The sequence below is a fragment of the Petromyzon marinus genome, chromosome 26, assembly GCF_048934315.1.
Source record: "Petromyzon marinus isolate PM22_M1 ecotype Great Lakes invasive population chromosome 26, UKy_Petmar_22M1.pri1.0, whole genome shotgun sequence".
Taxonomy (NCBI): Eukaryota; Metazoa; Chordata; class Hyperoartia; order Petromyzontiformes; family Petromyzontidae; genus Petromyzon; species Petromyzon marinus.
Window position 1 is genome coordinate 2190509 of NC_133692.1, and position 60948 is coordinate 2251456.

Here is a 60948-nt window from a genome sequence, read left to right on the forward strand (position 1 = left end):
GATGTTTATAAATGTGGACGGGAAAACCCGAGGGACCCAGAGAAAAATCCAGGCGGCCACAGGGAGGGAGAGACATGCACACTCCAAATATACTGCAGGCATCAGGGTCTGTATCGAACCCACGACTTCCTGTATACCAGGCGAGGTAGTCAACATCTCCTAGCCACCGTGGCGATATGGCTGGGCATGGCGAGGCCTTCATCCAGCAGTAGATTGGAAACAGGCTGCGATTTTTTGTAATGTTATAATATGACACTGATGTTGTGTCGACCTGCATGTCATTGCACCGTGTCTATATATACAGCTATATTTATAACTTTAATAAATAATTGTCATATCTTTGCAGGGACATTGAATGAGTCACTATAGCACGTGTCGCTGGGAGATTGGTAGACAATGGAATTATGGGTATCAGCCCGCTCTACCACTTGAACCCGTGGGCCAATCCCGGACCCTTCTGGGGGATCCAGAAGGGGGCGTGGCCGAGGGCAGAGCCTGGCCACGCTGGGGAGAATAAAAGGCGAGCTCCGACTCCCATTCGGGGCCTGATGCCATCGGTAATGTAACTCGTAATGGTGCTGTCATCGTGGTCTTCACCTCTTCAAGCTGTTTGTCTGGAAGCATGTTGGCTGTCCCGACCCGATATGGAGTTATCACCTACGGCTGTGAGAGCCGGAATAAATAAGAGGGATCACGCCTCCTACTAGTTTCTCTGTATTAGTACATTATATTTGGTGTCAGAAGTGTTTTTTTTTATTGTAGGGTTGTTAGTAATTTTCTTTTTTTTTCCTTCCTTTCCTTTGAATCCCGTTGGGGGGAGATAGGCTATGTCGGCAGCCGCTAAGAGGTTTGCTTTCATTGGCATGTCCTCGAGCGAAGAGGGCGACAGCGGGGGGTCCCGGAAATGCAGTCCTGGCGGGGCAGCGGGCGAAGGACGACGATCCCGCGCCGCCGCTGGCTGGAGAAGGGCTGTGGGTACTAAGCGTGTGCATTGTGGAGCTGCTCTCCGCGGTGACGGCGCTGGTCGGGCAGCTGGGTGAGGAAGAGCCGGTGGAGGGGGCTGCGACTTGGGGGCAGCGGACGGGCGACTCCGCCGTCACTACAGACCAAGGGCGGGAATCGAGTCCTGCCGAAATTAACCTGCCGCCGACAGCTCATCCGGGGGCGCCTTCCCTCGCTCAGCGGCTGCCATTTATTAAGGAATTTTTGGCTGCGAGGGGTGATTGGGCGGCCTTCCGGCAGCGTTTTGCCACCACTTGCGAGCTCACAGGGTGGTCCGACATGGAGGCGCTACGTGTTCTTCCCACCACGTTAGACGACGATGCCTTGGCATCGTTTTTTTCCATTCCCCAGGTGGACAGGGCGACGCTGCGGCAAGCATACGCACAGTTGGCGGCGATTTTTGACCCGCCGTCCAACGATCGGCGGAAATTCGTGATGCGGAGTTGGGGGGTGACCGAGACGCCCCTCGCCTGCCACAGCATACTATTGTCCCTGGCCCAGGCTGCGTACCCAAAGATGGAGCAGGTGGGACTAGATTCTCTGGTGCTGGAGAAATTGTTGGCGCTGGCTCAAGAAACGAGCGATTTTTTTTTTCTGCCAGTCACGGAGGAAGATGACCTGTCCTCGATTCAGGTAGCCCAATACATCCAGGCCCATTGTGGTCTCACTTTGATAGGGGCCCAGATGATAGTGAGGGGGGATCAGAAGCCCTTCCTGCAAGTATTAAATGATGGGCTGGGTATCGCGGTCATACAGGCGGGTACGGTGTTGGCCCACACAATGGCGGCGTGTTGTGGAGAAGCGGATGATGTAACCACTTGGGTCGTGGCCGCGGTTGAACAGGAAGGGGTGTCATATGACTTGTGAATGGATCCGTTGTGACGACTAATCCGGATTTATCGTGGAAGCAGAGGGGTGAGTTGCGTTCATTGCTTCGGGAATTCTCCGATGTATTTAGTAAGGGTAAATTCGATGTGGGCTGCACGTCCCTGATGCGTCACCATATTGATATGGGTGCCGCAGCTCCCATTCGTCAGAACTCATTTCGGTTTAGTCCAAAGGAGAAGGACTACGTTCGTCAGGCAGTCGATGAGCTGTTGGCCGCTGATATAATCTCCCTGTCAACCAGTCCGTGGGGTGCTCCCATTGTCCTGGTTAAAAAGAACAAGAGTTTGCATTTTTGTGTGGATTTTCGGAAATTAAATAAAGTCTCCGTGGCGGATGCGTATCTTCTCCCATGGATGAACGATTCGTTGGATGCCCTGTCGGGGGCGCGGTTTTTCTCCACCCTAGATATATTGTCGGGGTTTTGGCAGTTGCCCCTGGATAAAAGACACCGCAAGGGCTGTTTCAATTTAACTTGCTTCCGATGGGGCTTCACTCAGCCCTGGCGACGTTTCAGCGACTTATGGGGTTGGTACTGTCGGGGCTCCAATGAGAGTCATGACTGATCTATTTAGATGACGTGATTGTCTTCGGTCGCACGTTCTGGGAACATCTGCAGTGGTGGTGTGCGGTATTTGTTCAATTGCAGCTGGCTAATTTGAAATTCAATCCGCAGAAATGAAGAGAGCCACAGTGCCGGGACTTACGAGCCTCACCCTTAAGCGGTTAACGGAAGCATGGGAGGCGTCCTGTGTTCAATTCGGCCAAGCGACAGACTGCAAATGAAAAACTCGCTGGGCTTAAGGAGTCCGGAAACCCGTGGGAGCCTGGAGAGAGGGCATGGCTGCATTGCCCTCAGGTGCCGCTAGGCACATCTCCTAAAGTACATAGGCCATGGCAGGGCCCGGTGGAGGTAACTGAGGTGAGAAAGCCACAGTGTGTGCGGATTCAGGTTGGCCGTAGGCGTTGGTATGTGCACCTGTCATGACTGAAGCCCTATTTCCCACCTTATGAGGGCGTGTCATCTTCACCATCTGATGACCGGGTGTTTGATGTGCCCGACGGAGCCGGATCTATGGTTACGGATGATGTGCCTCACTGAGGCTCTATTCCTCCATCTGCAGGATCCCAGGGCCTAACGCTCGTGGAACCGCCGGTGGTGCCACCCACAGGCGGATCGGGGTGGACGGGACGACCGCCACCCGCTTCTTCTCTTCATCCATCTTCATCCCAGGAGGGACTGTGCCCATTGGGCCATCATCTTCCGCGATCAAGTGACGTACCGCCTCACACCGGTACACAAGCTGCATTCTTCGACTCCATCTCCTTCTGCGAGGACCCTCTCAGAGGCGTTCCATCCCCTTGGCTGCCATTCCGTTGCTAGTCTTTGACCATCAGCCACCTGCTCTTATAGCCACGTGTCCTGCCCGAGTCCACTTAGGTTTCATAACAGTTTGAGTGATGTCTTTAACCCGATTATGTATTCTAATCCCATGCGTTATTCCAAGCGTACATCTCTCCATGTTCTATGCGCACTTTTTTTGTTAAAGGATTTGTTTCTGAACCGATGTGTCGGAGCTGGTAGTAGGCACTGAATACATCTTAGTTTTTCAAGAATACTGGTATGCGATAGTGGAGATTTTGTTTGGAGTTACGCAACAGGAAAATTGTATAATATATGTACCTGCGACAGCTGTTAAAGGTGGACTGGAATATAAATTATAAAGTAAAGAGGCAGATTCGAGATTGGAGTGCTTTTGGAAAACTGAATTTGATCACGAAAAGCAACGTACTACTTTTGGTATACAAACGTGTCAACTCTTATCTCTTACAACTTTGACAGTCTTGTTTACTACTGACCGCTTTTGCATTTTGGGCCTTTGGGTATGTGTCCAATAGCTGTGTAAAATAAAATATATGTATATGAGAGACACGTGTTAGCTTCAGTGTGTTTCTCGGTCGTCCCAGCAGCTGTGTGTACACTTCTTTATGTAAACTTGTCGTTCCCACGCATTCTGTTTACAATGCCAGTAACCACGTACACGAGGGAGCGCTGTGCTTTGCAATTATCGGAACGTGGCATGTTCAATTACCACAATTGAAAACAATTACGTTCAATATCGTTATCGCTCGGAGAACATTGCGGCCACGTTGATGGGGGGGGGGGGGGGGGCGAAAAGAAGCACTGTGGCATGCGCAACCCCCTGTGCTTCAATGCCATATTCCGAGAGTTGGGTACAATTTTCCAATGCGATTACTCTCAGACCGAATCCGTGCGCATCCAAGTCTCCTTCAATGCTAGCAGATTACGATTTCCTCTATTTAATCCAGGTTAATGTTTAGCCCCAGTATAATTCCGTACGACCACTTTAAAAAAAAAATATCCGACGTTTGTCCCTTGTTACCCACACCCCACTCCACCGCCGACGGGCTCAACACCACAACCACCACCCAATGCCATCAGCACCGACCACCACCCACCACCACCACCCACCACCACCAACCACCAACCAAGTAGCGCGATCAACTCGCGCCCGCGAACCTGGCCGTGCGTCACTGTAGCCCAGACAAAAAAAAATGTTCTTGCAGATTTTACTAACACGCACCCTTTTGATTAGATTCTCACCGCCGTCCGAAAGCCCGTTTGCATTCGTATGCGACCCGACAAGCTTCGGAGCCAGAGTTTCCACTGCTGTTGTTGTCCTCTATCCCGTGCCGTTCTCACAATCGAGGGTTGATTTTGATCTTTGTTCAATGCGTGGCAATGCGTTCAGGAGCGAAATGCAAGTGTCGAGGTGTGCGAGCCGCGAAAGGGCTTGAGAAGAGAGAGTTATTGGAGCTTTGCTAATTCACCTCTGTTGAAGGAGCACAGACTACAGTGTTATGTCCATGACATGTTTTTTCATCTTTCACTATCTTCGCCGTATCCCGTGCAGTGTCCCATCCAGCTGCTCACAAATTGTCGCACCGAGCTGCTCTGTGTTTTTGTTTTCCCTTATCTGCCATTCCATTTTCCCTTGCGGAAGCGCCTTCTTCACATCTCCACTCTTCACTCAAAACTGCTCTAGAGGAGTTGTACACCCCTAGCTGCCACTGCTATTCAGTGGCCTAAAATAAAATAAAATGTTTCGCTCCGGATGACCGCTGCAAAGTATTATCTGTATTTTTATTTCGTGTGCTGATCTTAAAGGTGCATTGAAAAATGTGATACTTCGACTGATGCTCCTGATGTTGTGGAGTGACTCATGCAGCCAGCTGTGGCTCTAGGGTTTGGTGTTACATGTTATTTATGTAGTTTATTGTTAAAAATTCGGTCACAGTTCCTATGATCACTGTTACATTGCATTTATGGCTTTATTTTGGTGATTTCTAAAAGTTTTTTGGTTTGGCCATGTTTTTGTTCATTGTAGTACGGAGTTAGACTGATGGCCTTAATCTAAGTTTTCTTGTGGTTGTTGTTGTTGTTTGAATTGCATCCCACTGGGATTTTTGCACACAGCGTTGGTGTACGGTGCTATTTCAAGAATATTTTGATGTTTTTTCCTGGATTTTCTGTTTGCACATGCACAAAGTCACTTTAAGATGTTTTCTTGTTCATGTTTTTTTTTTGTTTGTTGCGGTTGCACCAGATTCAAGAGCCGAATGGCTCACAGGGCTATACCAAATAAATGAAACTATAAAAACTATGACCCCCCCCCGCCCCCCCTTCGGATATGATCCATTATCCCACGCATGCCACCCTCTTCTCGTCAGACCATCGCCCTGATCGGGTCGCATTTGGTAGAGACGCACGTAGCGGTGGCCACATGAAGGTTCATGTGGCCAGCCATTCGCCGTGCGTGTCCCACGGAAGGGCGCTGCTATGCGGAGTCCTCAATCTCGTTCATCGGTAGATCCGTTCGTGGATTTGTCTTAATTTATTAGGTTTTTTTTACGGTTACTGTTTTACGACGCGATTTTTTTTATCTCGTGCGTAAATGCATGCCCCTGCACGCCGCTGGGTGGGAGGGGGTGGGCGAGTGGGATGGGTGAGTGAGGTCGTGTGTGTTTGTGTGTGTTGCGATGGGTGGTTGGGTGGTGATGGTGGCTGGTGGATTGAAAAGCTTATAGCCGTATCACGACCCAGCACTTTACACGAGGAGTCGAGAGGAGTGAACAAACATTCCATCCTTCCAACCACCATCATCACCATCACCATCATCGTCGCCGGCTGCTGACCTCGTGCTGAGGAGCACCTCCGATTATAATTTGCGCAAAAGCACCGCAGGAAGAGGGCGATTTGAGAGTGCAAAGTGGTGCAGAGTTGAGAGTGCAGGGTGGTGCAGTGCAGGAAGCTGCTGCTGCTGCTGCTACCACACACGCACAAGAGCGCAGGATGTAACGAGGGAGTTAGGAGCGGGGGGAGCGGTTAAGCCGTGCAATTTGTATTTATTTGAAGACGTCAAAGTTTCAACGTTGTCTAACGAGTTTCGGACGCTGTTTATTTCGTCTACATCGCAAGACACCGGGTAAGGACATTTATAACTCCACGCTGTCACCACTCGGGATGTTTTGTTGTCGCTGCTCCTGCTGCTGCTGCTCCGTTCGCCGGTCGTGCGAGGGCGTTGGGTGTCCAGGAGCTACCGCAGTGAACCACCACCACCCACCACCACCCACCACCACCCACCACCACCCACCACCACCCACCACCACCCACCACCTACCACCACCCACCACCACCCACCACCTACCACCACCACCACCCACCACCTACCGCCACCCACCACCACCCACCACCTACCACCACCCACCACCCACCACCTACTACCACCACCACCACCCACCACCACCACCCACCACCACCCACCACCACCACCTACCACCACCACCCACCCACCGCCCACCACCTACCACCACCACCTACCACCACCCACCACCTACCACCACCCACCACCACCCACCACCTACCACCACCACCCACCACCACCACCACCACCCACCACCACCTACCACCCACCACCACCCACCACCTACCACCACCTACCACCACCACCCACCACCACCTACCACCACCCACCACCACCACCACCCACCCGGCCACGGCTCACATCAGTGGTGAGTGATATCCCGAGCTTGTTCTTCGTTACCCCCCCCCCCCACTCACTCCAGCCCCCCATCTCACCCCCTTGCCACTTCACCAACCCGCACTGACCGGCGTGGTGAAGTATGGTCAAGCGACCCATCGATCGGTAAGGGGTGGGCCCTCGTCCAGCAGTGTACTGACGGAGGAAAGGTTCTAAATTGCGATTCAGTTACGTAAAGTGACGTCCCATTATTTACGCTAAGCATTGTACGTATTTTAAACTACTTTCGCATCGTACGTAGCCAACCGTGCTAATTCACACTGAGTATGAAAATGCCTCCATAGGGGTGTAGGTTATCAAAAAGTAATGCGGTTCGCAAGCCCCCACGTGTCGGTCGGGTAGGTACCGTTTGAGTTGCAGACGCGAGGCGTCGTGTCGCAATTTCGGCGACAATGCAAGAGGCGAAGCCGTCACCGAACCGAATTGACATCCACGTTGTCCCGCGAGTCACCTGCCTGTCCCATCTGTCCACTCGCATCCGTCCGGTTGTAAACCTTCCACAAGAAACTCTCTCCCTGCCGCAAGTCACCACCAAACCCCCTCTCGCCCCCCGTGCACTTCTCGTCTCATCCAAATAAACAAACTAAAAACCGCGGTCACCTTGCTCGCTGCGCTCAGTCGGTCGTCAAGCTCCTCGCGAGAGTAGCTGCTGCTGCTGCTGCTGGTAAACGGAGCGGCGACAACTGGCGTCTGTCTCCCTGTCCGTCTGTCTCTCTGTCCGTCTGTCTCCCTGTCCGTCTGTCTCCCTGTCCATCTGTCTCCCTGTCCGTCTGTCTCCCTGTCCGTCTGTCTCTCTCGGTGTGTGTCCCTGTCTGTCCGTCTCCCTGTCTGTCTCTCTCGGTGTGTGTCCCTCTCTGTCTGTCTCTCTGTCCGTCTGTCTCCCTGTCTGTCTCTCTCGGTGTGTCCCCCTCTCTGTCTGTCTCTCTGGGTGTGTGTCCCTCTCTGTCTGTCTCCCTGTCAGTCTCTCTCGGTGTGTGTCCGAGTCGTCGCGCGCTTTCAGGCGGCGCCCCTAATGCGGCAGCCGTCTGGAACGCTCTTCCTTTCCATATTATGTGAACCACTTGGAGCTATGGACTTTTAAATCTCGACTGAAAACTCGTTTCTTTAGAACTGTATTTTTTGTTATCCTTCCCCCGCACCTCCGATTTAGCACTGTTGGCTACATGCGGTGCGAAAGAAGTTCAACATTCATACAACATGCATACATTGTCGCTGTATATCAGGCAGGGATAGAGAGGGAACGTTTATGGCTGATGAACTATTGTAGAGCGATCACACTTTCTGTTTGGACTTCCCAGTCTACCCACTCGACTTGTCCCAACGTCACTTACTCCAGATTGTGTTGACACATTCCTCAATAACGCTGCCCTAGAAGGAGAGAATATGCAATACGCAACATTTCTTTACAATGAAGAAGGTGTAATTGCTCAAAACGTCACTTATTTTGTATTGCTTGTATGTTAGTAATATAAGATGTATTACTAAGTTTGTATTGCTCCTGCTAGAGATTGTTCATCGATTGAGTCTGTTATTTGTGCACCACTACACGAAGACGTTTTCCCGCACCTTTGTTTCTGCTTTGATTCAACAAAACTGCTGCTTAAATTTTGATTGAAAGCTTTCGTGACTGCAGGGATTCATATCCTTGGTTCTTTCGGTAAAGTCACGTTGTTTCCCTTCGACGTGACTTTACCGACGGAACCAATCATATAAACTGGTGCTTCTTTACTTGCCCGTTGAGAAAAGACATTCGCGTTTGCAATGTATGTTCACAGAAAGATAATGGTCGTGGCCGCGGTGGTGACCGTCGCTTGCGTGATGTGCTGCTATTCCTTGGAGGTGAGAGGCTGTGCTTCCGTCACGGTGCGCTGCTGTGCGTCACTTCTCTCGTTGCCGTACGACGGTTATGGTGGTGGCGGTAGCGATGGGTTCAGGAGCTCAATGCCAATGCCGAGGTCTGCTAGCCACGACGATTGGGCGTCATGAGAGAGAGAGAGAGATAGAATGAGGGAGGAATACTCCACAACCCTGTCTGTCGCATGATGTGGCCGGTTGTAATTGCCCGTGAAACGGGGTTTGCTCTCCCAACACATCGGTGTGCTGTACTAGTAGCGAATTGGCATGTTTTGTTCACGTGACAAACCTTGCTGATTTGGCTGTGGTCGGGTGGTGGCGGGTTTAACGACACATTTTTATTTACGCGATCTCACTTTAATAAAAAAAAACTCCATTATGGAGTGTTCGTCCAGTTTTGCTGTTCCTCCTCTGTCGAAGGAGCTCAGACCGCAGTGGCATACCACGTGTAATCCTGTACGTTTTTGCATTTTAATTGCGAATAATATCAGATTGGGATGTAATGGAGAAAATGACCATTATTACGGCGGCGTGGATACTCGCACATTTTGCAAGGGACAAGTTTTATTTAAGCTGTGTTCCGTGCCAAGTTTCTTGAAGCATAACACACGCTGCTACAGTGAGGGAAAAAAAAGTATTTGATCCCCTGCTGATTTTGGTACGTTTGCCCACTGACAAAGAAATGATCAGGCTATAATTTTAATGGTAGGTTTATTTGAACGGTGAGAGACGGAATAATAACAAAAAAATCCATATAAACGCATGTCAGAAAGTGTGATAAATTGATTTGCATTTTAATGAGGGAAATAAGCATTTGACCCCCTCTCAATCAGAAAGATTTCTGGCTCCCAGGTGTCTTTTATACAGGTAACGAGCAGAGATTAGGAGCACACTCTTCAAGGGAGGGGTGAAATACTTATTTCCCTCATTAAAATGCAAATCAATATATAACATTTTTGACATGCGTTTTTCTGGATTTTTGTTGTTGTTATTCTGTCTCTCACTGTTCAAATAACCCTACCATTAAAATGATAGACTGATCATTTCTTTGTCAGTGGGAAAACGTACAAAATCAGCAGGGGATCAAATACTTTTTTCCCTCACTGTATTTGGAGAAATAACATCGGGGCTCTTTAACCCGGGGGTGTTCTTTTCACTGAAACTGTGTTGTACGGCTGCCCAAAGCGGCAATGCGCGAGGATTTTTTCTTCATCCTCTTTGTATGCCCCAAAGTGTAAGTCCACCGCTTGCCGCTTGTTGCGGAGGCGCGCGGCTCAAGGCCGGCGACCACCCCGGTTTAATACTGCGAGCGTGTTGAAGAACAGAGTCGCGGTGAACCTTCCAATCCCGTGGCATTATTCGAAAGCGAGCAGGCCGTGCGTGCCAGCGCCATCGTCCAAATTTGCCTCTCGTATTACCTAATTGGGTCCGCGTGGTTGTGGCAACACAGCCCTCCTACCACGACACTTTGCACACTATAAACGCGTGTCAGCATGTGAAGGCTGCAAATACCAAATGTGCCAATGGTGTGATTTGACGAAAGAACGGGATGTGTAGATGAATCCATCAATGTTCGGCATTAGTCACGCACACTCCATCCTAACTGGAAACATTGATTTTCAACATTCTACTTTTTTTTACAAAATATAAGTGCAATGCATCTCTAAGCTGAATTTATCTACGTGTAAAATGTATTCATATACCCCCTGCTAATAAAAAAATGTACATCTTTCCTACTAAACATATATGCAAACAATGAACATATACAATGATTGAAAAGAGTTGGTTGAAGGTTTTCTAAAATTAGACATGAAATAAACCTATTGGCTCATACCTCTGTGGTATTCTTCCTAGACAGCCCGTAACATTTGGTGCAGATGTTGCATCGCAAGGAGATTCAATCTTTGGATTCTCGATAATAATCATTGGCTATCAGTTGTAGGAAAACGCACTCTCATTTTACAGGATGTGTTTAATCCACCAGTGGTGACACCACTGTGCAGGTTCTCGTGACTGTGATTTGCGCGTTGCCCGGCACTCTGTCCAACGTTTCAATCCACGTGCTGGGAGCCTCTTCAGAAACTGAATTAATCTGTTCTTCGGCGGATGACTTCACTAAATTCTTCATTTGCTGAACAAAGGTCCCAGCACGTGGAGCGAATCGTCGCACATGGTGCCTGAAAGCAACGACAAACAACAACGCGCGGCACAAGCCGAAATCGCGTCATCGGGGAGCTCGATCGGTGGTGGGTTTACGGCAAGAGTTCAAACAACTCCGAGTGTTTCCTATTCGCAGGCGTCTGCCTCTCTGCTGCAAGACACCTTGCATCGGTGGTCGAGCTATGCGACGGAATGTAAGCAGTTGCATGACAGCGAACCGTTCCTCTCAGGTGAGTGAGCAAACGACGTCGACATGCAACGATCCCTGCAGAGTAATGAGACGTTGACCGCACTGTGCGTGGCATTAGCACGGTTGTTTACGTACGGTGCGGAAGAAATTCAAAATACATACATACAAAACATGTGTGGCATTGCAATTATAGATATATAATAGGCAACGCTTCAGGCAAACTTTTGTCCATTCCCAGAACATTCTAGGTTGTTTGCGTATTTTTCCTATTTTAAGGCCACAATGCTTTTGACAAATGTGTTGAGTTGTCGTTGCTATTTGTGCGCCATTGCCAACACAGCAGCAGCAGCACTGCCAAATTCTTTGTTAAACCCAGACACAGTTGCTTGGCACCATTGCACCAACTGCCACGGCAGTGATGTGGAAGCTGAAGAGAGATAAAAACTCATCAAATCTTCATATAGCTGAGTGTGTGTTTGCGTAGTTTTATCGACCAAGTTCAGAGTGCTGTATCGTTCGAAATTATTGAACAAGACGATACGTTCACGGACAACTTCTCGGTTGAGGATACAAAGAGGATCGGGAGAAACCTAATGACGAGCACAACCACCGCATCCGCATCGATATCAGTTAATGAATAATTTGAAATTCAATGATTATTGCTTGAGCACGTTTCTTACGATAACTGTGATTCATATTTTCCAGGCGTTTATTGCAACAGGACATTTGACCATTATGCTTGCTGGCCAGACAGCTTGCCAGATACAAAAGTGGCGATACCGTGCCCATCCTACCTGCCTTGGATAGACAAAGGTGAATGCATGGCGCCGTGTGGGTCTTCGCAGACGTGCTGTGTAGCTCTCCGCTGTGTTGTCGGCTTGTACCACGTGTTGTTCGGCTTGGTGTCCGACGTTTCGCTCCGTGTGCCGGGTTCCTGAATAATTGTGCAGCACTTGTAGCAAAACATCGCGCATCCTGCCGAACAACACACGCAGTACAACCAAAAATTCGCATCGGAGGGCTGCAGAGGTAAATGCGCTTTATCGTACAAATAAAAATGTCCTTGAGCTAGAGTGCGTGTTTTAAATTTGTTTATATGGTTTTAAATAAACATACATACATTTCGCATTCACCAGAAACACATGTCTCACCCAAGCGAAGTTTTATAATTGCCACCCTTATTGGCAATAGGCTGCATAAATGTTCACTCGTAAAACATTAGATGTCTGTGCTTTTTCATTAATGAAATAAAGAACAGTTCTCGTCTGCACATAACAATTCAATGTTTTTGTTTGTCCATTGGGCTACAAACTTTCCAAACAAATTTTATCGTGCAAAATATGTTTCACAACAATGCATACCATACGAGTAATTATTATTGCTTTTTTTCGTTGAGTAGGCCCCGTCTCGCGAACAGTGCTCTTGCAAGTAGCATCTGGCAGCTCAGCAGAATTTGTCCTAAGAAGCCCGAATGTTGACGAGACCCCACTGAAGGTCAAAACTGATCCACAGTTTAGTTTGCGTGTTTAAAAAAAAATACCGCAAATAAGATTGTTCTAGAAAGCGAATAAGCTAATGAACATTAATACATATTTCATGTTTGTGTGGAGAAGCGAAAAAATATCTATTTGACGAAAAACATAGGTTTCCACAGCCATTATTGTGATTCATAATAAATATTTAGGTTATGCCACGTAACTATTTGCCTGAACAAACAAAAGTGACAATTTTATTTGTTTGGCTAGGTTGGGTGGTGGAGGGTCTTAGGACAGAAATTTGGCCAGATCATTACATGGCCTAACCTACAATCAGTCATAAAGCAAGGTGTATTTAATGAATACATAACCCATAGTTCCCCATGACAACAAATAATTAGTTTGTTTTTGTGAAATGCTACTGTTAGTTTTGTATGTATGTCCTCCCTCTGTTCTAACGTGGGTTTCCTCCGGATTCTCTGGAGTCTTGCCACAGAAAACTTGGCAGGACCCTTCTGAAACAATTTCATTAAGACTCAATGAGAACGTACTAATCGTAATAAAAATATATAATTGTAATTGTGTTCTGTTTTAGTGGAAGGAGGATACGTTTACAGATATTGCACACGCGACGGTACCTGGTTAACTCAAGACAACGTAACCGCGGCATGGAGAGACCACAGCGAATGTTTGGACGATGAGAACAATATCTCCACTGAGGTCATGCATACGCACATGTACAGAATTGCATTTCCTTCACAATGCCCTCCGTTGTGTCTCAAAGGCATTGCCTATTTTAAATGTCAATTATCCACGTCTGCTGTTTCCTTCTAGGGAAAAGAGATGTATCTTCTCCATGCCTTACGTCTAGTTTATACCACCGGATACTCTGTCTCCCTCGCCTCCCTCGTGGTGGCTATGGGAATTTTGATCATGTTCAGGTAATAATAAGAATAATAACAACATATATGTGTACGTATGAATATGTGTGTGCCCTGCTATGACACTACATTTTCCACGAATAAAGATTTCTAGCAATAGGAAAAAAAATACATTGTTACGTTGCATACCCCGTGTTGAATAACTTGCAGCTCTGACCCATTAAATTACCATGTTATGTGTAAGTAAATAAAGTTACACACGTGCATTCAGTTGTAATGTTAAAGCGGTACTGAGGTATTGAGTATCGGGATGCCGCCGTCTTACAGGGGGTAAGTGCACCAGAGCTGCAAGCCGGATGTCGCCAGGTTCAATTCCATCCACGTACGGTGCGAAAGAAGTTCAGCATACATACGTACAAGTTGATACTCTGCAGCAAGAGTCTTAACCCCACCTCCCCGCCTCTGTCCACCCAGCAATTTCCCATTGGCTTATTCGACGTATATGGTAATCAACAATGTTCAGGATTAAACACGCAATTGTGCATTCACGCTCGTGGCAAGTACGATAACATTTGTCCCAGATGTGAACCTGTTTTCAAACGCTGTTTTCCAGGCGGCTACACTGCACAAGAAACTACATCCATATGAACTTGTTCGCTTCATTCATCCTCAGAGCCATTTCCGTTCTGCTCAAGGACGCTGCGCTCACACACAATTACACCAAACGGCCCCAGAACGCCTCCGATTGGCTGGGCTATTTTGGATACGAAGTGAGTGGTACCGGACACAAACTAGATACACGTGTTCATGACGTACACGATAAGGCTTGTTTTTTTTTGTGTGGAGGGGCACATTTATCGTGTGGGGTGTTTGTGTCTCGCGTGACATTTGCACAGCTGGCATAAAAAAAAGTATGGGTAAATGTTAATTCATAGCTAAATGGGGAGTATGAATTCTGTATATTTCGACACACAATCATTGGTGGATTACTAACAAAGAATTGCTATGCCTTTTGAGAAGAAACCCATGAATGTGGAGCAAATAAATGTCCATAACTAGTGAGCCGTGCCTTTTTTTTCACTTATAACTTTTCACTGGCAAAGTCTTCTGTTGCCAATGGATTGTTGCATGTTTGATGTTGTTGGGGTTTTTTTTTTTGCCACAGGGGTACACAGGATGCAGAGCCACTCATGTTTTCATGCAATATTGCATTGGCGCCAACTACTTTTGGCTTTTGGTGGAAGGCAGCTACTTACACACTCTGCTGACCATGTGCGTGTTCACCAAAAAGAAACTGATTGCATTTTACGTTCTGCTGGGATGGGGTGAGTGAATGCCTATAACAGAGGTAAACAAAAATCACACTGGTGCCAAGCCGACTTCGACGGTTTTAAAATGCGTAATGCACACATACATCTGGTCATTAGTAAATTCCACGAGCTGGATGAGGGCCTTACCGCGCGAAGGGCTCACGGTTTGTAGTTATCTGACAACGCTGCAGCAGGTTTCATGAATCTGGGGAACACAGACGCGGTAGCTTGTTGCTGTGCCCACCATGTAACCCACCAGCCTGTGACACCTCGTGTACATAGTGGTTGCCCCATGGTGGATGCCCTTTCAAGTTCTACTCAGGCTCGACCCTGCTCAGCTGTTTTTTAAGATCTGGCACTTGCTTTAGGAATTACATCCGAGACACGTTCACTTTATGCTTTCCATACCTGATGACGGACGCTTGTGTTGCGCCCGAAACGTCGTAATTTATTTTATTTTATACCTACGTGACTTTACCGATAAAACCAAAGAGTACAGTTCACGTTACATTGGACTTTTTTGTATACATGCACTGCTCTACAGTTGAACGTTGTTTTGTTTTCATTTTCAGGTACACCTATTATGTTTATCATACCTTGGATGGTTTCAAAACTGATTTATGAAAACCAAGGGTAAGATTTGTGCATGCTCTCTTTTTTTATACACAAACACAAGCCTTTTCAAAGTCTGTCGGTGCGAACATGCACATAACTACGGGAAGTACGAATGAGCCGTACCACAATTAGTAATGGATAGTGCATTGATGTAAGTGGCAGAATGTTGAAAAGCAAACAAGAGCATAAATTATCTGAAACTACAAAAGGGAATGTTGAGGTAGTGGAGAGCCTCAAGGAGACCGAGATGATGAACAGAATTTTGCATATATGGACCTCTGCAAAACGATTAGGAAAAGAGTGAAAAATGTTAAGCAACTAATACGAAGATGTTTCAAGATGACAGAGAGCAATGAAAGCTGTAAAAATAATGTTGATGATTGGCAATTCACAAATGGTCGCCCTTAGGGAGAATGAATGCACCGTCACACATTATAGAGAGGGAGAATATTAAAATTAGTGGAAGAATGTTATGCAGATCTCTGTAGATGAAGAGAAAAAACATTCATTGCAGTAATACATCGACTCCTCAGATGAAGTGTAAGCTCCAAATGGTACACGTGAAACAAAGGAAAACTCCTGAACCAGATGGTGGAGTCATCACCATCATCACCATGAAAGAACCAGTTGTTGGAACCAATTACGGGAACCATTTACTACATACTTATGTATAAATGAAAGACATCATTGAAGAAAGCCTCAATAATTTTTCGATTTAAAAAAGGGTTATACAAATTGACTTGAAGAGCTCCTAAATATAGATGGCAAAAAAATGTTAACCTCAGATTTGCTGATGACAATCATTGTACATTTCAATAGGGAGAGGGAGGGGGGATGAACTTTTCAAAGAAGGCTGCAGAGTGCCGCTCACGATACATATGTGTAGCAAGTCACGGCAAATTTACTAAGCGTTTGTTGGTGGGACACGGACCGGGAAAAACGAACATGTTTACCTAGGAGAGTTCTCTAACGGTTGACCGGGATAATTCGAATGAATTGACAAGGCGGATGAGTGAACTTAATAATGAAAGGCAACGCAGCAACGATGCCTGAATTCGAACGTTTTTTTCTCTCCAAAAGTATTTTATTATGAACAAAACGATATCAGGTACACAACACAGAGGATATGAAGAGGTGTTGACACCAGCACACAAACACATTACGGATTTACAGTGCAGTGGAAACATTTCTTAAATCGCATGTTTCAATAAACTGTTTCAATAATCTCTACAAACCCCTGGTGTCTGCCTAAGCTCTGATAGCCCTGTAGGAGAAAGGGAAAAAAGGGAAGTGAAAATGGCAAAATGCCCTCGTGAATGCAATTAAGAATCAATGCCCGCTGGAGGAGAGTGAGTTGAGGGATTCCGTGCTTGGTGGGAAGCTTCCTTCCTGCCCCTTAGTTTGACACTTAGATGCTCTAGAGGGGCAATTTTGACAAGTTATTGGCCCACTCCTGCAATGTCTGCGGGAGAGCACGGCTCTTTCCAGTTCGATATAATGGTTGTGTTTTGCCATAATAGTGAAAATTTGGATTAATGGTGTGTTGGCCTCCCTGGAAAGGCCTTGACGTTTCAACCCCAGCAAACGTTTAACTGGTGCATAGTACCTGTTGTGAAGCATGGATCCAACACGTGAACACGGACAAAGAAAATGGAACAAATGCAGACAAGTGTGCAAATTAGCGTGGAGAGATTTGTGCTTGGAATTATATTGAGAGACAGGAAAAAAATAACACGTGGATTAAACGGCATATGCAAGCGATACACGCATCCTTCTCCTCCTCCTTCCACGCGTTTATCCCACTCATGCGGAGTGTTCCGTTGTCCTTGCCAAACTTCTCCACGCTGCCCTGTCCTTTGCCAACTTTCTTTCCGCTCCTCGGGCCACCGTGGTCCAATCGCCCCCCCCCCCCACCACCTCATCTTCTGCCTTCCTCTTCAACTCTTTCCATTCCACTTGCATCACCAGCTACCTTATGACGCACATCATTTTCCTGCTGTCTCTCCGCATGACCGAACCACACCCAGAGCCTTCTCTCTCTCTCACTCGCTTTGTGATTTCTACCACCTTGAGTCTTCCACTCACGTCTTCATTTCTTAGCCTGCCCCATACACATATCCCATTTACTGTAAACAAAACAAGTTGGATTGGGTAGGATACTTGAATGCCTCGTGGTCGAGACTAAAAATGGAGTGGCAGCCAAAGGAGTGGATGTCCATCGGGATTAACACGGTTGGCCCACGTACGGTGCGAAAGAAGTTCAACATACATACGTACATACAATGTCATCACCTTATATCCAGGATAAGAACTAATATTTTTACTTCAAGCAATTGTCATGTTATGGAAACACATATGATTACTGATTATGATTTAAGGTGATGACGGCGATGATGGCTATTGACAGTGATAAATGTAAGCGTGGAGAGATTTGTGCTTTGAATTATCAGTAGCTTTCTATCTCTCACCTGAAGACGGTCGCTTGTGTTGCGATCGAAACCGACAGAACCAAAGAGAATGTAAATGATGTCTTGTTTTATTTGTGGCAATTAATATCCGTGAAATGAATAACGGTCGTCATGCATCAAACATGTGGTGCATGGTAATTGTGTTTATACAAACAATTGCCGTATCAAAGGCTAATTGTTGCTTTTGAATCGGCATTCGCACATCACAACGCTTTTCTCATTTTCATCTCAAAGGTGTTGGGGAATTAACACGTGGATGGGCATTTGGTGGCTAATACGAGGACCGATCCTGTTCTCCATTGTGGTAACTACCACGTGTTGTTTGCATTCATTCACCAAATTACACAACGTGCGTTCTGCCTTGAAATGTAACGTGTGCAAGTAGGTCGCATGTTCCCGACTGTGACATACCCACTCTCACCAAACACTGTCATTTGCTGGACACATTCACGAATGCGACCTTTTCATTCGCTCACTGCTAAAGTACTCTAGAGCGAAGCATGTTCCCATTGTTCACGTAGTTTGCGCTTTTTTTGTTGACACGTGTCAACGTTCACATATCCAACCATTTTCACATATCCGCCTGTACCTGAGTCCCCGGCGAGTCCGATATGCGACATTGTACCGCAGTTACTTTTGTTGTTGTTGTCGTCATATTTGAAATGACAAATGTTTAAACGGGGGACAGAGATGTGCCAGTGTGTATCCAATTGTAACAAAAAAGAAACATCAAACATACATTACTGTCTTTGCAGGTGAATTGTATCCTCTTTGTAAAGATCATCAAAATCTTACTCTCCAAGTTGAAGGCACAGCAATCAAAGTTTTCAAATTACAAGAGCAGGTGAATGGTGCGACTGCTGTGTATGTGTGAGTCTACGACTCCTGTAGATGTGTGAGTCTACGACTGCTGTAGATGCGTGGATATACTTCTGTAGATGTGTGGATATACTTCTGTAGATGTGTGAATATACTTCTGTAGATGTGTGGATATACTTCTGTAGATGTGTGGATATACTTCTGTAGATGTGTGAATCTACGACTTCTGTAGATGTGTGGATATACTCCTGTAGATGTGTGGATATACTTCTGTAGTTGTGTGGATATACTTCTGTAGATGTGTGGATATACTTCTGTAGATGTGTGAATCTACGACTTCTGTAGATGTGTGGATATACTCCTGTAGATGTGTGGATATACTTCTGTAGTTGTGTGAATATACTTCTGTAGATGTGTGGATATACTTCTGTGTATGTGTGAATCTACGACTTCTGTAGATGTGTGAATATACTTCTGTGTATGTGTGGATATACTTCTGTAGATGTGTGAATATACTCCTGTAGATGTGTGGATATACTTCTGTAGATGTGTGAATATACTCCTGTAGATGTGTGGATATACTTCTGTAGATGTGTGGATATACTCCTGTAGATGTGTGGATATACTCCTGTAGATGTGTGGATATACTTCTGTAGGTGTGTGGATATACTTCTGTAGATGTGCGGATATACTCCTGTGGATGTGTAGATATACTTCTGTAGATGTGTGGATATACTTCTGTAGATGTGTGGATATACTTCTGTAGATGTGTGGATATACTTCTGTAGATGTGTGGATATGCTTCTGTAGATGTGTGAATATACAATGTGTGCTATATAGCATAGCACAAGTGTACACATTTTGTTTACCCAACTACTTGAAATTAATTTCAATGTTATGATAAGCTAAATGTGTAATTGGAGCTTTTTTAAATGTTCTCTCTGCTCATGGTATCACTTGATTACAATGCAGCATGGTGCCTTATTTCCAGGATTTATTACATCCACGTAAAATAGTATTCATTTGTGCATTGACTGGGTGCCGTGGATAATGGGAATCGTGAATACGAGGAGTTTCTCCCCTACTACAATGCAGGCATCGTCGCTGTTTCCAACACGTTAGGAGATGCCTGTCTTGGCTATCCAGCCTTCATGTGGGGTCATGATCCAAAACAGACCCGCTGGGCCGAGACCAAATTGGGTTTGAAGAAGAACATGATGTAAATTTTGATTTAAAGCTTTCGTGACTGCAGGGATTCATATTCTTGGTTCTTTCGGTAAAGTCACCACGTAGAAGGGAAACAATAAAATAATATAAATATAAAACAATAAAATTCTGATAATTTGTTTTTTTTTTGGATCTTTCGGTAGAGTCACGTAGCACGGAAACAATACAACAATAAAAATAAAAAATAAAAAAATTCTCAGAATTTCTCAGAATTTTATTGTTTGATATTTTTATTATTTTATTGTTTCCCTTCCACGTGACTTTACCGAAAGAACCAAGAAGAAGAAGAACATGAGGTGTCGCTGCAACGGTCGACTTGCAGCCCAGAGGTGCCATGCCGCTTCGAGCTCCCGGCATGGCAGCTGCTGAAATAATGTGGGGGGGGGGCAAGTTTCTCAAATCCTCCGCCCCCCCCTCCCCCCAAACTTCTGTCCACCCAGCGGTATAAAAGGGTTCACCGCAGCTCGTCGATCGTAAGGTCACGTACGGGGGGGGGGGGAGGGGGGGTCAAGTGTGAGTACTCCCACCTCTTCCAAGATGTCTCGGAAGCGTGGAAGAGTAGGCCAAAACACCCTCTAGTGGGGGGGGGGGGGGGGGGGCTCTGTAGAGCTCCTTTTAGTGGAGACCCTTCCAGCAGCGGTGGCGGAGAGAAAGCAATTGCCAGTGCTGCGCCTTTTTATAGTTCAACCCGTCGCGTGTTGCAGACTTGCCCGGTCGACGCTCACCCTGATTCCGCTTCTGGGCATCCACGAGGTCGTGTTCATCTTCCTCACGGACGAGCATGCCACGGGGAGAACGCGCTACGTCCGCCTGTTCATTCAGCTCTCCTTCAGCTCCATTCAGGTGTGGTGTTGTGAAGGTGCTAACGACGCTGATCTGGACATAGACACCATATTATTTCCGGAGAAAAAATTATGTAACGTTCGCGAAGAACCGCGCGAGCGTCATTCACGCGTCTCTCAGGGGCGGAGTGGCGGTACAGCGGTTAGCGTGCTGCGCCGTTCCACCGGGAAACTGGCGAGTTTGATTCCCGATCGCGGCTACCGGCGGTGGCGAGTGAAGCCAGAATTGGTTCTGCCCTTCCACTCGTCGTGACCCACCTGCATTGACCAGCGTGGTGAAGTGCGCAACAACAACAACAAAAACCGTGACGATGATGGTGTGCAAGAGGCCTTCATCCATTGGTGGATTGAGAATGGCTGGAATGTATTTTCTGTTATTTTGTAATCCTATCATCAGGTTGCCCAACTCGGGTTATAATATAACCCAAAACATTGATTTTGTCGTGCGGAAGTGGCTTGGTATGCGGGACCTGAAACTGCTCTGTTTAATTGCAGATGGGGCAGAAGATTATAGCTTGATGAGGTGTGCAAGACAGATATTTAATAGATCGTAGTAAGAATAAATGTTAGAGTGTGTAATGTTTACTCTGCAAGGATACATGCGACTGATTTTCATCTTGGTGAAATACTGATTTCATGCTAAAATAAGGACACCTCTTTGGGACTGTGACATTTCTATCCCTAAAATAAAGTGCAGGAAAAATAAATTTGCCTCTAACGTAAATACCTGGCCAACTACTTCACATTGTGAACAAGATGTAAAAAAAAACAGTTAATAATATTGTGAACGTGTTTGTCTTTTTTAGGGTTTTTTTGTAGCGCTCCTGTATTGCTTCTCTAATGGTGAGGTAAGTGATAAAATACAGTATTGTTCAATGTAACAAAGTTATATAAAATAGTCGAGAGTTCTCGGTACACCTATTTTTAAACAAATGTGGTTACAAAAGCCACTTGTGGTTCAGTGTTATATTGCCTCACCAGCGGGAAGTACCCGGCATTGCCCGGGTGAAAAAGACACACACACACGCATCGACCCACACACACAAACACATCGACTTACACATTGCCTCATAAAAAAACCACAACACTCTAAAATAAAATAGCGTTTTGAGTCCATTCCAGATACAGGGTTGTTAACTACAGACCTTAACAAGTCACGCATTGTTTCCCAAAAACGTCGTTACACTAATTTACAAGTCATCATCATCAGCAGCAACGCTCAGGGGCAATCCGCTGCTAGATGAAGGCCTTCCCAAGCCGCTACCGCCTCTCACGATCCTGGGATGTCATAATACACCCAACCCAGCGCCTGCACTCGAGATGACTTCATTGTTTCGTATCCACAGTAAACTTCCTCTTTTATTATTATTATTATTATTGTTGACAATCGGCCATCATTCCATCAAGAGGCACATTCTTTCCTGCCCACGTACTTTTCCCGAGTTTAAATGGTGTCATTACCATGTGTATGTTCTCCAACTTTAAAAAGCGATAGAAAATTAACGTAATTGAATGCTTGCTCTCAGAGTAATGATGCCAGTTATTTACCCAAAGGGCTTGGTGAGCCTCGAGACTTTTCCAGTGCGGTCCTCCAATTGGAATGGTTTGGCCAATTCCTTCAATGAGAGTTTGGCTTCATGGGATGGGGAAACTGGCAAACCCAGAGAAACATCCACCAAACATTATTTAACCCAAAAAAAACCTCTATTATGGATGATATTGGTCGCGAAAGCCTCCTACGTGTTAGACTCTACAAGGGGGTGACACCATTGCCATCTCGTTTCCACCTCGTAGCCGATGCTTAACAACCAGGCCCGGATTAAGGTTTCTTGTAGGCCCAAGGCACTTCAGTTTCGTTGAGCCTTCAGTGATTACTCGTCTACAGTTGGTACTGCTGCTGCCCCGCGTCGCTACTGTAGGAACTGACTTGGAGACGTAACTTCTTGGAGGCAATTCTTTAATTAAACACCGAGCACACTGTTACACATTCTCTGCTGTTACACAAACACTCCGTCTCTCACTTAAACGCAACTCTACACTAATTGCTAGCCTCCAACACAGCGCTAGCCGTCTGACACTGACGGCGCTGAACTAAGACAGCCAACCACTGCCAGCAGCGTGATTATCAAGTGGACCGACGACAGCGACGAAGGCGACAGCAGCAACAACGACGAGGGGATCCCACTCCAAACGACGGCCCCGATCCCCCGCTCGGGGTCCACCTTTATCCTGTTAGCGTGGCCTCACTCTGCCGCGGCCACGCCCCCCTTCTGGAACCTACGAGCGGGATCTTGACTTGTCCCCTCCGTAACCTTTACCCAAAATCCCTCTCGGGTCTGTCACGTGGCCTGCTGTCAATCAGGGCTGCGTCAAGCTGCAGATCCCCTTCCCTGCCAGCAGCCAGCACTATGCTACGTAGTGACCAATTATATGTCACGTCACGACTTCTACCGCCACTGTCACTCACTGAAGCTGATAACAAACACAAAACTGTCTCCGATCAAACATCGGACAACAACGCCGCCTTGTCTTCCCTTGCACTGCTCTCTATTGAGAGTAAGATGGTGCGAAAAAGACCATTTGAAGATGTTCTTGCAAATTTTTTTAACGAAAGAAAATCTGGAAAAGTTCTTCTCCGGCGTTAATTTCTCTCACCTGATGAAAAAAAAACGATAGACGTTGACATGACTCTTTGTATATACACTGCCAATCCTTGCTATATTAATACATTTATTCAAGAAGACATCTTGGTTACATTTTTATCATACATACATGTGTAGTGACGCAGATCGGAGGCAGTAATACTTGGAGGCACTTATTTTTATTTAACAAGCACCATCGGGATAACACGCAACACCCTACGTGGGTGCACACTATTAGTATTAAGACCATCTATTGTGGGCGGCACTACTTAGAACAGTTGGTAGACTGTCTGACTAGCAGCGGGATGGTGAAGACGGAAACGACGAGGAGGAGATGGTGACGACGATGATCTTGAGCGGCACGACGGGGATCCCACGTCCAGCGACAGCCCTGAGCGCCCGCTCAGGGCTCCCTTTTATACTCCCAGCGTGCCCTCGCTCTGCCCCGGCCACGCCCCCTTCTGGAACCTACTGACGGGTTCCCGAGGCTTCGCGATGGGCCCCTTCTGTGACCTTTCCCCTAGGTGTCCCCCTCTCGTATATATCGTGGCCTGCTGTCGCAGGTACTGCCGTACACCGCAGTTACCCTTTTCCGCCAGCAGTCAGCGATATACCACTACACATACATACAAACACACAAACAAGGGTCAATTGTTTTTCGGAAGTCCTTTAGTTTTCGTAGGCCCTATGCACAGTGCCTCCTGTGCCTATTGGATAGTACAGCCTTACAACACCTGGTAAGTCTTGGTCATCTCCAGCCCAAGCTCTAATTCTACTTACCTTCCGAGACCTGATGAGATTGAGCACGTGTGGAGTGATTTGGTCTTCGGCACTTTGTCGTAATTATGTTTCCGTGAATGAGCGTCAATAATTTTGTCGTAAAATTTCCCCGATATCCCGATTATGTTATCAGCATCATGTCAAGAGATGACGTATACATTTTATATTTTCTGCAGAGCAGTGAAAACTTTTGTTTTTAAAGTGTCTAACAGAAGCAAAAAATCACAAAGCTACATCTGAAATCCCTTAAAATTACGTCTGGTCCGTACAACAGAGGGCGGCCCCTTCCCATTCACTCTGCCTGTGATCGGTTCATTGCAAGGCTGCACAACTGTTATTTGTATTGGCAAATCTGGAATTCAGGAAAATTAAGTGCAGAACCAAATTTAATTTGATAATTTTGAGTATTCCTTGTATGCAATTCGCATACAGATGTAACTTTTTGAAATACAAAAAACATCAAATTAAATAAATTTCTGCAACGTCATTTACCGTGATTATCAACTTGATTGTACGACAAATATTTAATTCTACATCATTTCAATACAGTAAACAACTTTAGGAGGCAGTGTGTACAGAATATTGGTCTTACTGCAAAGAGAATCACGAACCATCAGACAATGTCAATGCTTTATTGTACCGCACAGCCAAAGCACTTTGCCGTACGCTTACAATTGCACAAACGTACTATTAAGTTAAAAAACAATATACTATTTCACAGCAACGACACGAGAAAAAAGTCCTACAAGTGCACAATAGCATTGTTTTTAGATATATCATAAAACTGCAATTGTCATTATGGCTAGACAACCGATGAACTGTAGAATCACTTGTAACACAGACGGTATTTTTTGTTGTTAAACATTTGTAGGCCGTGAATTAAGGGTGAAACGTGAGTTTTATCAGCCTCAACCGTTGTTATGATGTAACAAAATATTCTGCAGAAATTGGATTCTGCAGTTTATCCACGGAAGTGTCAGCGTCCCCCCCCCCCGCCCACCTCTGTAATGTTTGCATTGACCTGAGATGAGTTTCTCCTTAAGATCATATTATCTTATAAACATAGCCAAAAATACCAGCTTAATTGTGTTAACCTACATTTTGATTGTATTAATGACAGCTTGATGTTGCCATGTATTAGTATTTTTTTTAAATGTATGGATTGTAAGCACTTACACAATAAGGATTCTTTTTGCTGAGTATTCGATGCATTTGGTTTGCCCGTAGATGTGTTAATAATATGATTGACAAATTTATAAAGAGATTATGCAGATAGAGCCATCAAATTCACGGCTAATACATTCCCTGTGTGCTACTTATGGTGTCTTTCGCTAAACTCAGATAAGTCGCCTCTCCTAATGATGCCTTAACTCACCGACATTATTAAATCCACATTTAAGCATATCGCATTTGATGTCATGCGGTTGTAGGCCATCACCATTTAGGTCACGTCCAAATTAAGTGTGCTCTGGTAAAACACTAGGATGCATGGAGAATATATAAAAGCAAACAGTTAATGACACCCAAAAGCCAAAACACGAACACCTCTATCTTGGCAGGTCCAAAGCGAGTTCAAGAAAAAGTGGCATCTCTGGCACGTGAAGTCAAGGAAGGTAAATGAGCTGAAGTGCTCCCAAAGCTCCTTCACCTCCATGAAGAACTTCTCAATGGAAGGTGGCCAATTGTTGTTTGATAGGAGCGGGCTGTACGTTGGTAAGAAGCGCCCGTCCAGGGCAGAGCTCTTGCACAGCAAGGAAGCAAAGCGTCGTGAAGGCATGGGCAGCACCACCACCAACAGTAACCTGAGTGACAGCCAAGCAGTCATTGAAGACACAGTGTGAGATGTAGATCATACCACAGTGAGGGCATAGTATGAACTTCAGCGCATATGACAAAGCTTCCGTTAAGCTACATCGTGCTGGATGATATGGGGGTGGGTGGGGGGGGGTTTCCAATTTGTTGGAATATACAAAAACATATCCCGGAAATGTGGCATTGGATGTTTAAGAGTGTGTAAATATATATATGAAAATTTATGGGGTTTTTTTTTATTTTGCTCAGATGACCAATTATAACATTTCGTGTGATTTATTGCTTATTTAAAGTCTTAATTTCTACCTTTGCACTTAAGCGGTAAATGTTTGAATTCAAATGTAAGTTGCTTTTAATTACTTAATCACATTAATGATGTTGTTCAATTGCAGTTATTAAAACAAACTGTGTGTATCTAAATACGTGTGATCATCATACTCGCTACTGAGCTGGGTTCATTTGCATTGACGTTGGGTTCCCTGCAGCTGCCCGTTATATTTTGTCATCAAATACCAAAGTGTCCCATTTGCCGTGAAATATAAGCGAGAGTGCTCGCCGACACGACTAAGGATTGGGCCAAAGGTGCGTCACCGTCGGAGTCAAACCGCATGAGACGGACGTCCACATTCCCATTGCGCCCATTGCTCGTTGTCCGTCGCGTCCGTGAGGTGGGCAGAGGAGAAACAAAGACCGTGGTAACGTTACCCTCCGCCTCGCCGCTCCTCCACCGCGCACTCTACTTGTGGTTGTGCCGCTTTTCATATTGGATGAGCCGCTGTATCTCGATGTTGTTTTTAACCCCTTCCACAAATTCTCCCTCGGTGATTTTATCTGCAAACGAGATGTGCGTGTGTGTGTAAAAGGCGTTTCGAGACGATCTCCTTGAGGAGCCCCCCACCACCACCACCACGTGATATTAACTGTGGTGCAGGGTCAACTCAGGACCAACACACACAACGCACTCCTGCTAAAATATGCACGAGCAGTAACAACAACCAGTGCCACTGCATTATTATTTAAACGCTTTATTACAAGTTGAATTGCCAGGGTTGGTGATTTCACATTTTATTTTTTGGGAGATTTGGCTTTTTTTATGGCTCTGGTGAATATTTTTTGTTTTGCCATATGTTAGCCCTTAACGGTTTTCTTGAAAATATGTGTGCGAAACCTTCTCTCAAACAGCTTGAGCATGGCAAAGATATTGGCATACTTTGCCTGACAGGATGACATCACATTTGTTGCACATATTCTGCACACAGCTTTGTGACAGCTCCCAATCTCAAAAAGTTATATCGGCAGCAGAAATTACGAGACAATTGGATACAGGTTTCATCCTTGTTTGAATTCACCAGTGCAGCACATGCACCATTATTTCCTACTTCCACCATTTGTGTGTGGGGTACGTTTTATCCAAGTCCTGCTTCCACACAGTGGGGTCAAACGTAGCACTGTTGAGTTGCCTTATGGTTCTAAATATATTTAAAATAATAATAAAAGGCAAAGCTCTAGCCATTTTGAGTTGGTGGCTATTTTAAGGCTGTGTGCAGATTGCGTGCATGAATGGTAATGTCATCATCGCATGCAAAACGTGTGTGTGTGTCCTGTCTTGTTGTCTTGACACGCGTTTTGTGTAATAATGATTGTTTCCGGTATTCTCATTCGATGCTTAGCCTCTCTGGCTGGCGAGCATACCTCAAAATGTATAGTTACCATTAAAAAAGCAGAATGCCACTTTACTTTAAAAAATCTACTTCATGGATACAATTTCACGATGATCAGCCTCTTGATACGCACTTGCTGCTCATGACAAATACAGGGCCCAAAACTCCTGAAATGTGACGTTAGTAACTGGGAGCAGGCTTTGCACACTTTCTAGTATCTTTATTGTCAGTCTTCCTACAGTTCCTGGAAATGAGAATGGCATTGGAAGAGCTGGTGTACTGGCATTCACCCCAGATTCTCAAAAAAACAAATTGCAGGAAGCAATAAAATATTGCCCTCCAAATTCGAGGGCCTCAGTCTCAATTTTAGTTTGTAAAATCTAATACAATATGGTACGTATTTAGATTCAGCCCAATTAAAATCCCCAGCTACCAAACTTTTGTAGGTGTAGGTTTTAAGAGAAAAATCGTGAATAAAAAAAAGTTCTGTCCACTACCAAACAAAATATTGGTTCGTCTTCTTGGTTCTTTCGGTAAAGTCACGTAGAAGGGAAATAATAAAAATAAAACATAATAAAATTATCACGACGTTTCGGCCACAACACAAGCAGCCGTCTTCAGGTGAAGAAACAGAACTGTCGGGAAGACAGCGTTCCAATGAACACTGCCAAGCTTGGCAGCGTCTTTTAAGCTGGGTTTAACGATAAGCACAGATGTGACTATTTCGTCGAGTTTCAGCGTTCCATCCTTTCTAGAACACAATTTACATAAGTCAGCACTCACTTATGTCCAGCTATATGTATTAGATGACAAGGTGTATGGATTTAGAAATATCAGAATCTAGAGCGATGTGAATCTATAGAATCTACAGCGATGTGAATCTGATGTGCACATATAAAATCTACAGCAATGCGACTACGTAATCTATAACAGTGTGACTCTATAACATTTATAGTGGTTGTGCAGTCATCTACGGCGGTGTGATTGTATGGAATATAATTGGGGGAAAAATGTTCGTTACCCTAAAGTAATTTTCGGTGAAATATCACTCTTACGGGAATAGTAATGGCCAATTAAAGGACATGTTATATTTAGTTGAGCGCTCAGAGATACTGAGCATCGTTAAGTGTTGCTCACCGTTTTCTTTTTTGCCAAAAAATTTCCACAGCTTCTCTGTTCGTTTTTCAGGAGAGTTTTCGCCTTCCGGCAAGGTCTCTTGTTCTTCTTGTGGAATCATCTTAAATATCGCCTGAAAAACACACACATTTTCAAGTAGAAATACTGTACTCTACCACAGTAGGTGGCTGGACCAATACAGCCACAGTAAGATTGATTATATATGTGTGCGAATTCTGGTGCACATGGTATCATTGGGTATTTTAGTATTCATGTATGTTGAACTTCTTTGTGTTTATGAATGTTGAACTGCTTTTGCACCGTACGTATGCAACCGTGCTATTATTGTGGGCAGTATAAAAAATACTCCACAAGTACTCCACAAATATGGCTGTGTGCCTGATGAAGCTAGTTGTAATTACTGGGGAAACGTCGTACTCGGATTGGAAATGTTGTGGCTTGGCTCTCCAACACAACCGGTGTGCTGTACTAGTGACGAATTGGCACGTTCTGTTTACGTGACAAAGCTTACTAGTTGGCTGTGTCGGGTGGTGGCGGGTTTAACGACACGCATATTTATGCGATCTAACCCAAAAATAACCCTGTGTTATGGATATAAAAAAGTATTTTGCTCTGTGTTCTAGTTTTGTCTTAAAATCACTGTTATAATTTTAAAAAATACACATATATACGACGGCTACACTCTGTTACGTATCTGTTTGTTCCATATCATAATAAATAATTAAAATGTACTGCCATTTGTCAATCCACTGCTGGATAAACAACTCGTTGTCACGCCTTGACACTCCAGAGGGTTGTTTGACTATGCCTACATGTGCCTCTATATGTTACACATACGTTAAACATCCCCACGATTGTATAACCCAACATGTACCAAATCGTGTCAAATATTGGAAGCTAAGGAGGTTGGAGGCTCGGTGGCCAAATTAATCGTTACAATATTCACTGGGAAGAGAATATAGGATTTTTTTTGGTTCAAATATCCTTTGCGATGTTGTGGCTTTTATATTTACGGGAAACTCTTGGCGCATTGTACTCCTCAGTCGCACCTTCAGATGGGCGAGTGCTGAAGTGTCGGTGGCTCTGAGAAGTCGTTTAAAAATAAGGATGGGCAAGGGCCATTTGTTGTTGTGCTCTCTGCCTCAGGAACTCAGAACTCCATCCCGAGTCACGTCAGGAATGCAGGCACCCTCAATTGTAAAACAACAAAAACATAATTGGATCCTTGAACTAGATTGATCATTAAAAAAAAAAATCTTCGTTATATTCATTTTTTTTTGTAAGTGCCCTAGGCAAAAGAAGGAACTTACCGTGACTATCTCCAGCACCTCGGCTTTGTTGATGGTTCCGTTTCCATCGATGTCGTACAGAGAGAATGCCCACTCAAGCTTCAGGTCGATCTCGCCCGAGGCGGTGAGATGCAGGGCCACCACGTACTCGCGGAAATCGAGTGTCCCGTCTCCGTTGGCGTCGAAGGAGCGGAAGACGTGCTGGGCGTACTTGGTCGCGTCTGCGTTTGGGAAGAACTTGGAGTAGATCTGCTCGAAGCGCTCCCTGGAGATCCGGCTGTCCGGAGACTCTTTGAGGAAGGAGCTGTACCAGTCGGCGAGCTCCTGCTCCGAGTACGCAGTGTTGAGCTTCAGGTCGTCGAGCAGCTCCTTTGAGAGTGCCGAGCTCCTGTTATTTCCCATTTTAAGAGGGGGGCCTTTTTATTGTTATTGTTCAAATGTATATTTTTCACCCCTTGAAAATGTGCGGTGTTATGATTGTCGGGTGACTGCTACCCCCTTCAGTGTGTGCGGCCGCTCGAGGTCAGCTGCTGCCAGACACACGCTCTGTCCCAAGGGCTGCGCCTGGATTTGGTGGATTTTATACCGCAGGTCTATCCGATTAGGATTGCCGGAGATGAATCAGCGGTTTGTCGCTCTATTCCGTTCAGGTAATTAACCGTGTGGAGTATAATAGCATTGCGATTTTCATTTGGGTAAGTGAGCACGCGACAGGGCACCACTCGCAAGCAGCAACGCGGGCCCAGCTTGCCAGCCAACTCGACCGTGATGCGTAAGCATCATCAGCGACGCATTGTGTACCATATGTATAATGGGAGCACGCACAGCACGATTGTTAATCCACTGCTCGAGGATGCGGGTTAAGAGTTACCCGAGCAGACGTCACTGGTCAGTGCAGCTTGGTGACGGGGGTGGTGGTGGTGCAGGATACCGTTGGGGAGTTCGTTTTTTATTCGCGCTGCCCCTCTACTGCCCACAATGGCCACTTCACCTCTTCAATATCGCGGTGATTGCCCGTCGAAGCGCCATCCAGGCTCAACCCGGATCAGCTTCCGAGACGCGACGGCATCGGGCGCACCCTGGGTGATTTGATCGTCGCGACTGCCACGTGCGCATGGCCTGCCTGATGTTTCGTGCATACACGTACAGCCACTTTGTCAATCCACCGCTGGTTGAGGGGGCCTCTCCCCATGCCGTGCAGGTTGCGGTGGTTATTGAAGCAGAGTTCGCTGTGCTGGTTGGTGTGGCTGAAGGAGGAGGGGAGGAGAGGTGCGGGAGGGTAGACACGCAGCACTCTGCTGTAGTGACCTCCGCTGCCCACAGAGCCCTGTATGGTAATATAATGAATGTCAACCTTTGTGTCACTCCACTGCTGGATGAAGGCATCTCCATGCAATGTCCGCCGTGGAGGTTATGTGACCATACTTCGCCATGGTGGTAAGTGCGGGTTCGTGAAGGAAGCACCCCGCATTGGTTGCGATAGCACTCACCGCTGATGTTAACCATGATCCACAATTGAACGTGGTTCCGGGTGCAATGTGCTGACCACTGCACCATCACTCACCTATGTATATAATATGGTACAATGCATGAAAACTTTCTATCGGTTTATAAAATGGCTGGGAACATTTTTTATTTATAATTTGTCATTGTTCCGAAAATGCATTGACTCATTGACGCATTGATACATTGACTCATTGAGGCATTCACGCATTGACTCATTGACGCATTGACTCAATAAAGCATTGCTTTTCAGTGACAATGTTTAACTTCAAAAAATAAATATACAATTCCACCGCAGGCATCTTAAAACTCTACGATTCACCCCCCCCCCACCTCCACAGCCCCCACTCTTCCCCACCGCAATCGCAGACGGCACAGCTCGTATAATCTCAACAAACCCACAGTTAACAGGCACCTTGACCAGCGCCTGCAGTCAACCCACGGATATCGCCAGGGTTGGCCAACGTGACGGCGAATTTTGCTATCGGGAATGCACGGAGAAGAGTCAGTCCGAGGAGTGTGAGCCGATGATTTATGAGCAAGTAGGTCAAGAAGTTCGAGGCAGGGTATCGAGGCAGCGGTTTTAGTGACAAGCTTTGCATTGCGTCTCTACTTGTCCACGATTTGTGATGGCGAATGCTCGCTCACTCTGCGACAGTTAAAGAATATCAGCTGTCCGATGTGTTTTCAGGTTGTGTTGGTCGGCGTGAACGGATCGGAGAGCCGCATGCGGAATAGCGAAAAATAACTACGCGTGAGTGTCAATAGAGAATTGCTTTGTGGTGGCACATTGGCTAGTTCAGGCCAAAAACACTGCCCAACATTTAAACACGATCAAGTCTCGTACGTCTCGCGCGTCGGGCGAACTCGCTCTTGGGCCACCGTCGCGCAAACTGAAATCGTACGGCGAGGTCTGAGCCTGGTTGTGATGAACCCGGACAAACAAGTGCCATGGTAACACAGCTATAAGAAAAGTGTGTGATCTGGTCTTTGTTTTTTTTTTAAACTGCAATCCCCTCTTAATGGTAACTTTCTGCGTGCCAGTCATCTGTTAAGGCGATTGCAGGGCTGTACTTTTACCTATGCATGTGCCAGGCCTGCTGTAGTCAGATTCTTCTCCAGCTTTAGCCACGTCTGTATATTTTTTGTTACCATTAAAAAATGACGTGACTTACATGCGCAAATGTAGACTGCATACACATACATGTAGACATCAAGCAGCACAGACACAGTACTCTGATAATAGTTGTGAATAGCGGGATGCTATTTTGATTTAAGCAACATTAAAGGCCAATTAAATTATGCTGGTCAACCAAAACATCATGTGAACGCATTAAAGCAATCTCCATGTTTAAACATTCTGATTTATAACAAGGCTGTTTAGTCAGTTAAGTGGATTAATGAACTAAACATTATATTTGGTGGGTTTTTTGTGGTTCATTGCTCGGGCCCTTTCAAAAACGGTGGCTGACATAAACGATTTTGGAAAAAAAGAGCTAATGCAACAGTGGAAGAGAACACATTTCCAAAAGAAGTTAGGTACTGGTGCAAGTAAGCTCAGCGTTTTGATTTAATAGGCACATACACAACACATTAGCCCGCTGTTTCTCTACATCGCGAGACGTGGTGGCATTGAGACGTTGTAGAAAAGCACGTATTTTTATAACCCCGGCTCCACTTTCAAACATTCATGAGTCCGCAGATTAAAATGTGTGTGGAGCCGTGGGTGGTGCAGTGAATAGCGCACTCTGCTGTGCAGACAGCAACATAAGTTCGCATTGCATCCGTGGCTAATGTCAGTGACGAGTAACAGCTGGGCCAGTCTTGCCCCCATTCTCCCCTTCACTAACCCGCACTGGTCAGCGTGGTGAAGTATGGTCAAACCCAATGGTTCTATATGGTGTGGGGAATCATTCACTTAACAGTGGAATCACAAAGGACTACTATTTATTGTATCATTTCTGAACCAGTTCCCCGTTTGTTTCATTGAACTTGATGAGACAAAATAATGGCGTGGCACTCAGAATCAACATGCAAACCTTTCTGTAAAGTGTCATTTAAAAAAAAAGTATCCGAGCACTGATTTGCTACGCTATTACTAAGCAGTGGGGTTTTGTTTTTGCATCATCTGTGCAGGGGTCTGGCTAATTGACGTGCAGCGTTGTGGGATGCAATTACATGAACGACGCTATATGAAATTCACATTATTATTAGTAGTAGTATTGCCAATCCCTCACCATCGTGCTGACTATTAACGGGCCAAAGATGCTGACTTTAAAATAATAATAATAACAGCGCGGGAGCAGTGCTGCTTGCGTGCGTGTGTGGAATGCACAGAAAACACGGACGCTTCAATTATGGTCAATATTTAAAGGGTTTTTTTTTATTATGTGCGAAATGTGGCTAAGAGGAAGAATTATGGAGCACCCCTATCTCGCCGAGGATAATAGGAATTGCTGAAAAGGAACAGTACGCCCCGAGGCCAATGCATTATCACGACCAAGCTGCCACGTTGTTATATTTACTGCAGCAGGGTCCATGTTTGGGTTTTCGATGCACGCCAAGCGGCATTTCCAGAGGCGCTTCTGGAAATGCCATGGTGAGTGGGATGCGTTTTTTTTAAATCGAGACTGCTCCGTATATTTTCTTTACCGAGGCGACGTGCCGATGCTTCCTCGTGCTTGGCAGCATGCAGGCAGCTATAGTGCGACACCAAGCCGTGTCAATAGAGCTCATTTAGGCAAAGAACTGCAGCCGTATAGTGGCAAATATGTTTTAACATATAAACTGGATTCATGCTCTGACCGTACACGCATCAAATTGTGTGCACGTTCAGATCGATGATTTATTATTCATATACCAAAATGTAATAATAGGGGTTTTCCCCTTTTTTCTGGCAACAAAACTGAAACCTTTTTACGAGGATTCATGTCTGCATTAACCACAATACCTGCAGTCAAAATGCAAACAAAAACATACTATGATAATATATGCATTGTCCTTGAAACTGATTGGTCCACACCAAGGGACGGCTTTCTTTTGAGCCTCGACCCAATTGGTGCTCGACCAGATGACGCCAAAATGCGTCCCTTGGTGTGGACCAATCAGTTTCAAGGACAATGCTATACATTATCATAGTATGTTTTTTCGATTTAAAGCTTTCGTGACTGCAAGGATTCATCTTCTTTGGTTCTTTCGGTAAAGTCACGTAGAATGAGAATAAAATAATAAATTGATAAAATAAAATAACACAATAATATTCTCACGACGTTTCGGCCACAACACAGGACAGCACTCCAGCGCTGTCCTCCAGACAGTCTCGTCCCCTTCACCTGATGAAGGCCGCTTGTGTTGTGGCCGAAACGTCGTGAGAACATTATTGTGTTATTTTATTTTATCAATTTATTATTTTATTCTCATTCTACGTGACTTTACCGAAAGAACCAAAGAAGATGTATGTTTTTTGTTTGCATTTTGACTGCAGGTATTGTGGTTAATGCAGACATGAATCCTCGTAAAAAAAAGTTTCAGTTTTGTTGCCAGAAAAAAGGGGAAAACCCTATTATTACAATTTGGTACTGGCAAAGGAGGTCTAATGATGATGATATATTCATATACCCTTGCGTGTAATTAGTTCACGTGACCCCTGCAGCCAAGAGAGGCGCGCCACAATGTAAAACAAACACGACGTTTCTCACATCGAATTGTGACCCACCCCCCCACCCCTGAATCACTGCTATTCGGCAACGCGTCTTACAGGTTACATGATTTCGTTGTCATTCAATCCACTGCTGGATCGCTGGTCAATGCAGACCGGTGAACGTGGGGCCCAAGATCCGTTCAGACATCACTTCTTCACTGGCATCAGCCGCGCCCGTTGTGCAGTTATTATATGTTCAGCGTTGCACATGCAACGTGATGCAGATAGCTGCATTTTTCGCGGGCTGTGCATTCGCTGCTGTGCCGACCAAGAGAAGCATTACAGCTTACACCAGACTCAAGCTAAGCCATCTCCAACTTACTATGCCGTGTCACATCTCACTGCCTGACCATCCTATAGCTCCACTCTGGATCTACCCCTGGGTATAGACACTTATACTTCTCCTCATTCCACATTGTTATTCTACAACTCCGTCCCCCCCCCCCCCCCGCTTTATTTAATGAACACGTGCAGTGTGTCAAACGTATTTGTGTCTGTCACATTGCTTTTTATGTAATTTAATGTTTTCCACTATTTTATTTCGATTTAAAACTTCCGTGACTGCAGGAATTCATATTCTTTGGTTCTTTCGGTAAAGTCACGTAGATAGAAAAAAAAAAATAAAGCGGATACAAATTGTTAAAATAAAAACAAAAACCAAGATGTTTCGACCGCAACACAAGCGGTTGTCAGACAATTTCAACCGAGAGGATGGTTATAAACTCAGCAATCATTGGAAAGATATCATCACTCACTTTGGGTCATGACTTGATTTGTGTTTTATTGTCAACCTCCACCGTCAGCAGTGTGGGTGTGGGGAGTGAGGTGCAATGATTGCCTGGGGGCCCTTTTGATGGAGACCCACTGCCGGCTTAGTTGCTCTCTCCCACATTAACATTCGCTGTCCCGCCCATGCTGCTGACACACTTGGGCTACGCCTATCTCTAAACCTTCATAAACAGTTTGCCTTTAGAGGCTAACCCCCCTTTTCCTGATGACGACCGCTTGTGTTGTGATGGAAACGTCGTGGTTCTTTTGTTTTATTTTTATTCACTTTATTTTTTATTATATTTCTATCTACGTGACTTTACCGAAAGAACAAAAGAATATAATTTTATTTTGGTTGTGCTATCTGCAGCGAATCACAAGGCGGTGTCCTTTCAGAACTCTCCCAGAGCAGTACCCCACATTAGAGAACACGGAACGGAACGGTGACATAGAACTACTCATGATATTCTATTGGTCACGTGACCCATTTTATCAACAATGCAAGGCGCTCCAATGTTTCGCTGCAACCGAGAAAGGTACGTTGCATTGAAAACCATTATTATTTAATTCCCAGCGCTCAAATGTATCCAAAATGTAAATAAACACCAAATGTAATATGATGGGGGGGTTTTTTTGGGCAGCCCATGGTGACTATGCGGTGCAGTTTTTTTGTTAAAGTATTGCACGATTTTCAATTAACGTCTTTCAACGAATCAATGTTTTTTTTTGTCAACCACGAACTTTACTCAAAACCTAACTTTTGATTTAATGGTAAACCAACAGCTTAAATTACTTTGTCCGCAGCATTTCAACTATGGTAACCAAAAGTCAACATTGCTGACATAGGAATGCAGAGGTGTCGTCTGGATGGATATTGACTAAAAGTACAAATCATGATGAAGTAATGCCTCTGTTTATTCATTGAAAGCCATACTAAGTCTGAACACTTTAAAATAAAAAAAAATCCCACCCTTTGTCATGGCACCTTGTTTCCTCGCACACAGCTTAAAGGTCGCAGTCTTAGCGTGGCTAAATTTTGATTTAAAGCTTTCGTGACTGCAAGGATTCATCTTCTTTGGTTCTTTCGGTAAAGTCACGTAGAATGAGAATAAAATAATAAATTGATAAAATAAAATAACAATAAAATTCTCACGACGTTTCGGCCACAACACAAGCGGCCTTCATCAACGCTGTCCTCGAGGCAGTCTGCTCCCTTCACCTGATGAAGGCCGCTTGTGTTGTGGCCGAAACGTCTTGATTTTTGTTGTTTTATTTTTTACCTACGTGACTTTACCGAATAGAACCAAAGAGTATAGATATGAATGTCCTCTTTATTAAAAGAAAATGCTTATAGGACGCAGTGAATTAGGAGAAACATCTTAAGAATAATTCTACATAAACCACCCCGAGACATAAAGTAGGGTACGGGGGTGAAGGAGGGTTGACGGTGGTGGTCTGCGTGCTGTGCTACGAATCCCACAATCTGTGTTTGATTCCCAACCAATGGCAAGTGACATTTGAACCATTAATAGGCCCATCCCTTCACCAACCAGCGTGGTGAAGTATGGTCATTCAGCAGTTAATTGACAAAAAGGGCTGTGAAATAATATTATTACATCATAATTATCCATGGTCAGTCCACTGCTGGATGAGGAAGGGCTTCTGAAGCCGCCGCATTGTGACCACACTGTATAATAGACACCTCAGTGAAGTTGTGTTGGAGTCTAGTTTGCGATCTCGCTTCGTCTCTTGTGGGTTCTGTAATCTACGCCGGTGCTGCAAGATAAACACAAAGATCCCCCGTGTAGCCTGTAACAGACTGTTGGGACAAGTGCTGTTCGCGAGCACCTATGAATGCCGGCACAGCACACGAGGGGGAGAGTGGCCAGCACCACGCCCCGGCCGCTTTTGTCTTCCTCGTGGCGATGTTTACACATCGCACCGTGTACTTATTTGAGGCTGAGTCGACCTAGGAGAGGCCCAGGGGCGGTTCAGATAATCGTCACTGGCATTGGCCGTGAGCGGTAATCGCACTCGGGTTGCCGGGTTCGTAGCGAAGCGTAGCGCTGACCGCTGGACCACCGCTGGCACCAACAAAGAGCGTGGCGAGAGGTCCAGGTGGCATCAAGTGAACATTGGGAAGAGTTGTCCTGATTTGAAGCTTTCGTGACTGCAGGAATCCATGCTCTCTGGTTCTTTCGGTAAAGTCACGTAGGTAGAAGAAAAAAATAATAAAAGAGAACACGGCGTTTCGATCGCAACACAAAGCGTCCGTCTTCAGGTGATAAATGTAACTGCTGTTGTGGCTTCATATAGGAACTGGAGGGGGGGAGGGGTGGGGAGGAGTTTTGTCAGTCGGGGCTGTCGGAGTTTCTCACCTGAAGACGGACGCTTGTGTTGCGACCGAAACGTCGTGTTCTCTTTTATTATTTTTTCTACCTACGTGACTTTACCGAAAGAACCAGAGAGAAAAAGTTGTCCCGTTGGGGCTGCTGTTTTCTGCTGTAAATAAAGTTAAATTAAAGCCTGACTAAGACTCCGTGTGAGCAGCTGTGAGCGGAGTGAAGACACAAGAGGGCGAGAGACGATAGCATCGCCCATGTGGCCAGGCCAAAGCTACAGAACGGCGCCCGGTACAGGATATGTATTTATACTGGAGGAATCCGATGAGCTATAAAGCTCTTTCGTCCCATGTGTGTCCAGTAGGGAAGGTGCTCTACGGCTGGGAACAATAGGGCGCCAACTTCCAGGATGTTCTGCGCTGCTCAAGTTTATTTTGTTTAATAATCAGATAGGCACTCAAGAGGCGAGGGTATTCATCTTATTTGCGAGGCTGACCCAGGTCAACGACATGAGCGGGACCTGCATTACGAGTATATCAACAACAAATGTGTGGCAATTAAACAAATATATTCTCTTCGGCTAAGGTCAACCCACTGTTGGATGAAGGCCGACCTCAGCCCTTGCCTTCCCTGTGGCGATGTTCATTGTGCGTGTGTGTGTGCGCATGCCTGCCCGAAGCAGCATGCCTTGGGGAAGCGGTCGTGTAGTGGTTAGCGCGCTGCGCTATGAACCTGGCGGCCCGGCTTCGATTCCCGCTCACGGCCAACAACAGTGACGAATATCTAAACCGGTCCTGGGCCTCTCCTAGGTCAACTCAGCCTCAAATGAGTACCTGTGCGGTATGTAAATATCGCCACTAGGGAGACAAAGGCGGTCGGGTGTGGTGCTGGTCACCCACCTCCTCGTGTACCGTTCCGGCCTTCATAGGTGCTACTCGCTAACAGCACTTGCCCCTACAGTCTGTTAAGGCTATACGGGGGGGGGGGTCTTTGTTGCCCTAAGCAGCACAGCTACCAGGGGTGTGCAAAGGCAACTCGGATGGAGATTTGGGCAGGCGGCATTCTCGTGCGAAGCGTGCTCTGTGTCGAGAGGGCGAAGAGACAAACAAACACCAACACAGGGAGAGAGACGGAGAAACACAGGGAGAGAGACGGAGAAACACAGGGAGAGAGACGGAGAAACACAGGGAGAGAGACGGAGAAACACAGGGAGAGAGACGGAGAAACACAGGGAGAGAGACGGAGAAACACAGGGAGAGAGACGGAGAAACACAGGGAGAGAGACGGAGAAACACAGGGAGAGAGACGGAGAAACACAGGGAGAGAGACGGAGAAACACAGGGAGAGAGACGGAGAAACACAGGGAGAGAGACGGAGAAACACAGGGAGAGAGACGGAGAAACACAGGGAGAGAGACGGAGAAACACAGGGAGAGAGACGGAGAAACACAGGGAGAGAGACGGAGAAACACAGGGAGAGAGACGGAGAAACACAGGGAGAGAGACGGAGAAACACAGGGAGAGAGACGGAGAAACACAGGGAGAGAGACGGAGAAACACAGGGAGAGAGACGGAGAAACACAGGGAGAGAGACGGAGAAACACAGGGAGAGAGACGGAGAAACACAGGGAGAGAGACGGAGAAACACAGGGAGAGAGACGGAGAAACACAGGGAGAGAGACGGAGAAACACAGGGAGAGAGACGGAGAAACACACGGAGAGAGACGGAGAAACACAGGGAGAGAGACGGAGAAACACAGGGAGAGAGATGGAGAAACACAGGGAGAGAGATGGAGAAACACAGGGAGAGAGATGGAGAAACACAGGGAGAGATGGAGAAACACAGGGAAAGATGGAGAAACACACAAAGAGTGGTGGCATCGACAAGATACGACGGCTGGCAGCCCCGAAGTACAAAGTGGGGGTCTCGTATATGTACCCTGACTTCATAGTTTGTGATCACACCCAGACTCATTGATGCAACAAAGACATTACGATGTTTTTATTTAATTATTGCATCAATGGCGGCGCGTAGCCACTGCACGTAAACGCGCCATTATGATCTCGAGGTACACAATCCCTCTTGACGCTGACCCAATTTACACACCACAGCCCCGCACGTTCCGTCTCCTCCTCTAATTACATTAATCTCGCGCCCCAGCTCACCCCATCATCCTTCCTGATGAATCCCACGCCTCCCCTCAAGTCTCACTGCGTCACCCATCAATGCGTCTGTCCCTCTCGCTGCTCCACTGGTGCGCTCCACACACAAACCCTTCCAATCCCCCCCCACCTCTCTCTTTGCTCAACGCGAGCTCAAGCTGCTTTTGAATGCATAAGGGTGGGTTTAACCTTTTTCAAAGAGCGCATTTAAAATATATATTTAACGTGCATTATTGAATTCTGTAATTGTATTATGCAATGCACATAGTACAATACTGTTCTCTAAGGGACCGTGTTAGCAAACATCAAATTATGAAAAATAATAATGGGTTTTACCCTTTCTTGCAATACAACAGTTGCGTTAAGACGTTCAAACACCAAAGAGACATCTTTTGCAAGGAATAAAGTCTGCATCAATATTGTTCTCATTGAAATATACATTTTATAGTGCTTGGCAGCCAAATATGTAAAAGTACAGTTCTGCAATTACTTGTTCACACCATTTCTGGCTGAAGGGCCTTCCACTATTCCAGCCTCTTCTTCCACACTCGCCAGACGCTGTTGGAAGAGGTGGCAGTAACCACGCTGTACAACCACCACCGCCACCACCACACGTGACCTGCCAATCAGCCAGCCGTGCTGAACCAACTTCGACTGCTGGCTGGACAGAGGGCCGAGTGAATTCAGAAGCATTGCCATTGTGTTAACTGCTGCTGCTGCGGCACTGTGCCAACGAACCTGTGACCTCTGGCTAGGGCTGAACGATTTGGGGAAAATATCTGATTGAGATTTTTCTGACAGATATTGCGATTTGATTTGCGATTAAAAAAAAATAAGTCAAGCTGCAGTTCAATATTCACTGTGTAATAGATTTTAAACATGGGATGGAACATTACCACATGATACCATCAAAATATGAACTGCTCTATATATTCTAATGCAAGAATGAGAACTTAAAAGATATGAATTGCTTCCAACATGTATTTATTTGAAAAATAATTGAAATAGAACAATCAAACATAGAACAATTGTTAAGTTAAATAAATACAGTTATACTAATCATAATACAAACTAAAACAATTCCAATAAGAAAGTAATCGGACTTTTCAAATTGCTAAAAATCGCAGCCTTTGCGATTTGCTAATCGCATTGTTTCAAATTGCGATATCGATTTTAAATCAATTAATCGTGCAGCCCTTCCTCTGCCTTGCAAGTCCATTGTTGCTGACCTTTACACCCGTAGCAGCACCGACATCACAAATGCAGTGTTCGACTTTAATCGACTAGAATTAATGGATTAAGTAATTAATTAATTTCAGTTGTAACTCTGCATGAAGATGAATGCTGATTTAGACTTAACTATGATTAGCGGGTATAATCTCGTAACTCCGTATGCTGCTGAGCACCAACTCTCAGGCATGGATACTTAGAAAAGATAAGTCACGTTTTTGTTTACATTTAAGTGTTCGTCCTTTGTTACATCTTCAATTACTTGTAGCCACTGCTCTCAGATGATGGGAAATGGCACGAAACGCATAACAACCCAAATGGCCCCTGGCCACAAGAGGCATAATTGCTTTCTTAAAGTTTTGCAAGAGTTGTTTTTATAGTAGATTGCTTTTGTGTTATTTGCTCACATACCTATTCTAATCACCAAGGAAAGTCCTTAACGCTCGTGACGTCACTCCACGTCGACCAGCCCCCCTAATTAATATTCATGAGCAGGTGACGTCCTCTAAATGGACACTCCCCCACCCCTTCTCATTAATAATCATGATACTCAACATCGAACAGCCACCCTCATTAATAATCATGAGCAAGTGACGTCCTCCAAATGGACACCCTCATCCATTCATAATAATTAGCGGCTGACGTCACTCCACATGGGGGGGGGCGAGGCGCCTCCTCCCCCCTCCTCGGCGTCAACTCACAACCCTCACTACAAAGGCAGAACCCTCTCGTCACGTGATCTCCGTGACGCTGTTGAGACAGAAGTAAAAGGACGTCATGATGAACAAGGGATTATAACCTTTAAATAAAATAAGTCTGTGTCACCGCGCCCTTACAAACTGCGCGCACGTTAATGCCATGAATATCACGTCGTGGTCTGATTTTCACTTACAAGTTTCAGATTTACTGTAATACACCCGTCCTTGGACGGGCAAAAGGCTAGTATTGCAGGAAATGACACTGCATTACAGTCCATGCTGTGCAGCATAAATTCTCTTATTGTTGTGTTTCGTGTGTCGGTCCTTCCTCCGCACCTCCGATTCGCACGGTTGTCTCCGTGTGGTTGTTTTTTTTTGCGAGACTCTCGTGACAATTTGGCATTCACGTCCATGATCGGCCTTGAGAAAGGCCCATCAGTCAAAATGTCAACGCTTTTTGCAAATACAATTCAGTATAATTTTGATTTAATTATTAGTGCATGTTTAAGTACAAGCTACATGTGCTAAACCAAAATACAACAAACTTTGATTTAAAGCTTTCGTGACTGCAGGGATTCATATTCTTGGTTCATTCAGTAAAGTCACGTAGAAGGGAAACAATAAAATAATTTAAAAATATTTACTTTATTGTTTCCCTTCTACGTGAATTTACCGAAAGAAACAAGAATATAAAAATACAACAGTGTATTTGATGAATGTGTTGAGTTTCGCTGTTAAAAGTTCATACGATTGGCGGAGATCTGAGTCTGGAAATCATGCATTCTGCGGCATTGCCATAGACTAGGCCAACCATCGTTATTTATTGCCATGTAACATCCACAGGCATTATTGCATAACTCATAATGATAACAGTCTCACCAATCCCAACAAGGCTGCCCCAAGAGGCAATAAAGCATATGGTCTGTCTGTTAGCTTATCACACAAAGCCTAGAAACCTAATCGGGTCTTATGTCTGCAAAAAAGCACACTCTGTCTGCTCTAAGTCTCCCCTGTAGCACTATGGTATCTTGCAATGCAACACTGAGGATTATAATACTAATTGCAATGCCCTTCAATCCAGGAAAGCCTCACTAAGCCTTACGACTTTTAAAAAAAGAGCCCTTACATTATAATAGTTGACCAATTCCATTGTTGTAGGCATGTCCTGTTTATGGAAGGTGAACACTCCACGTAGATCGGTTGATGTGTCGCCATCTGTTCGTGACTCAAGTCTTCAAGACCTGGTCTATTCCCAGGCACTCTCCCATCCAAATACTACTAGCAAGGATCTACCACGTCTAGCTTCTGAGCCCTGACAATCAACACGTTTAGCATCACTTAGTTTCAGGAATAAAAATGACGTTGGCAAAATTAAATAAAAATTCTTGTAAAAATTAAATTATCAATCTAAACTGCCAGCAGAGAAGACCGATTGGGAAATCCCAGTGTCAGACGGCCGACCGCCTGCTTGCCTGAGTCTTCTGGCCTGTACCGGTGGGTGTGAGTTCTCAAACGACAAAGATGTGTTGTAAAACATATTTTAAAAAAAACTTTTTTTAAACACGCTTTAATGAAATGTACCTTACTAGTAATGAAAGAACTCCACGCGACTCCAGGAAGTGGCCCCGAAGCTTGCCACAACGTAAGGGGACCGTGGTCATTTACAGCCAACGTGAGTTTACCGTGGACAATTAGACCCAAGCTGAAACATAACATATACAAAAGATTGTTTTAAAAAAAAGTATGATAGAAAATAGTATTGTCATCAGTATGACGTAAGTATACCAAGTTTTCAGTCGACACCACATTGGGAAGTGGGTTTAAATTGAGTTACAGGATTTGAGGATGCAACGACAGAGTTAAGCACGTGCAAAATACTGCACGACCGCCTCTAGAGACGGCTTCAGCAGTGACGAGAGCAATGCCACTCATCGGCACAGCACAGAGTAATTTAGATTGTGTCGCCTTAACAGACTGTTGGGGCAAGTGCTGTTAGCGAGTAGCGGCTGTGAAGGCCGGCACGGCACACGAGCGGGTGGGAGGCCAAGCACCACGCCCGGCCGCCTTTGTCTCTCCCCACTGACCATGTTTACACCCCCCCCCCCAAAAGTGTACTAATTTGAGGCCGAGTCGACCTAGGGGAAACCCAGGACCGATTGAGAAGAATCGCAGCTGAATGTTTGTTTGGTGGGCCGTGATGAAGCGGGCAAGGGTAACTAACTCGTGGCCGCCGGATTTCGTAGCGCAGCGCGATTAGCCGCTCCACTACACCGCCTCCCCCCCTCCTCCACACACGCAGCGGCCCCAACCCCTACCACCCCACACGCTCCACTTGCTGCGGCTGCTCCTCGCTCTGCTGCCTCTATCGGCGGCGGCGGCGGCGGCCGAGCGAGCGGCGAAGCCGAGGGAGACTTTTGACCCCGAGCGTCGACGCTCTCGCAGCCATGCAGGCGCATGCGCGTGGGGACGCTGTCGCTCGCCTGTTCCACCACCGCCGCCACCACCACCGCCCGGCCACGACTCCGAACCCACAGCCTCCGACGTGGAAAACCACGCGAGCCTCAATCCTCCTCCTCGGTGGGAAACACGCCTCCGCCATGCAGGCAGCTACGAGTGAACCGAGAGGCAGGATCGCGCGTGTGACCAGGCTAGAGAGCTTTAGCGCTTCGCACAGGCTGCACAGGTAAGCGGCGGCTGCGCGGTGGTGTTGGCGTGGTGGTGGTGGGGGAATATGGCTGCGTCGCACGTGGGTTCGCCTGTTGCGTGCGCGCGCACAGTAAGCACGTGTTCTGCTGCTGCTGCTGCACCCTTTCAGTGGCGTGTGAGCTGCACGCTGCGTCGAGGGCAGGGAGCGTGTCACGTGTGCGGGTGGGCTCTTGGGTTTCAGGACGAGTGGCAGTGTTATTGACGGAACTTGCCGAGTTTGGTTTTCGTTATTCGTTTATTTTTGGGGGGGGGGTTGGATGGACGTGGGTTAAATGTCAGCCTTGAACTTTAACCCTTGAACCGACCGACACGGCTAATCGAGTCACGCGGGGCAATCGTGCCGCTTGTGCTTTTGTGATTTTCTGCCACTGCCCAATCGGCGTCACCAAGGAGGCTGCTGCTCGAAACGAGCCACGCGCCCACGGGGGACCGGCCAAGCTATCGGGGACAATTCATCACGTGACGTTTACCCGTGTCAGCTTTTGTGACAGCCCTCCCCCGCGAGAAGAGATTTACAACCGCACAGGACGAGGGTGAAATCAACCCAAACTATATTTCCGAAGGTAAACACAAAACAAATCCCCGAGCGAGTTAAACGGTGCAGTAAATGACACCACCGCTGCGCGTGTGTGGTGTCTTTCAGTTGATTCCCAGAGTTGGAGTTGTACATCTCTTCGCGGTGGAAGCTCTTCGTGACCTGAAAGCTTGCACCGGCATTTCTGGAGGAACAGGACTGTGTCTTGACCCCACAGTGCGGCACGGGGAGTGTAGTCGCGGTCCTGGTGTAGCCAATGGGGTTAGATTTGTGCAGGCCACGTAAGAGTCAGTGGGAGCCCCTGTGCCCTTCTATTATTTGGTTCGTGTCTGGATCAGTAATCCCCATCCTTTTTGGACTGGTGCATCAGTCAATCCTCAACTTGTTTTCGCAGACAACCATGCACCAATAGCATTAAACCCCACTCGAGATCGTCTGCGGCTGCTCCGTGGCCCACTTCCCACAGCCTTAACGGCCCACAGGTTGAGAATGACAGCTCAGGATTTAATCCAAGTTTGAGAGAGTTGCGCAATATTTATTGTGCCGTGTTAATATCTCAAAACAGCAAACCCAATTCATTATTAAAAGTACAAAAACAGAAACATTGCCTTAAAATGGGTAAAGTATATACAGTACCAGGTGATGATTTCGACATGCCCCTAGCACATAGATTACACAATGTAGCTTCACTTTGTAACCAATTGCAATGTCATTCAAAGCTAAAATATAGATGGCATAATAGTGACAACCCTGGACTAATGAGCTGCTGAACATTGGATAAACATCGGTAGCCATGTGTTCTCTGACCAAATGCCAGTGTCGTGCCAACTTCAAGCAAATTATACGATTTATATTGGCCCAAAATACAACCATAATGCATCCAACAATGGCCCAATAATGCCGGTTGGGTAAGGAGTCGTAGATATTTGGAAAGAGACGGAGATTTAAACCTGGCCAGAGAAAGACAAATGGGGCCCACGAAAACGAAAACCCATTCCCACAAACCCCTTTAAAGCTCCTTACGGATATAAAACTGCGGCCTCATACAGCCCCACGAATTCACGTTCACCACTGGCCACGTTGACTCAACGGTCCGATTGGGATGTTTTTTTCAACTGAAGCAACATTGAAATTCAGCAGCGGCGCCGCAATACATTTATGATCACGCTGTACGTAATCTCCTTTCTCGACCTCACTTGCATCTCCCCCGCTCGTTCAATTCCTCCCCACTCCCCTAAATAATCCCACTGCCCCCCCACCCACTCCTCGCCTCATTTTGCCCGCCCCACCCTACTCTAATTAATCCCTCCCCTCCACACCCCCCCCCCCCCCGATTCCACCCCTTAATAGGCCTGCCCTCGATCTCCCTTCTGCCACTCTCCTCATTCAACCCTCTCTGCCTCTGCCATCGCTCCGCGATAGCTCACAATTAAGTATTTTTTTTCTTAAATGTAAACAGTTTAACCTCTTCCGTACGCAGTGCCGCAGTACATTGCCAAACCCTGTAAAGGCGTGGGGTGACCTTGGTAAAGCAGTGGATAGACCTTCGCTAATCATGATGTTCATTTCAAAATGTCACATTTAATATACGGTATTGCCGTGGGGTCTTGGTGAGCAGACTGGACATTCAATCCAGAGGTCTCTGGTTTAAATGCCCGGTGCGTTATGCATTGGTAGACACCGCAGTCGATCGGCAGGCCACGTGTGGCGTGTAAAAGCGTGGGTACCTCGTCCACGACATCTAGCCAGCTTGGAATATGTTAACATACCCAATAGAGAGGCTCTCTAGAGCTCCCTCTAGCGGAGGCCCTTCAGGCGACAGTGGCATGAGCGAGCAGTTACAGGGCGATGTCTGTACATTGCCTTTTTATGACATGACTTCAGCTTGCAATGCGCCGCACAATATTCGCTCCTTCTCGAAGAGACGGAACGACTCGGAGGTGTAAGGAACCCCCTAGTAGCCGGCTACCAACGGCTACCCAAGCGCTGCAGTCCTCAATATATTAAGGCATTATCAGCAAACATTCATACGGAAGGAAAAATGGAGACGAGTTCACGTTTTTCTGTATGGCACCTTGACGCCAACAGAGCTCAGCAACGTGTGGTATCCACCAACAGGCCACTGCATAGCCACCACCGCCCCCGTTGGTGAGGTATAGTACGGTGTGCCATTGCCATGAGACAGAGGTGTTCCATTCTTTATATGGATTACTTTTATTTTGTTTATGGAAAAAGTAATGCAGCTTACTTGATGGAACGGTAGACAGGAAAAGTAACTAAAGTTGGACTGAAATGGGAAAAAAAGTCTGATTACCATATGTGGTCATCTTCATTCTACAAGTCAGGCTGCATTGAGAAAAATCAACGTGGTGTCCACTTATGTCATTACGTTCCCTCCATCACGTAAAATATGACCTCCGGGGGGGGGGCTTGTTAGCTAATTTCCGAGTTGGCTTGCCTCGTTTTGAGAATGGGGACGACAGAAGGAGCACTCTGAATTTAGTCGACTGCTGCCACTGCTTTTTGCTTTCACGGTTGTGCTGTACAGCTCTGTCCGATGTGCGTTTTCGGGGTTTGTACGAAGTGTTGTTCAGCATGACGCCAGACATTTCCGCTCTCAGCAGTTGTCTTGCTCAATCGGAATCATAATCTTTATTTATCCTGGAGAAACCCTAAGATGCCCAGCAGGATCGGGTCAGAAATAAAAAAAAAGTTCTGCTACAGTTCAACGTAGAAGAAGCATGCACAAACACACACATATTCACGTGTGTGAGTTGAACGGAACCTTACTCTTTGGTTCTATTGGGTAAAGTCACATAGGTGAAAATAAAATAACAAATAAATTAACAAAAAATCACGACGTTTCGACCACAACACAAGCGGCCTTCAGGTGAAGGGACGAGACTGTCAGGAGGACAGCGCGACTTTACCCAATAGAACCAAAGAGTATGTATCCTAGCAGTCACGAAAGCTTTAAATCTAGAATTGAACGGAGCCTGATTGATTAGCAGGGTGAGTGTTCTGACGTCAGGACGCACAGCCCCGATTGGCCTTGGCAGTCCCCCACCCCCCCCCAGCAGCTGTGACACGGTCATGTCAATCAGTTGGAAATTTCCACCTATCAGTGGAATTATGCAAAAGCCCCGTATTCTGCAAAGGGCAGAAAGAACACAGCCTCTTGAACTGTCTGCGTGCTGCATCTCGCTAGGGGATGAATGGCAAAGGATTTTTCGCCAAGTTTTTGGACGAAAACTACCGTTAACAAAAAAGGCCCATTGAGAACAGGAAATGGAAGTCCATGGATAAATAAGCCAATTAATTACTGGTGAACTTGCCCAAATTGAACGATTTACTATAAATTGTGACTGTGTGGGAATGGAAATAGATGTTTAGGCTTAGCTATGAGTAGGTAAGAGGTAAAGGCGCAGCCCCTGCCATTTGCTTTCTCATGCCACTGTTGGTGGAAGGGCCTCCACTGGAGGCGTTATTTTGGCTCTACTATTCTACGCTGGCCGGACATCTGGCAAGAGGTGAGAGAACCCACAACCTGGTGTACCCACTTAGACAGCTCGGCAGACACGTCATCAGAACATCATGAAAAAGGTTACAAACGAGATGGGGCTATTCAGTCCATCCAGCTCATTAGTGGCAGTAAACAACAGGAAGCTGGCAGGCAGCCAAAAATTGCCATGCTTTGTGCTCTGCCTATTAGAGGGGTGAGGGAAGGGAGATACTTTCTATAGTCCTAATTGAGCAATTTGAGGGTATTTTTCCAATTTTGCCAAATTTGGACCATCACGTCGGCATACAATGGCCTACTCTTAGCAAAGAAAAACAACGTGGGATCTTTAACATCCACTGTGAAGCAGACGGGGCATATATATTTATGGTTGTTACATGCAACGCAGTATTAATCAGGGCGGCCGCTGGATTTTGAACCGCCAAACGCAGCTCTCCGCCGGGCAGCGTCTGCTGTCGCCCCTTTTCACGCGTGGCAGAGGCCGGGGCATTGGAAGAAATTTGTCAATGGTTTCAACTGCAACTCCGGGAGATCAAAGCGATTGAGCCCTGGATTGAAAGCCGGGTGCGAAAACTCTGGCTGTCACCTGATGACGCTAGTTGTATTTACTGGCGAAACATCACGATACTCGAATTGTAAAAGTTGTGGGTTTACTCTCCCAACACACCGGTGTGCTGTACTGGTAACAAATTGGCACGTTTTGTTTACGTGACAAACCTTTTTAATTGGCTGTGTCGGGTGGTGGCGGGTTTATGGACGCATTCATACTTACGCTATCTAACCCAAAAACCTCTGATGGATGAGCCATGTGTGTCAGCCGTTGCATCGGCTATGCTATGAATAGCGTGCTTTATTTTGTATGCCCTTGCTGAGCGACAGCTGTCATATATATCCACAGAGAACGTATATTTTGTTTTTTACACTGCAAACCTCTGCTTGTCTGTTCAATCTCAATGCAGCCCACTGCTCTCGGATGATGAAAACCTCAAAATATTCGGAAAGTGCAACAACCAGAATGGCCATGGCCACAACTATAAAGGTACCGTTGGAGGTTTGGATTAATTTGCAATGCACATATTTGCTGAGATATTTCTGGGAATTACACTAAATTACACGATGTACTCTGCAACATCGTGGCAGAGTAATTTTTTTTCTTGTTTATGACCCACTTAATATTAGTTTTCATAAGAACCTAACAAAATATCAATTGCACCGTATAGAATCTGTTATTAATTGCATCAAAATAATGCCCTCGTGGTCTAGGTGTGGCTTTACAGTGCCTTATCAGTCAACATGTTAACACGTAAATTTTACGTATATTTCATATCATGATTACAATATTAACTCAATCATCCAAGGGCAGATGATCCAGTTTGCAGATTAACCGTGCTTGAAATAAAAAAAATGTCTACGCGCTCTGTTTAGATTATAGCTTGTCCCTACTTGTCGCGGGCCCATCACTCGGTGCACTGCATCAACCGATTTCTCGAAAAAGCAATCGAAACAGACGACACATTCTAAACAGATGACACATCCATGCTACACATCTCACTTTCCTTACACTTGCTATTCACGTTTTCATCTGGTTCAAGCCTCCCCCCCCCCGTTATCCCAGATGATTGAGATTTGACTATTATCGTGGTTATTATATATGCAAAATCATTCTGGTTTATGAAGATTCTAATTTGTGTGGGGGGGCATTAACACCCGAGACCTTTACATCATGCACCGTGTCTTGAGCTGGAACCGCCGGCATTATTTACTACCATTAAAACTTCCACGAGCACGTTCACATAACTCACAGTGATATACTATTGTACAGGTTCCAAACAACCCTGCCACGAAAAGGCATTGAAATACACAGCCTGTCTGATGGCATATCACACTGAGCTTACAAACGAGATGTAAAGCTGATAATAGGTTTCTCCCCTTTTTTCTGGCACCAAAACAGGTGTTCAAATATATATTTTATTATTTTATTGTTTCCCTTCAACGTGATTTTATCGAAAGAGCTAAGAATATGAATTACTGCAGTTCCGAAAGCTTTAAATACAAATTTAGGTGTTAAAATGTTAAAACACCAAACTGAAACATTTTACAAGGAATCCTGTCAGTTTCAAAGACAAAGCATATATTATCAGTGTGTTTTTTTTGCATTCTGACCACAAGCATTGTGGTTAATGCAGACATGATTCCTTGTAAAAGGTTTAAGTTTGGTGTTTTAACATCTTAACACAGCTGTTTTGTTGCCATAAAAAAGGGGAAAACCTATTCTCATAGTTTGGTACTGGCAAAGGACGTCCCATGATGTAGATGTAAAGCTGCTTTTGTTTTTTCACCTAGCGCAAAGCACAAATTGTCAACTTGTGTGGCCTAATTCTCTGCTGTTGTAGAATCACACGCAAAAAAAAACTACAATTAGCCAAGGCCCTTTTAATATTGTTTTCATCTGTGACTTTCCACGATTTTTTTACCGCAAAAAAGTGGGAGTGAATTTGCGGTATAACCCCGTGTTATAATACGGTTCCCCATGTTCACCCCCCACACTGCTGTGGATACGAGCAGCTTGATTGTTTTTCCAACGCAATGAAATTTAGAATATTGCATTGTGAATTTGGAACTTCTTTCGCACCATACGTAGCCAACCGTGCTAATTGGATGTGCGGAGGAAGGACAACGAACTTAACACAAAAATCAGTTCTAAAGAAATTAGTTTTAAATCTTGATTTAAAAGTGCACAACTCCAGTGAATTCTTAATATCAGAATGAAGACCACGTTTATGCAGATTATCGTTTTTTGCCAGAGTGATGGACCAAAAATGTAACAAGTAGTTAAAATACGGTATAAATCCCTCTGCTCAAAATTATTTTTCAGTTAATGAGCATTATATTATTGGTTCTTTCGGTAAAGTCACGTAGGGAAACAATATTATTTCGGTAAAGTCACAAGGGAAACAATAAAATAATAAAAATATAAAACAATATTTTTATTATTTTATTGTTTCTCTTCTACGTGACTTTACCGAAAGAACCAAGAATATGAATCCCTGCAGTCGCGAAAGCTTTAAATCAAAATTTAATGAGCATTGTTTTTTTTTCAGTTGAAGTCACTGTGCGTGGAAAGGTAAGTGATAACAACAATATAATCATTTACAGACCTCTTGTCAAATTTCTGCTGGATTGATGCCACGTGAGGGGGATTATTTGTGTGTTTGACCATACTTCACCAAGCTACTCAATATGGGTTGGTGATGTGGGGATGCCCAGGACGGTTCAGATTGTCACTCGCCACTGATGTCAGCCGTGACCGGGAATTGATATCAGAATGCCGGGTTCACGGAACAGTGCGCTAACCACGATGCCACTGCTCTATCCATCACATTAATAGCCGGGCTGCTTTACAGCTCCATGAACTGCGTGCTTGGCGGACCCCACAGTGGTTGGTGGGCACCTGAGTGCGGGTCGGGTATTTTTACTAAGCCGCAGCAACCTGCATGGTGAAATATGGTCACATATCTTTCTCCCAATGACAGTGCAGCCTGCAGCTGATCGAACCATACGCGTGACGCGTGGTGGATGTATGAGTAAGCGATAAATTGCAGGATACCTTAATTTGAAAAGTGTTACATACGATGCATAGACTCCATCTGATCATTAAATCTGGCGAAAGCCAGATTTGTGGCTATCGCCTGATGAAGCAAATTTTTGATCACTGGCCAAACGTCGTATTTGAATTGTAAATGTTGTGGGTTTACTCTCCAACAAACCGGTGTGCTGTACTTGTAACGAATTGGCACATTTTGATGGCGTGACAACCCTTACTAATTGGCTGTGTCGAGTCGTGGCGGGTTTAATGACTGAACTGCTGGCCCCTGTAGTCTGGATCTCCCTTTTCCAGTGTGAGGCCCCTAGCCCTGCTTAAGTCCAGACTCAGGTCTTTCCCGTTGAACTCGGAGAAGTAATTGAAAGAAATACATTTGTAAATGATCGTCATCAATGATGGTGAGGAGGAAAGGGGAGAACTCCAGACTCGTGAAGTATGGAGAGTCTCTGGTCGTTATAGAGGAGGATAATGATGATTCAAGTCTCTGTGTGAATCAAACATAGATTTTTCAGGTTCGAGAGTTGATTGGATAGAGTTCCCAGCTCGCATTAAGGCCTGTCAGAACACATGGCAATGTACAACACTGTGAATGATTTAAAAGCAACCACATGTATCTTTTGATTTAAAGCTTTCGTGACTGCAGTAATTCATATTCTTAGTTTTTTCGGTAAAGTCACGTTGAAGGGAAACAACAAAATAATAAAAAATATATAAAACAATAAAAAATTCTCACGACGTTTCGACCATAACTCAAACGGTCGTCTTCAGGTGTGTTGGTTTGCATAAATTTATTTGTAAACGGCGCATTTATTTATTTATAAAAACGTTAGCGCCACGCGCAACGATTTGGCAGTTTATTTCGGCGCTAACGTTTTTATAAATAAATAAATGCGCCGTTTAAAAATAAATTTATGCAAACCAACACACCTGAAGACGACCGTTTGAGTTATGGTCGAAACGTCGTGAGAATTTTTTTTATTGTTTTATATATATTTTATTATTTTGTTGTTTCCCTTCAACGTGACTTTACCGAAAAAACTAAGAATACACATGTATCTTTTTATTATCATTGACATACATTATTGGCAAGTGCATTCTCATGTTAAGCTTCTCCTTTGTTTAGATTGACCATGCCACTGGAATGGTCATGAACATTGTTGACTTAAAAGAGGCTATGCAAGTGAGTATACTGTAGTCCGGTAATATTTTACACTTTTCTTTTAAATCATCAGCAGTCATGATTCTTTCCACTGCTGGATGAAGGCCTCTCTATGCCGTCGCCATCCCTCACAGTAGCTTGTGGTGTCTTAGTTACCACGCTGGAGTTGCCCTCCATAGGTCGCTGGTTGGAGCATGTCTATTAAACCCCCCTGCACACTCTGCCTCTTGTGGTGTGGTAAAATGTGAGTACTCTCACCTCTTCCAAGATGTCTTGCCAGCGTGGAAGAGTAGGCCAAAAATACCTTCTAGGGGTACTCTCTCGAACCCTCTGTCGTTGGTGCCCCTTCTGCCAGCATTGGTGTGAGCGAGTAATTGCAGGGCTACACCTTTTACCTCTGTGCAGTGACGTGTATGGAGTCACTCTAGTGTAGCGCCATTTACCGAGAGAACAGTGGAACTGTATGTGTAAAGCCTCTCTCTAACGCCAGAGTGAGTATGGCATGGAAGGGCTCCCGAGGGTGCATAGTCCTGGTGACAGTGAGAGAGAGAGAGGTCGGGTGAGGACGTGACAGTCTGGGTGAACCCGAGAAGGCATGTGAACTGACGAGGTGGCAAGGGGGGCCCAAAAGGAGGTGAGAGGGACACGTGATGTGGGGCCAGAGTCTTCGGGAAGGATCTGGAAATGGGCGTGGCCAAGGGCGGTGCCCGGCCATGCCGCGGCCCATAAAGGCCGAGTCCCAAGCCCCGATCGGGGCTGTCTCTGGGAATGGAACCCGCCGGGCTACGTCTTCGATCTTCGGTCTTCGCGCACGGCATCGTGGACCAGGCAGTGTGCTAACTGACCTGGTCCGAGTATTTAGTTACCCTGTTGTGTTCACAGTAAACGTGTTGCCTCCACGTTCGAGTGTGCGCCTCTGTGGAACCCACTACACCTATATAATGGTTTCAGTGTACTAACCTGCAATGTTTTTGGCTCGTCTGCAGAGAGCTATAATGAACCCAATGGACCACAAAAATCTGGACAAGGATGTGCCTTATTTTAAAGACGTTCCAAGGTAATGCAATATTCACATTAGCCTTGTAATAGTGTAAGTGCATGCACACGGTATAATATTTTTTGCGTGATGGCGCAAGTGCTGTGTGTACATTAGCCCTTCAGTAACCATGGATGTCAGAAACGGATTAAAGGCCATTTAATGCATGCATGCGTCTACATAAAAGGAATGGATGAAATGTATGTGTTATGTTTCATGCATTCAATTATGGAATACATTATCTTGGTGGCTCTTGTTTTAAAACTAGATGTTTAATAAAACATGGGTTTTTTTCTTAGTCCTGTAGCTGAGAGATGTGTGCCCTCTGCATTTATTGTAAAGTACTGCACTTGAGGTACAAAAAGCCGGGACATGCGAAGACAATAGAAGATTCCCAGTACTGGAAGATGGGAAAGGGACATGTCAACATGTCATCCTGAGTGGTGGATTATTAGGCAACTGACAAAAATGTTACTTTTATTGTGCCAGGAAGACGTGTGTGTATATATATCCCAAAACGGCTTCCTCAAAATGGGAAAAATCAGGACAGGTGGCAACCCTATCTTGTGACACTGCGGTAGTGCCCAATGGCAATTTGAACATTTATCTTTGTATTCTTGGTTCTTTCGGTAAAGTCACGTAGAGGGGAACCAGGAACATGAATCCCTGCAGTCACGAAAGCTTTAAATCAAAATGTATCTTTGTGTTTTAAATTGACAGCACAACTGAAAACGTGGCGGTGTTTGTTTGGGAGAACCTGCGGAAGCTTCTGCCGGAGGGCTCCCTCTTTGAGGTGAAAATCCACGAGACTGACAAGAACGTGGTGGTCTATCGCGGCGAATGAGCTGCGTGGTGCCACGGCCTCGAAGCAACTCTGCAAACGCCCCGACTCCCCCCTGGCCCCCACACCGAGCACACACACACACAGCACACACACACGTAGTGTCCTGGCGGGGGATCGCCTGGCACGATGGGTTTTAATCCTAGGAAGAAAGTCACCCCACGGTTTCCCGGTGCCAGGAGAATGGCCGGCCCTCGCGGGACAAGTCACATTGCGGTGCCCCTGAGTTGGCCTAAAATTGTATCGGCACAAAAAAGTTCACAGGGCCAGCCGCAATGAGTCATTCACGACATCAGGAGGGGCTGGAGTGGACTATTAAGCGAGAAGAGCAGACCATGAGGTCAGGGGATCGCAGCGCCATGATCCCCCCCCCCCCCGACCCCCATACGGAATAAACACTCGCAGTGTGTATATTCGCCAGCCGGGCGTCATTCCGGATTAACAAGGGTAATAAATAAATGGGCTGTAATCACAGGCGCACGATTGGCCGCGCGGTACAACAAGTGAGGGTGATAAATAAAAGCGTGTAAAAAGGGAGCCTGAGGCAACTCCTGAGGCACACAGGCTCGCGTTAAGAGATAATCGCCCGCAGGTGCGAGCGCGTCCGTACCCCCCCCCCCCCCCGCGTTAGCTGTGATGTGCACGGGTGTGTGGTTTAACTCGGTGTGGCTACGAGCTAGTAGCACGAGTGTGTCCCTCAGGGCGCTAGCGCGGGGGGCACGATCACTCGGTCGGCGGGGGCCCGGCGGGAGCCAACCGGCGCGGTGGAGGAGGGAGCAGGACGGGTGGACGTCGCGCGCCCCACCTGCCTAGCGAGGGCGGTGGGTGGGGTGGACGTCAGGCCCCACAGCTGCAGCGTGCAATGGCCGAAACAAGAAAAAATGTGCGTGAGCCTCGTTCTTTGCACTGTTGTCATTCGCCGGATGATTTTATCGTGCGACTTTTAGACAGTTAGAGCACCAGGTACGTACAGTCCTGTGATGCATTGCAAATGTTGTACTGTGTTTTAATGATTTTTTTACACACTTTTATTTTAAAAAGTGTGTAAAAAAATCTCTCCCTGTTTATATTTTTTCAAATATTTTACGCTTAATGTCTTCGGGTCTACGAAGCCTAAACGAGCTGACATTTTGTACACAGGCTCGCCATCACGCATGGCAATTCAAGGTTTATTTTAATATTAAGGTCACAGACCCCTCTGTGTTATACTTTACACGTTTTAGAACACTGATGTGGGGCCTGAAGCCAAATGCTGCGTCAAATCGACGGCTAGAAAGGGCCATTCTGGCAAATTGGAAAGACCACGAAACCTCCCTTTGTGGAAGCCGTGGCATTGCACCCTTCTTGCCCTTGCGGGAACAGAACATTGAAGCCACAAGCAGCTTAAAGGCAGGGAGCAGGAGCTCGAAACCAGGCGTATGTAAGTTCATGCAAGGCCAATTGTGCTTAAAACTTATTGTTTTGTTCCCCCCTTAAATGCTCCTTAATAATAACAAAATAGGCCAAAATGAATGGCTTCAAACCAAAGACTAGGCTCAACATTGAGCAAGCTCAGCTCCACTCAGCAATACATTGGTGAACAGTTAAGTAATTTCCATAGAATTCCAAACTGATATCGCTTCTTTACATAGCAGTCTGCACTGGCTGGCAAGCGTTTAATAGCCTTTAAATGAGCACATTGACCAGATTGGACCTGCACATCTTTTAATTTGGACACTGCATTAACAACAGTTTCCCAAGGGCATTGGGAAGTGGCCCGTTGCAGACACAACTGCTATATATGGTACTATTAATGTTGGTAATAGTACTCTTTGTCACACTATGGTCCGTGTGCATCCTTTTTAAAGCTATCCGCAGGTCCGCAAAGGTTGGCAACCATTGTCAGAGAAGTTAAGACATCAGAACGCCTCATGTCTGCGACCCTGTCGTGGGTAAGCACATTTATTTGGCAAGAGGAGTTTTCTTATCATTCTTCAAGTAACTTAGTATTTATTTGCAATAATAGTGAATACTAGGATTATTTTTTTCTGTAAAACTTCTCTTGTCGCCTTGGGTAATATATGAATCGTTGTGTCATAGCGTTTGTTGCTGGTAAAAGTACTGTTTGTCACACTATGGTCCGTGTGCACAAATAATAAAGTGGACACAGCAGACTCCCACCAGCATGTTTTGAACATTGCACAACGCGTCATTTTGCAAAACACATTGAGCAACTCGATGTTACGCCGGCCCTGTCAGTGGCCTTAACGATTTGTCAATTGTGCAGTGTTTGAACAGCCGTACCGCAGTCGCTGTGCTTGCTGCGCCCGGCATGCCCAGCACACATTCGCCACTCTCTGCCCGTGTGTGCCGTGTGTGTGTGCCGTGTGTGCACATTTATCGATGCTAACACTACTTGCTAGGCCTATGCTGGTGTAAGGCACGTGCCCTTTGTACCCGCATGTCAGCGCGTGTTTGTGTTGGCATATCGTTACATTTTTTGGGGTGATCTGTTTGGTTTCTTAATGGGAGAGCAGTTTAGATGTTCTTGAATGTTCTGTCTCTCTCTCTCTCTCTCCCTACTCCCCAGCTTCAGAGTGCTTTGCATATGTGCTTTTTTTAGCGTTCATGGCTGACGTCACACTCAATACACAAACCGAGGATTTGTTTTCCTTTGGGGCCTAAACACCTAAAACGCTGTGCCACACTAAACGTGTACAAACAGCATGCCCGCCGACGGGCAGCGCTTTCTTACCGGCATCATGCAAAACCACGAAAGGAGGAGGCATCCAAGCGGGGTAACGTTTGCAAAAACGTGCGGACCCCTCGAGAGGAGACTTTGAAAGGGGAAGAAAACACTAACCAGAGCAGAAACACAGTCAAATAAGTGACAGAAACACAGTCAAATAAGTGACAGAAACACAGTCAAATAAGTGACAGAAACACAGTCAAATAAGTGACAGAAACACAGTCAAATAAGTGACAGAAACACAGTCAAATAAGTGACAGAAACACAGTCAAATAAGTGACAGAAACAGTCAAATAAGTGACAGTAACACAGTCAAATAAGTGACAGAAACACAGTCAAATAAGTGACAGATAGCAGAAGGGCAAAGTTTTTTAAATAAATGGGGAAGAAAGTTAGACAACAATTAACGAACTAACCAATATAGTTTGTTTTATATAAAGCAGAGAAAAGATAGTCACAATCTCATCTCGCTCACTTGGTAAAGCTTCCCTTTATAATTTATTAAATTATTCTCACTACCATTGATTAATGTGCACGTGATTGCGAAGCAGATGTGATGGGGCCTGAATATGCCTAGACCTGAATCTTGGTTGTCATGTGACGATATTTTGTATGACATGGTGAAAATATGTAATTGTATTCGTGTATTAGGCTGTCATATGAAGTATGTCTTAAACACAGTGTTATCTTGTCAATGTGACGATAAATTTCGATTTAAAGCTTTCGTGACTGCAAGGATTCATCTTCTTTGGTTCTTTCGGTAAAGTCACGTAGAATGAGAATAAAATAATAAATTAATAAAATAACACAATAAAATTCTCACGACGTTTCGGCCACAACACAAGTGGCCTTCTTCAGGTGAAAGGAACAGACCTGTCGGGACGACAGAGCTTCGATGAACGTTGTTAAGATTCGTAGCGTCTTTTTAAGCTGGTTTAGAGACGTGAGGCACCTTGACAAAGGGGTTTACATATCAAACAGGAGAATTTAGCATTGAAATAGCTGAGTGATTAGCTTGTGACTGGTCATAGAAATAACTATGTTAAAGTCAAAGCTTACACATCCACAACGTTCATTGAAGCTCTGTCGTCCCGACAGGTCTGTTCCTTTCACCCGAAGAAGGCCACTTGTGATAATAAAGTATTAAAGCTTTCGTGAGGTGGTCCTTTTTTGAGCTGCCGTTTTGTATGTGTAAGATGTGCGTGTTTGAGCTGCCGCTCTCGCTCTGGCCCCTCCCCCCCTCCAACCGTATTTCCTATTTAAGCTTCTGTTCATCCCCCCCCCTCTCTCTCTGCCTCCCTGTCCGTCTTTCCTCCCTCCTTACCTCTTGGTGGACTTGTATATGTATTTCTACTGACCGTGTACCTCGTATTTTTCATTCTATCTATGCTGGTGTGTGCAATCCAAAGGTTGAACACGAAATTTAACACTCTTCTGAAATTCGTGGTCCGCCAGGAAGTGTTTAACTGTGTTGTTGGCCTGACTGGATGTGCTTCACATAATGTTTTTTCAGGTTTGTTGAATTCTCGTCTCTCATCTTTTTGTTGTATTTACCTCCGTGATTTGTTCTTGACACCTGATGAAGATCGCTTGCGTTGTGATTGAAACGCCGTGATTGTTTTACGTGACTTTACCGAAAAAACCAATGAGTAAGGCCACTTGTGTTGTGGCCGAAACGTCGTGAGAATTTTATTGTGTTATTTTATTAATTTATTATTTTATTCTCATTCTACGTGACTTTACCAAAAGAACCAAAGAAGAATGTGACGATACTCTATTTTTCTAAATATATTGGAAAATATTGATACGTTATGCTCACGTGATTGCTTTAAATAATATATTAAATATTTATTGAAAAGATCTGTAAAATTACCTTGAAAAATGTATTTGTGTCGTAATTATAACGTTTTGTGATTAAATGGACAATTATGATTAAATGTATGATTAAAAAAATGGGGTTATTTCAAGTGGTACCTGTAAACTTTGTTTACTGATTTAGCCGGGCGGTGGTGGCTATGCACGTGACCTGTGGTCCAGCCCTGTGGAGGAAGTGAAGTTTGGTGGATCACACGAATGTCTGAAACTCGCTGAACCTCAGGATGAAAATATTTAATAGGTTCCAAATATATCTGCCTTGAAATGGATGTCCAAGACGTTAATGGTAAGGCTAAGGGGGTACAGTGTTATCTTCGATGGACCAAAATTAGTTCGAAACATTTTCACTTTTAAACAACATTTATCTCT

The 60948-nt window shown here is 45.5% G+C and overlaps 3 protein-coding genes across 7 annotated transcripts; 2 read left to right on the plus strand and 1 right to left on the minus strand.

The window, feature by feature from the left end:
- The first annotated feature begins 5904 nt into the window (after positions 1-5904).
- Positions 5905-29614, plus strand: LOC116946137 (glucagon-like peptide 1 receptor). 3 transcript variants are annotated; one of them, XM_032961030.2, is made up of 14 exons: positions 5905-6395; positions 8786-8849; positions 11161-11254; positions 11920-12027; positions 13285-13409; positions 13524-13630; positions 14184-14340; positions 14736-14895; positions 15453-15513; positions 18198-18267; positions 18719-18807; positions 20714-20852; positions 21658-21694; positions 25833-25921. In XM_032961030.2, the coding sequence occupies exons 2-14, from the start codon at positions 8793-8795 to the stop codon at positions 25892-25894; spliced, it is 1266 nt and encodes a 421-aa protein (XP_032816921.1). In that variant the 5' UTR covers positions 5905-6395; positions 8786-8792; the 3' UTR covers positions 25895-25921. The 3 variants fall into 3 exon arrangements, with proteins under 3 accessions (XP_032816921.1, XP_032816920.1, XP_032816918.1); XM_032961029.2 differs by having other exon boundaries at positions 5906-6395; positions 14244-14340; positions 21658-21699; positions 25833-29614; XM_032961027.2 differs by having other exon boundaries at positions 5908-6395; positions 21658-21699; positions 25833-29614.
- Positions 24892-31420, minus strand: LOC116946138 (S-modulin-like). The gene is made up of 4 exons (XM_032961031.2): positions 30194-31420; positions 28884-28995; positions 26791-26916; positions 24892-26075 (listed from the first exon to the last, which is right to left on the minus strand). Exons 1-3 carry the CDS (start codon positions 30572-30574, stop codon positions 26822-26824), a joined length of 588 nt encoding a protein of 195 aa, XP_032816922.2. The 5' UTR covers positions 30575-31420; the 3' UTR covers positions 24892-26075; positions 26791-26821.
- A 13492-nt stretch (positions 31421-44912) lies between these two features.
- On the plus strand, positions 44913-60671 carry PTS (6-pyruvoyltetrahydropterin synthase). 3 transcript variants are annotated; one of them, XM_076069847.1, is made up of 7 exons: positions 44930-45258; positions 50296-50375; positions 52438-52460; positions 54064-54120; positions 55086-55156; positions 55856-55928; positions 56678-60671. In XM_076069847.1, exons 1-7 carry the CDS (start codon positions 45020-45022, stop codon positions 56921-56923), a joined length of 789 nt encoding a protein of 262 aa, XP_075925962.1. In that variant the 5' UTR covers positions 44930-45019; the 3' UTR covers positions 56924-60671. The 3 variants fall into 3 exon arrangements, with proteins under 3 accessions (XP_075925963.1, XP_075925962.1, XP_032816923.2); XM_076069848.1 differs by lacking the exon at positions 54064-54120 and having other exon boundaries at positions 44913-45258; XM_032961032.2 differs by lacking the exon at positions 56678-60671 and having other exon boundaries at positions 44942-45258; positions 55856-56585.
- The last annotated feature ends 277 nt before the right edge of the window (positions 60672-60948 follow it).

Bases quoted from the DNA above. Each gene is read 5' to 3' on its own strand.
- PTS (XM_076069847.1), top strand. From the start codon at position 45,020: ATGCAGGCGCATGCGCGTGGGGACGCTGTCGCTCGCCTGTTCCACCAC. The intron at 45,259-50,295 runs GTAAGCGGCGGC...ATCTCAATGCAG, and splicing joins GCTTCGCACAGGCTGCACAG to CCCACTGCTCTCGGATGATG. The intron at 50,376-52,437 runs GTACCGTTGGAG...TTTTTTTTTCAG, and splicing joins CCATGGCCACAACTATAAAG to TTGAAGTCACTGTGCGTGGA.
- LOC116946137 (XM_032961027.2), top strand. From the start codon at position 8,793: ATGGTCGTGGCCGCGGTGGTGACCGTCGCTTGCGTGATGTGCTGCTAT. The intron at 13,410-13,523 runs GTCATGCATACG...GTTTCCTTCTAG, and splicing joins AGAACAATATCTCCACTGAG to GGAAAAGAGATGTATCTTCT. The intron at 21,700-25,832 runs GTAAGTGATAAA...CTATCTTGGCAG, and splicing joins ATTGCTTCTCTAATGGTGAG to GTCCAAAGCGAGTTCAAGAA.
- LOC116946138 (XM_032961031.2), bottom strand. From the start codon at position 30,574: ATGGGAAATAACAGGAGCTCGGCACTCTCAAAGGAGCTGCTCGACGAC. The intron at 28,996-30,193 runs GTAAGTTCCTTC...TGTGTTTTTCAG, and splicing joins AGGTGCTGGAGATAGTCACG to GCGATATTTAAGATGATTCC. The intron at 26,917-28,883 runs GTGAGCAACACT...TCTCGTTTGCAG, and splicing joins TTTTGGCAAAAAAGAAAACG to ATAAAATCACCGAGGGAGAA.